This window comes from Poecilia formosa, unplaced genomic scaffold (assembly GCF_000485575.1).
Source record: "Poecilia formosa unplaced genomic scaffold, Poecilia_formosa-5.1.2 Scaffold173, whole genome shotgun sequence".
NCBI classification, from domain to species: Eukaryota; Metazoa; Chordata; class Actinopteri; order Cyprinodontiformes; family Poeciliidae; genus Poecilia; species Poecilia formosa.
Window position 1 is genome coordinate 307,057 of NW_006800112.1, and position 59,764 is coordinate 366,820.

Consider the following 59,764-nt stretch of genomic DNA (forward strand, 5'->3'; position numbering starts at 1 on the left):
AGTGTGTGTGTGTGTGTGTGTGTGTGTGTGTGTGTGTGAGTGTGTGTGTGTGTGTGTGTGTGTGTGTGTGTGTGTGGATGCCTGCTGTTGCAGAATGCTGGCCCGCTGGAATTTCCTTGTGTGTATGAGCTCTTACATTTTTATTACAGTAAGGAGGAGGAGAAACTAAAAGAAAAACAAAAACAGGACAGAGCAGGGTAAACAGACAGACTGGTTGAGAATCTCTCCATCACTTCCTGCTCACTCTCCCAAGTTTGTGTTCTGACCTCTGATTGGATTAAAATAAAAAACTGGCAGTGTACTCTCTTCTGATGCGTTGTGTTGATTGAAATGTTTTTAAAAAAAATTTGTAGTTTTAATATTCTGCTTTTTCACATAAGTTTCTATGCTGGGATGCATCATGACATGCTGAAGAGCTGTCAATGCAGAAATCATTGCAGTGAGATGTTGACGAGGCAGCAACAGACCGAGTGAACATCCCGACATCTAGTGGTGAAAAACAAAAATTACAGTCTTTCATTTTGCTCTTTGTCATGGTCAAAAAACTACTAAATTCAACAGTTGTAGATTTTTGTTTCCGAACAGAAAACTATTTTGAAAACTTCTTAACTTTTATGAGTTTTTATCTGCAAAAGCATTAACTTTGAACTGAAAGCCAGCATGTCCAGTGTTGGGAAAACTTTTTAAAATAAATACAGATTGAAAAAGAAATAGAGACCTATTGAGTATACGTGGGTGTAGAAGTTCTCTGACAGAACCTGGTGTTGGACGCAAAGAGCTTTCCAAGTCAGAACAAGAATAAAAACGCACTCTGAAATAAACTGAGAGCTTTTACAAGTTTCATCAGCGGTGATGTCACCCGTGAAAACTTACATGATTTTGTCAGAAACCTGCCAGCAGCACAATTTCCACACGGAGGTCTTGCTAAGACATGGTTAGAGTGTTCTGCCATAATCCACACGTGACAAAACAAATGCATGACTCATTTTCAGCTTAGCACAAGTTATCCCAAGGTTCCTGATAGACGAATATTTTTTTGCTGAGGAACTATGAGACCTAGGGTTTCCTTCACCTTAATCGTAGGCCATTCAGGGAGAAGATGGGCACTTTTTCTTCTTTTAATTTAACTGTCAGCTGTCCTCTGTCTGTCTCAATCCAAGCAAGAAGATCCTTCTTTTTTTCTAGTTTCTTCCATTCTCTCTAAGAAGCAAATATCAACTTCTGAACCAAAAACCTGACCCATTCCTGTCTCTTCTGTCACTGTAGTTGATCTGAGGGTGTTGACTCTTTTTCTTCTCCATCTACTGTTTAAAAGTGTTGACCGTTTCTCCTACCAACATTTCAACGTTCCGATGCTTGGCAAGCAACAAACCAACCAACCAACCAACCAACCAACCAATATTTTGATTGTTGGAGGAAATTACTCTAGATTGACTTTTTGAGCCCACTCTTGATCCAGGGCAGACTTCTGAGATATTCTGTAGATTTCAGGATATTTTACTTTACTTGCACCACAAAGAACTCATGTTTGTTTTAATTGTTGTTGTTTTTTCAGCAGTCCCAAACAATCAGAAGAGGTATTGGTCAGAGAAAATATGCAGTCTTTTATTGTCCGTTGTAGATTTTCAGTCTTTCTTGGATGGGTTTCATAGACAGATGTGACTTCTTGGCTGTCCTTCATGTCCAAAAATGTTCACCTCAACATATGTGCAAACGCATTTACATCTTCGGAACCCTTTTTGGATAAACTCCTTTTGAGGAATTGTATTTTTTTTTTAATAGCAAAGCTCATGAACTACGATTTATGAATCATTCAGACGGAAAACAAGGCAGGAAAAAAGTCTTATCTTGACATTAAAATCAGTGAGAGATAGGTTTATATGCAGACGATGCTGTTTTGTTCTTACGTCTCAAGGTCAGAAGCACACTCAACCAGAAGCCCGTGTCCTCTCTGAACCATCTTCTCTGCAGAGTTGTTTGTTTTGAAAAGTCGTGTGGCTTCTCTTCTCTTTATCTCTGCCAGATATCATCTGCTGAATGTCAAAGACCTAATTGTTTTTACAGAAGGCTCTGCCATTGCTGACAGCAGCCACTGCGTTGGCTCATTCTTTTAAGCTGTGTGATGCCGAGGCACTCCAGGTGCTACCACAAAGCTTTGCCAGGATCCCAACAAACAGGCCCCTGCTCAGGGAGCTTTTGGCAATGCAGTGAAAAACTCAGATCTGTTTCTTATTGTGAGGATGATGAACCCCCTCACGGTACAGTAACATTGGTCTGATGGCTGGCAGGATGGCTGATGCTGGCACGAAAGCGGGGTGCCGCATGCCAGCCTGAGTCCTCTGCCAGGCTTATCCCTCTGCGGGTCGCGGTTGCATCTGATTTTAAGGTTGAAACATCAAAGTTTGTTGCCAGGATGACCCGACTGCCCCAAAGAAACAGACGGCCACGGAAGGGTGCATGTCAGCAAACACTCGGATGGATGTAGGACCCAAGGTAGGGTGGCAAAGATCAGACATAAACAGAGATGTTGTTTTTCAATCTGGATTTGAAACACGGAGGGACACTAACAGTGACAGAATGGACCATGTCAAATGGCGGAAGAATTACAAAAAGATTGCAGATTATGTTTGGAAATCTTTAGAGAGGAAGCCTCTGTACTCTAAAGGGAGTGTGGCAGCGTGACTTAGACTTATCAAATCTATTAACAATCAAAATAAATCACAGGATTGCTTGAACTATGTTCTTCGGACAGATCTGACCAAATTAGAGATGCTGGGACATGAGGCAAAGCAAAATCCATCCACACATCCTGTTTGATTGCAGCGTCACAGAGGGAGAGAACCTGTTTTCACCATTAAGTGGGTGAGCGGGGGTTGATTGAAAGGGCTCCTTTGGTGTGATATGTCAACCTTGAAGCTTGGCAGAAAAAAAGAAAAGAAAATGAAAACACCTAATGACTGCTGTATTTGCAAGCAAAACTCGGGGCAGACTTCCCGCATTGTCCTTTAAATGTTGTAGTGCTGGGCATTTGTGTGTTAACTGTCAACATCAAGTAAATTAAGTGCGCAGTTTGCCTTTGTTAAATGAAACGGCATTGTGCACATACACATATCTTCCTTAAGATTAATTTATCTTTCACTTCGACTCTTTTAATATTCTAGCAGGCGTCTGTATTTCTGAATAATTTCATACTCTTTTTCTGTTAAATTATTATTACCCGTTCTAGAAATTAAAATGTACATTTTCCGAGTTTAAGGAATGTACTGGAACGCAGCATCCCAGCCATAAATGAGAACAAGGTCAAAAGCAGTAGCAAAACAAATTCCGGTTAAGTTTAAAAAACAAAATACAATTGTAGCTATAATTTAAATGAACGGGATTTAACTGACGAGTTTATTAACCATTGTACATATTTAAAAACCAAAACTAAACACAGACTCTTAAAACTAATTTTAGTTCCGAATGTTCCGATGTGAACTAATAGTGGGTACTTTATTTGTAAGAAGTTATATTTTCACAGCTTGAATGGATCTATTTCCGGTTACGTGCTGTTGTTTCAGTTCAATCTTGACGCGGTGGGGGGAGTCCAATGGAAGCCTTCGTCGTAAGCTGAAGAAGACAATCGAGTCTGAATTTGGGCTGATAAACTGAGAGGAATTTATTAAATGCGCTTATAAATCCACTTTTTCCGCCTCGGCCTGGACCTGCCGGCTTATTCTGGCCGTCTTGGAGCCTCTGATCCACCGGTAACTGCCTCTGTTCGGCCTTGTTTATACTGAACAGCTCGACTCAGGGAAGCAGAAGGCCCGGCGGCTCTTCTGCTGTCTGTCTGTGAGGCTAACGGCCCTGTGGGCTCATCTCTGTGTCTGATGCCGATCGGCTCTTTAACTCACCGGGTAAGTGAAGGAACCTGTGACGGGTTAAGAGTTTAAACTGATCTGCGTGGAACTCTAGAGCGGTGGAATGTCGGTTTGTAGTTATTGTTAGCCGTTAGCTTGGAACTAGCTCCGGCTAATCCGCTGAATCTATGCTAAAGCTAACAGCTAAAGTGTAGTTAACGGTTGAAGATAACTTCAGACAGTCACGGCAAAAAGAAGCTCTAGTCTTCTTTAACCCAACAGTATCACGGCATATTAAACAAACCAGGCTTTTATAATGTTCTAAAATGACTCAAATTTAACATTATAATACACAAAACACACGAGTGTGTTTAGGCTATTAATATTTATTAAACAAAGATGAAACAAACAAAAAATCCTAACCCTACATTTGCTGATTTCTGGAATATCTAGAATTTGAAGTTGCAGCTGTTGCTCAAATGCCAGTGATTAATCTATTATTACCAGAGAGAGCATCTCTGTAAAAGTAGTAGTTTTGCCAGTTTTGCTGCTCTGGATGGATACAGGTGTCTAAGACAATACCAAGACGGAAAGTATCAGCAATGACATGAGAGAAGCAATTGCTTCTCTAATTGCATTTACACTGTTTGAATCTGTTCATTGTACAAAAACGAAGATTATTTACAAGTGTTCTTCCCTAAAGCGGGGGGCCAAGGTCAGACCATTTAATGCTCAATAAAATGATAAAAACAATGGATATAGAAAGCAGAGATGTTTGTGGAGAGAAAACATGTCTGCTAGTAATTTCTCCCTTATGAGAGAGTATATGTACTAACTAAATTTGTTTAGGAAAACCTGCTTTATTATTAGAATATGCACATGTTTTGATATCAAATAGATCTGACAAGCTAGCTTCAGGTTAACTAGTTTTTTTTTTAATCAGAAATTTTTCAGATATAATTGCCATTGTAACTCTTGTAAAGTGCAAAAAAATTCAAGTTGGGTCAGTATCTGGATATCCAATATCACAGGAGCGGACGGACACAAAGTCTTCCAGCTAAACTGGCCTTTATTGAATATGGCAAATAAAAGCGTATACAAGGAGAACGCTTTGGTCACCGTCCCTCATTGTAAAACTCTGAGTGATACATTTTGAAATAAATCCGCGCGATACTACACATTCACATCTGCAGAATTGTTGGTTTAAGTCCATTGAATGGTTTCGAAACTACATTGAAAAAAAACAAACAAACAAACATTAATTTTCATTGTTTTTATTCGTAGAGAACATGAACCAGATGCAACAATGACATCCAGATTTGGGAAAACCTACAGCCGCAAGGGAGGAGAGGGCACGTCCAAGTTTGACGAGGTCCTGTCCACCAAAAGAGGCACCCTCAGTACCAAATGGGGCGACACCACCTACAAGGCAAAGGTGGGCTCCAAGCGAGCGGGAGCCCCCAGGAATGACTCGGTCCTGGAGGTCTACAAGAAGCCCCGTCCCTCGGAGGATGGCCTGGACGATCCGTTCGGCTTCGACAGTGACGAGGAGTCCAAGCCGGTGACGTCCCGGGCGGGCAGCAAGTCGTCACCCTCCAAGCCGACGTCGGCCGAGCCGCCGCAGGCAGAGCGGCCGGGCTTTTCGTTGGAGGCGGGCAGCCGGTCCAGCTTCCAGGGGGGATCGTCCCACGCCGCCGCCGCTGCCGCACTGTCGGCTGCGGAGAGCCCGTGGTTCAGTGGCGACGGGAGTCAGCCGGAGATGATGGAGGACACGGCCCGGTTCTTCAACAGCACCACTTCAAACACAGGTAAACAAACACGCAGACTGATTGTGTAGAATCATAAAAAGCCAGAGCAATCATTAAGCAACAGAAGATCGGCTTTGAAACGGGGATCGCAAATCTTCAGCTTATTGCTGTCAGTAAACAAGATGGAATCAACATTGAAACGGGATCTAACGTTGTTAAGTGACAGGTGGTCAGCGCTGATGTTGTTGATTTCAGTGTTGTGTAACTCGAGCTGAGCGCCTGCGATATTTTGTAGTACTATTGTGATAAAGATTGTGATTTAAAAAAAAAAAAAGATAACTTATTTTTTTAGGTAACTGGAAGCTCTCTTGAAGCTTTGGCTACAGACCGTAGCTACCGTCCATCCATTGCAAATTCTTGTATAAGTTTTTGCTTGATGGTTAGTTATGCTTCTTCCACCGCACTTTTTCCTTCCTGCCAACTTTCTGTAAGTGCGCTTGGATACATCTCCTCTCCCCAGGAACATCTAGCTTCTTTAGCAGTAGCCTTTTGCGGTTTACCCTTCTTGTGAAACATTGTCAATCATTGTCTACAGGACAACTGTAAAGTCAGCAGTCATTTTTTTTCTTTATGTTTTTTCTTTTTTTGGATTATGTAATCCAGAAAACGGCAAACATAACCTTTCTATGTCAGTTGATATTTTGCTAAGCACGTTTTTGGAAGCCTGCGTTAGTTTTATGCCTGGTCAGAAACAAACAAAGTATATAACTGTGTGTGTGTGTAATGGATCTTTCCTCTATCTAACGTCTGCTCCCGTTTGAAGGTTGCCGTCCGATTGCACCTTGATGCCATTTATAATGTGCAGCTTTTGGCACTGTTTTTTGCTTTCACACCCACACGAGCTGGGATCCACGCATCATGACCTCATACTCTCTCACCCCACCTCCTCCATCTGGCTTAAGAAGCAGCAGGTCTTCATATTTATTTTTTCATTTACCTGTGGAAAGAAAGAGAGGAACATGGAAGCCGCGCAGAGCGATTATGTTCTCGCAAAGCCCCCGTGTTTAATGAGTGAACGATGAAATCGCTGCGGTCATATTGAGTGTGTGATTGCGAACAGCCTGCTCATTTATGTGGCTGACACATGAATTGGTGTGGAGGAAGAGGAGGATGAAGAGCAGGAGCAGCAGAGTCTCAATTCCTCTTCAGGTTTCAGAGTGTTGGGACTCGTGTCATCTGATTGTGTGGGAGGGTCTGTCCTGCAGTCTGGGTGGGTTTCAAGTGGTAGTTGGAGTTTCTCTTTTTGTTTTGTTTTTTTGTTTGGATTAGACTTGGGGGGGGGCGAAGCAAAGCTCATGAAATGAACTGATAAATCATCGCAATCATCATTGACATCTCGACTAAACTCGGATTTCCTTCCTGCCGTTCACTGCTTGCGATCTTTGGCTATCTCAAGCGACTTGTTCAGCTGGACTTAAAAACGTGCAGTTTGTCACAAGGTAACAAAAAAAAAAAATTGTACAATGTCTCATTAAAAAAAAAAAAAAGCAGTAGACTCATGACAAAACAAAGAGGTTTGAGCTAAACAAAATTTAAATCAATTCTACCATCTTGTTTCAAGTCCCGCTGACGTACTTAAGACATGAAACGCCCATCAGTTTCATCTCGTCTTAAACTTTAGCCGACAAATCAGATGCGCTCTTGCAGCACAACAAGGACGTCAACGGTGTATGTTGTACGATCGCCTTGTGCCTGATCACTGTTAAACTGCAAAGAGCAACGATTTCATCCCTTTCCTACCATCTCACACCGAATGTTTACTCTTTGCCTGAACACACCAGGCACTCGGCTTTCACACTTCTGACAGCATCCTCTCTCACTAGTACTATGTATCAATGAGCTTCGGGAGATACTTTGATTGAAATTCAGCAAATTTTATATGTGCTGAAGTCTCTCTTTTTTTGTTGTTTTTTTGAAGGTTTTAAGGGAGTTGTCCCGGTTCATCTGCCGTTTCAGTGCTTCAAAATAAACTTTTATCAAAAACAGCTTCGGGCAAAAATTTGCGTTTTATTATTTCAGTCGTGTATCTGGCTAAACTCTAACTGATTTTATCAGCTTGATACTGAGGACCGGCTGTTTCGTTTCCTTTGCCACAGACTAAGGACACGGACATCAACCACAGTTAGGATTTTTTTTAAATAAAGCCACATTTAACACTTTGTGGTCCAATACCAACTAAATACAAAATAAATGTTTCAACTCATTTTCGTTAAAGATTGTTGACGCATAGAATTGAAAAGCATAGACTGTGCTCTATAGACCAATCAAACAATCTCTGTGCTGTGGCGGATTATGGACATGTTCTAATCCTTCATGATCAAGAATTATCATCTCACCCAATCCTAAACTGAAGGTTATTACAGACCTAGAGGGTGCAGATTAGGGCTGCAGCGATTAATCTCACGACACAATACAATATGCGATACTCTGCTCAGGATATGATATTTATCACAATATTCAGCACCCGGTTTGACACAGTTTTAAGATTTTCTGAAAGATGATTTTGGTAACATTTTGTGACTGTTCCACAGACATGGATCGAATGAATTGAACTGATGTGCGATACTGATGTAATAAATGTTTTTGTTTTACATTTGCTTTATTTAAATGTGTGTCTTTGTATTTCGTTATGCAGAAAAGAAATCCTTTTTTTTTTTTTTTACTTATTCACTTATTTTAGATAATGTTATCTATTTCATTTCATTGTTTAATTAATTTCAACTGGTTTCATCACGTCATTTCTAATGTGAAACCGGCTGTCATTTAATTCATGTGGATTTGACATAAAACTCAAAGTAGGATTCAATGTATCGATACTCTCTAAGGGAAAAAAAATCGATAATATCGTAGAATTGATGAAATTACACAGCCCTGGTACAGATCACATGTGTGATGAAATAATTGTGTACAGTATTTTAGAGAGAATGCTGCATATCAATTATATCTCAGTGCTTTCTAGAAATAGCTCCATATCAAGTTGCATCATATTTCAAATATGTTTTTTATTATATTCTGAAAATTTTCAGGAAAAGAAATCTGAACAGGCCCAATTCAGGTTAGATTTGATACATTTGGTCCAAATTCAGTCACATTCTTTCAAGTAGAAGTAGGGGTGCACTGACTGCAGTTTTCTGGCACCAATTTTTCTTTTCTGACCTTAAAAAAATTGTTAAATAAGAGACAAAGTTGCTAAGTTGGCAGAGGCGGGGTGACTATTAGTTAGACGCGACCCGGTGGGCGGGGCCTGTCTGTCAGTCCACTCTCACGGCAGAGCAAAATGTGACAGCGGCGGATTTGTTGGAAATCTGCAGAGGTAGATGAGATCGGTTTCTCATGCAAGTATCGGCCGATCTCCCAAAATTTAAGAAAATCTGCTCCGATTTATCGGCGCACCCGTAAATAGAATGCAGTCATGTAGTCATGTTCTGACCCATTTACATAGAATGCAGTGCAGTCAATTACATCCCAATTAGAAACAAGGTGGGTAGAGACGGTGGGTTCGGCTTCAGAATTTGAGAACAAAATGTCCAGGTATGTAGACCGACGGTCCCTTTATGGCGACGGCTGTTTTAACCGTATCCATTAGCGGCTCAGTCGATGTTCTGTAGCTCGGCCATTACGAGGAACAAAACTGGAGTGCCGAAGCTTTTCTGGCAGCTCTGTTCATCTTTCAACTTTTAATTTACCGCGTGTTTCATCTAAGAGCCGGATGGATCTGAGATGACCCAGTTTCAAGGTCAAACCCGGGTCTTCTGTTCAGAGCAGAGACGTTTAGGGTTCGGTGTTTTCATGTAAAATGGTTTCCTGTTTTTGTTATGTGGAGCGACTGCTGCGACTTTTTCCAGCTCAGAGTTATTATCGCGGTGGTTACAAATGCCTCTGATCTGCCAGGTTCTGATTTTTCTCAATGAGAGAGCCGGAACGCGTCCGAGCTCAAGCCTTTGATTCTAGAGTTAAATCTAGCAAACATTTAAAAGAACAAGATGTCCTGCATGATGGAGGTTGTGTAGTTCACAATTTTATATCTCTTTCTTTAATGTATTTTTTAAAAAACAATTAATTCTAAAACAGTGAGAGACTAAGATGTTTATTGCGTATGCTCCTAATGGGTGTTAATTTTTGAATAAATGTAGCAGCTTTCAGACGAGTGTCGGTTTGGCCTGGATGGTGGCTGCTGTTTGTTTTTCTGATGTGGCTGTATGACCCGTTTGCAGAGGTGCTCATAGAAACGGTGAAGTTTTAGCACCTGGGAATGCCTAAAAAGATAAGATGTGAGTTTCTGCACATCTAAGTTCCACAAGTCGACACACTTTAGAGTTCCTGTTCTTTTGCAAGAACATCCTGCTTGAGCAACACGATTCTCCTTGGTTCACAGCGTTGATTTACAAAAAAATATCATCAAGCTAGCACCTAGCGAGAGGAACTAAACAGGGCATCTGACTTATTTTATTTAAAGCATACTTTCAGGCCTTCCTTGAAAGCGGTTAGGGATTTACTTTAAAGAGAAATTTTGTGAATTTTGTGACTGATTTCTGGTTTTTGACCTGCTAATAAATTGTAGCTGATGTTTTGTTTGTTTTTTGTTTTTTTATTCATAAATTAACATGCAAGAATAGGATTCAAAACATTTCCCTCCAGACTTCCTTTATTTAGTTCTACATTTATTAAGTATTTATAACAGCAGGAGAGGTGATGTCACACTGTGTGTGAGATGGTTTTAGTGTAAAACTAGATTTTACTAATATTTTAAAACAAAACAGGGATTGTTGTCACCTTAAATTAGGTCTGGGGGATATAGCCTAAAGTCAGTGTTATAATATAATGAACAGTTAACCTCGATAACAATAAATAGATGATAGCAATAGCACACCTATGCTGAAAATAAAGAATATAAGTTGATGGATACTTTACAGCCAGTCATATTGATGGTGTGATTCCACTGGACTGGTTTCCATGATTATTTTTATTGCCACCTGCCTATACACCAACAAAAAAAAGACAAAAACAAATTTTATTTATTTAAAAAGAAAAACACAGAAAATAACAACATAGACAAAATGACGTCATTTGTCACCATAAACTTTGACGTCAGTTTTCAGTTTATCGCCCAGACTTGCCCTATTTATTGACGTATATATTTTTCCGTCTTAGGATCGTCATGGCAGAACCCGGCGTCGTCACAGAACCAGCACAGCTACTCCTGGTACCTAAATGCTTCAGACAGCGACAAAAAGCCCCTGGCCCAGACCACCACCCTGAAGACGGGCTCCCAGGCCGAATCTACGTACGACTCCTGGGACGCCATCATGGGTCTCCGCCCACCGTCGCCCCTCCAGGAACCCCGTAACCCGGCCCCCACGCTCTCCTGGGGCTCGCCGGGAATGGCGGCGGCTGGCCTTCACTCGGCGCACAGGAAGCCCCCCTCTCCTCCGCGGCCGCAGAACCCCGGCGAGGGAAACAGTCTGACCGGCGAGTCCGACCTCGCCGAGATGTCCAAGTTCTCCCAGACGTCCGCGTTGTTATCGCTCGAAAGGAACTCGAACTGTCGGACGTACAAGAGGCCCAACAAGCAGGGCTCAGGCAGAGCCGCGGACTCCAGCGGATTCGACGCCGCCGCCTTTGGCTCAGATCTCCCCAAACCCTCCGCCGACGCCAACCATACCAAAACAACGGGCGGGGGACGGGGCCGGGGGAGGACGAGGGACTACACAGTGCTGCAGCCCTCGTCCGTGTCGGCGTCCAACGTCACCAACCAGGACCGCGGCAGGGACGAGTTTATTAGTGACACGGCGCCTGCCAGCGGCACCGGCGGCTCCTCTTCAGGCAGTATGACGGAAGCGGAGGAGCTCGGGTGGCAGCGGAAAAAGACCGAAGCCCAACAGCCGAGGTAGGACACAAACACATTGACTTTTTAAAAAATAGTCACTTTTGAAAACATGACCAAGTGCTGGAGAAAGGCTCATTAAATCACATCCTGTGTGTTTTAGTGTGGAGATTTATTCATTTGGATTAAGTTGGATGAACTCAATCTGCCCTGCATGATACAAATAGTTAAATTAGTTTTTTTAAAGAATATAAACATTTTATTGGATAAAATCCAACAATATATAATTTCTCTAGAGAACATTTTTCCATTTGTAGCCAAAACAATCCTTTTAACCACATATGAGAAGCCAGGCGCTTCTCGTTTGGCTTAGCATCACTACAGAATCAAGCTAATCTGGTTTTTGTTTTGTTTTTAAAGTGATTTTATAGCAACAGGTGCAAAATAGGATAATTTTTCTTGACAGAATTTGAAACTGTAAAGCTAAAACTATCACTTGAGATAGTATTTACAAAAAAATGTTAGTTTTTTTTATCTTCAATGCAAAATGTATATATTATTTATACCATTTTGGCTTAATTTCTGCAGTGAGTACATTGTTTCAGCAAAATTGCCTCTTTTTTTTGAGTCAGTTAGCTATTAATTGATTTCTAAAAAAAAAGGTTGACGATTGTTCGCAAAGAATTTCTTTAACCGTTTCAGCCCTAGTTGCAATTTTTAGCAATAGTTTCGAAATGAAATCTCGTTCACGTTGAAAGAACAGTGGCAGACGGAATAAAAACCTCTCTCCGCTCGATACGCGACGCCGTTCTCTTGCGCAGGCCCAGTCCGACCCAGACCAAGTCCAAGAAGGAGGACCTGTTCGGCTTCGACGACACCGACTTCAACCTGGAAGAGAACAGCGCTGACAGCGGCGACGGCAGGTCCAGCTACAAAATCCAGTACTTCGGCTTCGACGACATGAGCGACAGCGACGGTGGGGACGACGCCGTCGCCGATTCCAAACCGAGGAGGAAGGTCGCGCAGGCTGCAGTATCCAAGGCGACCCCGGCGGTCACCGTCAAGGAAACGACGATCGACGACGACGACGTTCCGGATCCGTTCGAGAGGCTGGAGAACCGAGAGAGTCGGCAGATCTGGGAAAAGCCGGCGGTGAAGGAGAGCAAGAAGAACTCAGAGAGACCGGAGAGGAAGACTCAAAGAGGTAAACGCACATTCCAAAGAAAATGCATGACCCGACATTAACTTTGCACCGATCAGAGTCGGGGGCGGAGGGGGGTAACTGTAGTAAAGCTGTCAGTAATCCCAAATGGGTGAACACAAACGACACCAGAGTCTCAGTGATGTAAATACGACTGAGCATCCTGGCTGTAAGCGAGATTCAGAGTATCCACATTCTGCTCCTTTGGCTTGATGACCAGAAGTGCAGAGTGATTCACCGAGCTATAATTAACCCAACAGAAACAGAAATCACTTCTGTTTAATGTAACACAGACATTTCTGTTACAAGGCTGCAATTTTTTGCTTCCAGAAAAGAGGCAAGTGAGCTGTGTGATCGTATCTTATAGGGTACATATTCAAATCTGAGTTTCTCAGAAAAACTGTTGTTCTCTTTATTTATTTGGATGTAATTTTGGTAATTAAAAAGTATGAAAAATGGCCTCGTCGTGTGGGCAGAAATTGGGAACCAGTCCAGCTCTCAGACAGAGATCATTTTTCTTTGAATGTGTGTGTGTGTGTGTGTGTGTGTGTGTGTGTGTGTGTGTGTGTGCGCGCGTGTGTACATGTAAACATGACACAGAGCCCACATTGTGCTCCAGATCTTTTTTTTTTCCTTCCCAACAGCGATAACCTTGTTGCTGTTTGTTTTCGTCTAAACAATAACTCTAGTTTTCACCTCTAAAGTGGTGAATGACCTGCTTACAGGCTGTCTGTTAAAATCTTAAATTTATCTAATATTAAAGACTTTGGATATCTTAAATTCTTTTTTTTTTTTTAAGTAAATTGACCTTAATACATGAATTATGAGTCTTAAATTTTGTCTTGCCAGGACTATTTAATCTAATATATTTAATGTTTTGGGGTTTTTCACCAGAATTTTCTGTCAGACAAAAGTTTAAGCTGCACTGAACTTTTTCACGACGTTGTGACTCGAGGTCGTTGAGGCTACTGCTTATCTTACTGCTAACATTACCCCTGTTAGCTAGCTAGCTAGCTAGCTAGCTTTTTTGCGTCCAACATAGGTAAATGCAAATTTCTCACCAGCTAGCTGGACGAAATTGTACTTTTCTGTGGCACTATAGGTCTTAAATTCAAATCATAATGGACTTAAGAACGTCTTTAAAAAGTGTTAAATTTGAGTTGGTGAAACCTGGAGAAAAACCCCCGATTTAAGCAAGAGATAAAACCAAATATTTTCAGGGAAATCTGTTGGAAACATCGGACACTTTCACTCTCGATAAGACTGATGTGTTGGTCTCGTTATAACCCTACCAGTTCAGGTGGAACTTGGAATTGGAGGGGATAATCGGGAATGTGTTTTTTTTTTCCCCCGTTTTCCAGATACTCTGGACTTCTCTGAGGACGGCCTCCGAGTGCTGGCCAGCGGCCCCAGAAGGGCGGCTCAAAGCAAAGTGACCGAGAAGAATCCCGACACGTTCCGGAGGATCTTCAGCGCACATAAGAAGGTCAGACACAACGTCACTAAGGCACATAAGGGTCTGACGCGCCTCACGAGTGTCAACCGTGACGCTGTTTAAACTACAACACAAAGTCATTTACAGTCTTTGCAGACTAAGTGGATCCAAGGATGAGAAGTAGTGGCAGAAATGTCATGTTTTATCGTCTAAATGCTGCTGAAGGAGATGATAAAACTACCGTGTTCAGCAGAACTCGTCTTTGAAGGTTCCTAAATAGCTTTCAAATAAAAATATATTGAATACTATACCTGATAGCTGGCTCCGTGCTATGAAGCTTACCAGTTTAAATTCGCTGCACCGTTTCTGATGAAGACAAGTGGTCAAACATCGTCCCAGAACTACAGCTCAATGAGGGCTCTGAAAACTGTGTGGTGTCTTGGCAAGTAGGAAAAATGTAATCAAAAATCAGTGGGGCGGCGTATGTATAATTTTGACCATGTGTGGATTAGGCTAATCCAAACTTGCGCATTTGATTCTTATTTTGAAAGAGATATTGAGGTTGTTTTATTATCGCCACAGCCTGCAAAATGCATTAAATGTTCCCAAATTAACTCTGGTTTTTGTCGTAGTGTTTTTTTTCCCACGAACATGTCCATTCGTTTTGAATTTAGGTTTTGGAAATGTTAATCGTATCCAAAACTCAGCCGCCTGCTCGTGTTTTGATCTCTTGATTGATCTGGTCTTTTCATCTAATTAGGGCCCGTTATAGCTGCGAGTGTTGCTGCGGAGTTAAAGAGGTGTGGATGGATGTACCTGTGGGGACGAGGGTTTCTCCGCCTCCACCTGCTCTGACTCACTCCTCGGTGTGTTGGTTTGTGGCGGTCTGTGTCGTCAAAGCTGAGGAGTGGCAGTCGATCAGCCCTTTTTCTTTTTTTTAGGCTCCCGAGCTGGCCCGTCTTTGCTGTGTCAGCGTGCTAATGGCCTGTCGCCGCGCGCCTCATGGTGCCGGCCTCAGATCAGAGTTATCGATCGGCCTCTTTTAGAGCTGACGCAGATCAGCGGCACTCAAGCAGAGCGGAGAGTCTGTGTACTTTGTGTTAGATGGAGGAGGCAGGCTCCTGAAGAGGAGGGCTGTGGGGTGTAGCCTCTTTATACATCTGCTCTTGAAGCTTTTATCAAATAAACAGCCTGAACCGGAGCGATAATTATGTTCGGTCTTGTTGTACGGCAGGAGTGTTTTTAAGAAGTCTCTGACCCTCGTCCTTTAGGTAATCTGTCAGGTTTGTCTTAATGAGCTCCACAGACCTCATTGGGTTCTTTTCAGTTCACAGCTATTTCAGCTTTGGCGCGTCCTTAAAAAGTCTGAAATTCATGCATCTAAAAGTAAGGCCTTAAAATGTCTTAAATCAACTTAAGTTGGCCTTAAATACGTTAATCGCAGGTATTAAATTTCGCCATGGCAAGACAATTTAATCTTTATTTTTTTATCACAGGACTTTTCCTGAGCTGTTCTCAGACATCTTCATTCCATTCTGTGACTTCAGGCTGTTAAGGCTACCGCTAACTAGCTCCTAATGTACCCTTGCTTGCTAGCTAGCTAGGTTTTCTGCGTCTGTCGTGGGTAACTTCAGATTTATGGTCGGTTTGCTTTACCATGTTAGTCTTCACCACTGACCCACATCTGTTGCCAAACCTGTAAGCTACTGGGTGCATTAAAATTTTCAACTTAAATAAGATTCTTACTTGCATTAATTCTTAAGTTAGATTCGATTTACTTAAGAATCTTACTTACCGCAAATCTTACCAGGCTGTTTGGGGTCTGGTCAGCGGTGGTTTTGGCCTTGGCTCCGTTTCTTTCCTATCATGAACACCGACCTTAACTTAAGGCAAAAATGAAGGTCAGTGGGAAAATGTTTCCATAGTGACGCAGGGATTCGTCAGTATTTGGGCCTAACAGGTGAATTGGAAGGATTTCTTTTCTTTTTTTTCTTTTTTTTCTTTTTTTTTTGACGGTGTGAGCTGGAGAGCGTTTGACGCTTCCCTGCAGGACGGTGACCGGGGGGAGAGAGGAGTTTGCCCACCTTCCTGCCTCGCTTTTTTTTTTTATCTGCACCATGCTGCTCAGCAGCAGGTGGGTGGGATGGGCGGGGGGCTCCTTGTGTCATTCAGATTACTGTAGCAGGCTTTAATTTGCTGTGTTGACGTTCCAGCTCTGCGCGGCTCATCCCCGAACTCCCCTTTTGTCTCTTGCTTATTAACCCTGCAGAGAAACTTTTTCCTGCCAACTCGGCCCGCTCTCTTTTCTTCCCTCTGTCTGTCTTTTGTTTTTCGTCCTGAATGCCCTGGCAGCCACCAACCGCAGGTTTGGCACTGAGGATGGTGTGTGTGTGTCCGTGCGCGCGCGTGTGTGTGTGTGTGTTTGTTTTTAAGTGCGTCTTGCTGTTTGATCATCGCTGGCTGACTCTCACCAACTTCTTCTGCATCTGTTTGCTCCTCGGTTCACTTGCTCATCCACTCTGTTCTCTGCTCTCGACTTCTCTCCATCCGTCTGATTGAGTCCAGCTTGTCAACATTTTTGCTCTTCGGCAAATTTTGTGCACGATGTGCCAAAAAGAAATAGAACCCTGTAAAACCACTGGCTTCAGGTTATTTTATCTGGAGCTTATGCAGTGTATCAGTAAAAAGTAGTGCATGATTGGGAAGTGAAAGGAAAATGTCTTGCGTCTCTACCCTGAAACTTTTCTCTTGTTGTCTTTGGTTGGATGGAGAACGTCTGTGAACGCTAGTTTGCAGTTCCTTCTGCAGATTTTCAGTTGGCATTAGGTCTGGACTTTGATTAGGCCAGTCTAACTCCTATAGATATGCTTTAATCTATTCCATTACAGCTCCAGCTGAATGCTTAGGGGCGGTTGACCTCTCTTCAGAGTTGCTTTAGGCCTGTTTGCCTGCTTCACTGAACAAAGGGGCCAACTAAAAATGTGTCAGTGGTGTATTTTTGTGTTCATTTTGTCATTAAATATGTGCTGTTTTGTATGGTCCGTCACCTAAATTCCCAATGAACGCTTTTTGCAAAGACCTGCTGAGGTAACCAGCAGAGTTCAAATGCACCACTCGACGCTCGCGATGGAATGAAACATTTAACAGCGAATTAAATCGGGGCCTTAGTTTTATGTTTCATAAAGTTTTACAACAAGCAGTTACAGTAAGAGCTTCCCTTAATCAGATACCCACACAAAGGCCTTGTGTGACTTTTAAAAAACAAAAAAATCATCCTAATAAAATGTAAACAAATAATTTAGTTAGATTAGTCCCATTAGGAGCCCAACGTTTTCCCCTCTTGTCCTGTTGGCTCAGCGTCCTTGTATCTGTGTATATCTGCTGGCTGTGTGGGGAAGAAAAAAAAAAGAGGAAAATGAGGTAACTGAAGGGAAAAACAAAAACTGCTGATTAAGTGTTTCTGTCTGCATCAGATTGTGTGTCAGCTTGAAGTTTTGCCTCAAACTGCAGGTGGGCCGGCGGCTCCACCGTGTTCTCAGCTGCCTTTCTTCGCCGACGTTCAACCCGTTTCCTGTTTTTGCGCTGCGTTTCAGTCTCCCACCAAAGCCGTGTACAACGCCAGACACTGGACCGTGGAGAGCGAGGAGGAACCGCCGCCGCCTTTCTTCTCCTCCCGATCGCACGCGACTTCAGTAAGAACGCAAGAGACGGCGCCGACGCGGCGTCTGACCGGACGTTTAGGTTTTTGCGGCTGCACTGCGGAAACTCACGGAAACTTTCCCCCGTTCCCTCACACAGGCGTCTGTCCCGACCGGGAGCTCCAGCAAGGAGCCGGCCGACTCCCAGAAGGACGACGGGGTCTTCAAGGCGCCGCCTCCTCCTCCGAAGGTTACGAAGTGCGTCACCGTTCCCACAGATCCGTACCAGGACACGGTCACGGCACTCAAGTGTCATAAAGAACACAAAGAGGTACGCTTCCGTTTGTTTCCCTGAATCGCACTCAGAAACTCCTGACTAAAAACCAGGAAACGCTTCCGACTTCTCTTCCCCGCCGTCTCGCGTCTGCAGCTCTACACGGTGGTCCAGCATGTGAAGCACTTCAACGACGTGGTGGAGTTTGGGGAAAACCAGGAGTTCACGGACGACTTCGAGTACCTCGCCACCGGCCTGAAGAGCGGCCAGCCGCTCAACACTCGGTGCCTTAGGTACGAAAACGAACACCTGATTCTAACGGTTGTAAAAGGAGCTTAATAGATTTTTAATTTTTATTCTTACAGAATTTCAGCCCTAAGTTGGAGTGTTTACATGTGTCGTGGCCATCGTTGTTGTTTGGTTTCTTCAGCGAGATCAGTAATCGATTAGTCGATGATTATGCCAATGATCAGTCAGCCATGATTAATTCGGTTAATCGTTTCAGCCCTACTTTAGAGTGTTTTGCACGCGTCACTGAAGGGTGTCGTGAACATCACAGTTGTTTGGTTTTCTCCAGTGTGATCAGCCTGGCGACCCGCTGCGCCATGCCGAGCTTCAGGATGCACCTCCGGGCCAGAGGGAAGGTGGCCCAGGTCTTCAAAACGCTGAACGACGCCCCGCAGCTCCCGGTAGGGATCGCACTCGGAAGAGCGACGCGGCTTTTCGGAACTGAGTCGAGTGCTTTGACCCAGATTGTGTTAATCTGCTGGTTATCACGCTCTCTCTCCTCTCCCCTCCCCAACCTTCAGAACCTGGCTCTGTGCACAGCAGCTCTGATGTACATCCTGAGCCGTGACCGGCTGAACATGGACCTGGACCGGTCCTGTTTGGACCTGATGATCCGGCTCCTCGAGCTGGACCAAGACCACGGAGCGGCGGCGGAGCCGGACTCCAGCGTCCAGTTTAGTGCCAAAGAGCTGGCCAAGATAAAGGAGAAGATCAGGAAGCTGTGCGACACCGTGCACAACAAGCACCTGGACCTGCAGAACATCACGGTGCCGTGACGATCCGAGTCTTTCATTTCCAATTTTTAAGCTTTTTTTTTTCTTTGAAAAGAAGCTGCTCCTAAAACAGCTCCTTCACACCACCCATAGATTTCAGGCTGTTTTTAGCAGCTCGATCGGAGCTGAACTAAAACGCTGCTTATCCTCTCCCCCTCGCCCCCACCCCTCCTCTTACAGACGGGTCATTTAGCCATGGAGACGCTGCTGTCTCTGACCTCGAAGCGAGCGGGAGACTGGTTCAAAGAGGAGCTGCGGCTGCTGGGAGGACTGGATCACATCGTGGATAAAGGTGTTTGTCTCAAAGGGACAGAAAACGCTCGCGCCGTCTCCCGAGTGTTGAATGTGACCGTGGCTGTCCCCCCCCCGATCTCCACAGTGAAGGAGTGCGTCGACAACCTGGACCAGGAGGACCAGGAGGAGAAGCTGGTTTCGTCGCTGTGGGGAGCGGAGAGGTGTCTGCGGGTGCTGGAGAGCGTAAGTGTTTTCAGGGGGGGAGGAAACTGAAGCCGTACTACAAAAAAAAAAAAAGTTTATCCAAGTACATTTGAAATGAGACAAAACTAACTTCAAAGTAACTTTCCAGATATATATATAACTTGTTTTAAGTCAATAATATTAATAATAATAAAAAAAAAACCTACTAGTTCCACTGGCAGATTATTTCAAGTATAGCAGGCTAGTGGAACTGGTACTTTTTTTTTTTTTTTTTTTAAATCAATATTCTGGAATAATTAGCCTAAAAGAAGCTATATCTTGCTGAAAAGTTACTTTTAAGTTAGTTTTGTGTTATTTCAAGTGTATTAAGAAATTTGTACTGGAAAGTAGACTGGGTTAGCTTGAAAGTGTTGAAAGGTCCTGCTTTAAGAACTTTTCCCTCTTTGTGATCTCTGAAAGTGTCAGCATAGGATTCACACACAAGAAAATCAAAGAAAAGCTCTGAATGAAACGGAAGTAAGTGACCGTTTGGGTTCATGCAGGTGTCCGTCCACAACCCAGAGAACCAGGGCTACTTGATCGCCTACAAGGACTCGTCGCTCATCGTCTCCTCCGCAAAGTGAGTAATCTTGCTTTAGGTTCCGACTGCGGATCCTAAATGTATGCGGCGTTGCCGGGTCAAGCCGCATATATTTCATCTACTGAAACTTCTTCCTCGTTGTGTGACGATCAGACCAACGCCACGTAAATCCAGACGTATCGATTTCCCCCGTCAGAAGCTCGAAGCGCGCGTCGCCTCCCCAGCCAACCCCCGTCTTTGTGTTCCGTGTGCGTCACTCGCTATTCAGTGGATCGTTATCGGGGTTTTGTCACTCCATTTCCTTGTCGTGACCTCCTGTCACTCTCAGCGGCGACCTTTTTACCTCTGACCTCAGCTGGAGGAGAGGATGACGTCACTCTTTCGCTTGTTTCTTCAGCGGCGGGGGTTTTGTTCTCAGGTGTTGCAGCCTGAAGGCAGTTTTCTAACCTTCCTGTGCTTCAGTTTGGTCTCATAAAAGATTTCAGACATCAGTCCTCTTAAATAATCAGCTGTAATGCTGACTAACGGGGGGAAGGGGGTGGGAATTCAACGAGAACACTGAAACAAATGAAAAAAGAATCAAAAGTTATCTACCAGAAATAATGTAGAGCTTAATATTTTTATGAACAATCCATAAGTGTAATGCTCTTGATCTAATTAGCTTTCTGTTTTTTTCTTCTTACTGAGAATTACTTGACTTTTTTTTAAAATTAGGAATTAGTTTTATGTAAGCACCAGAACAGCTAAAGAAAATATGAAGGCATTTACAACAGAGTGAATTAACAAAGCTGCAAAGGGACAATAAAAAAACGGAGGTCATTTATTTAGTCATACATCACCAACCAGCTGTTGTTTCTGCAGCTAACACCACCACAAGGTGGCAGTAATGCACAAAGTTGTTGAGTTCGATAAACCTTCCAAAAGAGACAAACTCCACCGTCCCAGTTTCATTTGGATGAATTACAGAACCCAGTCACGAGCGTGTTAAAGAGAAACTCTACTGATGACTGAGACGTTGTGAGAACCGCCATTATCTGAAGGAAGACGAAGAATCAGTTGACCAGCTGATTCTCCTCCCGGCTCCTCCTGCTTTCCTGCCCTTTGGGTGACCGGGCAAAGAGCGACAAAGAGCCGCTGTTTGGGAGTGCGACGCAGGCTTCGGTCTGAGCCCTCAGCTGTCCGCTGGTTAACTCGATTAACCCCGAAATCCACGGGGTGAGGCCCCCAGAATGACCGAGCTCTGCTACCGAAACAGCCAGACGGCACGGGCTCTCCGTTCTCTTCATCCGTCTCGCTCGTTTTTTTTTTCTCTTCAGTCTCTCTCACTCCCTCGCTCTTTATTTCCTTCCTTTGTTCCAGTTTCCTGCTTTCCTTCTCTCTGAGTTGTCTCCCGTCTGCTTCCCTCAATCGCCGATCACTCTGCAGAAGCTCCTCCGTCTGCATCCGACGGCTTCAGCTGTCTGCAGGCCTAATCTGATAAACCCCAAACGGGAACGCAGCAGGTCCTTCTGCCATTTGATGAGCCTCATTTTGTCTGGCCACGAACTTCATTAGAGATGGTTCTCTGAAAGGGAAAGAAGCATCGTCTGTGACAATGTTTCTTTCTGTGGAAGACGCTTCTTTGCCCAGATGAGACCAAAATTAAGTTTTCATAACCTGTACCTAACACACATGTTATGTATCAGTCTGAACACCCATGTTAAAACATGGTGGTGGCTGCATCATGCTTTCTGCAGAACACTGAAACATTGAAAGTCAATTAAAAGTGCCAACTTTCCATTATTTTGTAAATAATGACACTTCCATGCACAGTTGGCACTTTTAATGCAACTTTTAGAGCAACTTTGCATCAAAAGTGTCATTATTTACCAAATGACGCTTCACAACAACAGTTGTAAACATTCGTAATGACTCCTTCATGTTCGTGACAGGTGTCATGTTGGTCTTATGCACACCCCGTCAAATAAAGTGTTACCAGATTTGTTCCTCGCCTTAACCAACTAGCAAAGGGGCTTAAAATAGCTAACAGCAACATTAGCATTTTTGTTATCAATATGACATACTGGCATAGCTAACATTATCTGCAGGCAGCAGAATTACAGAATTTCTTCCAAACAGAGTTGTTTGGAAGAAAACAGCAAAGCTTTTTTGCCTTTTGGCTCTGACTTGTTGCCGAACACGACAAAGACCACTCCCATGATTGCGCAGTGCAAGCAAATACTATTAGCTCGTCTCAGAAAAGGGCTAACGTTACCGTTTAGCGTCACACGTGCTCTTATCTTGCTAAGGATTCAGCCGGGTTACACCGGTTGGCCTGAAAAGAAGGAAACACAGAAAGCGTCAGTTGGTCAGATTAGTGGAAAAGTTGCGACAACTGGCGAAAATTGCAAGTCGGCGCAAAATAAATCGCGACTTCCGTGGAGGGATTGCGAAGTATCCCGGAGTGAAATACGACGCCATCTGTCTGACAGCCGAAACTTGAGCCAAACTGGGTCGTCAACGGCCAACGATCCCAATCGCATTTACAAAAGACTGGCTTAAAAAACCAAGATTCAAAACCTTCATTTAAGCGAGGATGAGCTTCCTCCGCATCGTGACTGTAGACTCCCCCTTCATTCCCCTCTGTGAGCTCCGAAGTTAATTTCATCCAGATGTTCCTTTTATGTTGTTCCTTCTGTCTTTCTTTGCGTCCAGACTCTGGTTTCTGCTCTGTTCATTCACCACTGACATTTGATCTAATTTGGTTATTTACATCGTGCTGCTGACCCACTTCACCCTCCCAGCTGCCGCGGTCGGACTTTGCGCGCGCGCACACACACACACACACGAACAGCGGTTTCCCTGAATGCGGCTCTGTTTTATTACGTTGTTGAAGAGTTAAAGTCCTGTTCAGAATCTGGACGTGAACCAAGTTCGTCACCTGACAGGCTAGAACTTTCAACTGTTTTCAACGTTATTTATTGTTGAAAACTCATGTTTTCAGACACCTAATGAAAAAGACAGACATTTATTTTTTTTTTACTTACTGTGTGCAGTTAAATCAGACAAAACTTCTAAAAACTGCTGAAAACGGCTAAACTTGGCAAGGAAATATTTAATTTGAGCTCTGATGTCATTTACCTTAACACGATTTGTTTGTATTGTGAATATTTATTATTCCTAAAAGGTATAAGGACTTATTGATCCGTGCAATTGATGTAAAGGTTGGGCTTATGTTTTATACTTTAAACAACGTCATTTAAGTTGGGGGATTTTTGTGGAATTGGTTTTTTTTTTGATCTCATACCACCAGTTCCCGTGGCGATAATATTTTGCGATTAAGTGTTGAACCTTCTGTCTCAGGGCTCTGAGGAGGTGCGAGCAGATGATCCAGCGGTACAGCAGGGAGGTGAAGTCGGACGGCGGCACGGTGGGGAAAGCAGTGGAGAACTGCATGAGGGCCATCATCGGAGTCCTGCTCAACCTGACGCACGACAACGGTGAGGCTCCGAAAACGCTCAGCGAAGATGTTTGAACCGCAAAATAAGCAGTTAGAGACCAGTGCTCTCATGTTTTTGTTTTATTGTGTGTGTATATGTGTGTGTGTGTGTGTGTGTGTGTGTGTGTTTACACAGAGTGGGGCAGCACAAAAACGGGCGAGCAGGAAGATTTGATAGCGACCGCTCTCAACTGCGTTCTCAAAGTCCCTCAGTATCTTCCTCAGGAGCAGAGATTTGATGTCAGAGTGCTGGTGCGCATCACACGATACCCCGAGCCGACAGGAAAAACCCCCGAGAAACAAAAAGCCCGGCTGAACATGATCTGAAGTGTAATGATCGACCTTTTCCGTTTCCGATGCGTTTCAGGGTCTGGGGCTGCTGATCAACCTGGTGGAGTACAGTGCCAGGAATAGATACTTCCTGATGGAGATGGAGATGGAGGGGCGCCAGGGGCCGTGCGACTCCACCGTCCTGCTCGGCGAGCAGCATCAGGACCTGGGCGTTGGTGGCAACGGCGGCGGGCCTCTGAGCGCCATCGCAGCTCTCGTACAGGTAGGGCTGGGCAATCCGGGCTCAGGATTTTTATCGCGATATTTCATGATGCTATTGTGATAACGATAAAAACCATGATAAACTATTGATTACAACTTTTCTTTTTTTTTTTGGTAACTTAACTGTGTGACTGCATGGCGCAGCATTTGTAGCGCCACAAACGCACATCTTGACAAACGTCACCATTTGACTCGGGCGTCATCAGGACGCCACTTACTTTTGTTTTATTTCGAGTGTGTTTTTAATTATATTTTTGAATTTGCTGATATTTATTGATGCTCACGTGACAGAAAGCACAGAAAGTGGTGGAAATATTTCTGATAATACTGTCAGGTTTTTTTTGTTTTTTTTTTTTAGGTCTTTAATTGGAATTTATTGAGACGTGGATAAATCAGGATTCTTATTGTGATAAGACATTTTCACGATAAATGATACGATAAAGTTAGATTTAATGTTGGGGACAGCCAAATTTTGCTCTGAACTGGTCATTTTCAAATTATCCTGGGCTTAATGTAACCCAGCATCAGAATAATAATAATAATAATAATAATAATAAAAACAACCTTTTAATATGATTAAACTTGTTTCCCCCTCAGCTGTTCCTGCAGCGCGAGCGAGCCGCCGTGCTGGCCGAGGCGCAGACCGATGACCTCATCAAAGAGGCTCCGAAGCCGGCGCTCGACCAGAGCGGCGAGTGGCAGGAGACTGGAGGCGAGATCCAGTGGGTTGCCAACGACAACGCCTCAGACAAGCAGGAGGAGGCCAAGAAGAAGAATAACGACGAGGAGGACGAGCAGTTGGACCTAAACAAAGGTAGAGTGGCGCTCCGGTTTACTCTCTGGCCAGAACTCGGTCGAATTGTGGGAATAAAACGTCCCGATTTGTTCCCCGTAGCTCTGCAGCACGCAGGGAAGCACATGGAGGACAGCATCGTAGCCTCGTACACAGCACTGCTGCTGGGCTGCCTGTGTCAGGGGAGCCCGGTGAGTCTCACTGCGTTGCCCCACACATCCCCGCTTACAGAGAGGTATAGTTTCTATGATTAATTACCACTGTCTGGTGTTTGTTTCCACCAGATGAATGTGACTACTGTGAGAGAAAACCTGCCAAAAGGAGATTTCTCCATCATGACAGAAATGCTGAAGAAGTTCCTCAACTTCATGAACCTCACAGTGAGTCGCAGCCTTTGGAACATTTCTGTACCTGAGGATGAATAGCACACTTTTTTTTTTTTTTTGACAGCAGCTCTAAGGAGTTGAGATTACAAGCTCATTTTAGCAGTGCCTGTTAGCAACTAGCGTGGTAAGCAGTACAGCAATCGTCATGCAAGTATTTTTAACAGCTGATGATTTCTAAAAATCCCACCACCATTTCCAAATCAATGAGCGACATGTTGAAAGCTCAAAACGATGACTCCTTAACTGTGCCGTACGCGTTCAGCCTTCATGTTATCTGCCTTAAGTGTGGCTCTCTCTCGCTCTCCCGCAGCCTGGAAGAACCTCAGACGCGTCTCAACATGTTGTAAACAAACAGCCGTGAATAGCTTCTCACATCTGGCTCCGTTATTAAACACATCACTGATAACAAAAAAAGGTTTTCCTAGATTTCTAGGTTGAAACGATGCAAGGCGCAGTACAACTGTAATGATTCTGATACGAGTTGAAATTTATTGTGGATTTTCTTTAGCTTTTAGCTAAGAAGAGATTAAAACAATTTATGAATTAGGTCAGCGCTGACGATTTTTTTCGAAGGTTTTTTGTTTTTTCCCTATAATCGCTGAAACTCTGATCTCTCTGTCTGCAGTGCGACGTCGGCACCGCAGGACAGAAGTCCATCTCCCGGATTATTGACTACCTGGAGCATTGCTAGAGAAGCCTGACACACACACCCATACAAACTCTATGCCTCACACACCAACACATACACTGTCCTCTGCCACTGAGAGACGCCTCCTCCAGTCAAAGGCAGCCCCTTTCACACCCCCGTGGATCGTTGTTCGTTGTCATTTGGTTCCTCCACCCGTTCTGAAGTGTCACCCTAAAGCAGTGTTTGGCTTTTATTTGTTTTTAATTTAAAGTTCCTCGGGATGTTGATTATTTCCAATCCTGACTTTTCCTCTTTGCTTTTCTGAATTTCTTTTTGAAAATTCCTCATTCACCTCCCTCCGATTGCAAACGTTTTTTGTTTTTTTTGTTTTGTTTTTTTTCTGTGCCGACTCCCTCCTGTCCTCGAAGCTTCAAAACATCGCAAGATGATTTAAAAGGAAAAAAAAACAAAAACCCCAGAGAAGTCCAAATTGATCTCTTTGCTTTGAAAGTGACATCCTCTCTACTCCTCTCATCTTGCGCTTCTCTTCCTTTTTCACCTCTTGACTCTGTGGAAAAGACGCTCAGGAATCAAAGCTATTGATCTTTTGTGGGTCAGAAGCACAGAAACTAGTCTGGACCACCTGGAAGTGTCACTGTGGGCCATATTTTTTTCCGTTTTATTTTATTTTTTCTTCTTTTGTTTGCATTGTCAAAATTCAAATTTTCTGATCATTTTCTAGATGTAACACCCGTTTTATCCCTAACAAACGGCTGTAGATGGACGCAGACACGAAGGAAGCTAAACAGAGATCAAACACGGCTGAGAGAGGAGGAGAGAGGAACTGAAAGTGACACCAAGATAGTCTGAGGGTCCCTGAAAGCTTCAGGTGGACAATTCTTTTTAGTTTCCTTTTGGGTTTCTCAGACTTCAAATGGTGTGTTTTCTGACGCACTGGAACCCAGAAGCCGATTGGCTCGCTCGACTCTGAGGATTATCAGGTTGGGGATAAATCTAATCCTAAAACAAAACAAAACAAAAAAAAGTTCTTAGGATTAAAACTATTACTGAGGCAAGGATTGTTTTTGGCATTTCATAGAAAAAAAAAAACCCAAAAAACGCATCAATCAATAAACATTTCACAGGAACCAACACCTTTGAGTCTTGTGTAAAACCCAACGGTGTTGGTAATTCATAGTTTTACTCCTTTTAACTCTGCAGCCTGTGCTCTCACCTCAGATACGTGTTCTACGTTTTTCCAGTTTAGCTTTCCACTGGATCCAATGTTGTCATTTAGATACCAAATTCAGGTTCTTCAAAGGTTTCTTGATTTGTTCGAGGCTCGTGTCATCACACACACACACACACACACACACACACACACTTAATTAAATCTTCACACTCCTTTAAACAGAAGTTTACAGAGCTTTATTCCCGGACGTCTGCAGAATGAATGGAAGAGCTTTCTGTACATAGTCCCTGTACATAGATTGATTTCCTCGTGTAGGAGGAAAGTTATTTGGAGGGTTGGGGGGCTAAAATGGGTGGGTCTGGGGTTATTAAGGGTGGGGTTGTGGGAAAATTGAGGGGGGGGGGTAAATTTAATTTTAGATGCTAGACTTTTCTGAATCGGACTCTATTTTTCATTTTCTAAAGCTGTTTTTTTTTTTTTTCCCCCTTGTGTTTGTTTGTTTTGGACGGATGGACCGAGAGCTTCTGCAGGAAAACTTGATCTTTGTACCAATTTGCAGACTTGTGTCTTTGGTTACATGTATATAATTTTAAAATAATAAAAATTGCTACTTTCAGTAACTGCCTGACTGCTTTTTCCCCCCCTCAATGTCCTGAATTATCACTTATTTATTTATTTATTTATTTATTTATTTATTTTAGGATATTATTGTGTGAAAAGGAGAAAAAAAAACTCTTAAATGACCTGAATATAAAAAGCTGCAGACGGAAACATTATTGCAGAATTTATTTACAATCAGCAGAAAACAGTAAAAAAAAAAAAAAAGTAAAAGCTCAACCAGTCTCAACTATGAGAGTTCTCCCTTTAACCATTCCTTTGATAACATCAGCAGAAAAAAAAAAAAAAAAAAAAAAAGTTTGAGTCTTTTAGTGTCCCTCAGTTTCTATCACGCGTTCCGGTTATCTGCTCCTCTCCGCGTTCCGAACCTCACCCTCAGGTCCAGCTTTGTTCGGTTCCGAAGGCCCGCAGGTCCCGGTCCCGTCCTGCAGCAGCTCAGTCAGGGTGCTGATGTAAATCTGGGCCATCTGCAGAGTCTCCGATTTGGACAGCTTCTTCTCGCTCTCCAGGTTCGGGATGACGCTCCGCAGCCGGTCGAACGCCACGTTCAGTCCGAGCATCCTTCTCCTCTCCCGGGCGTTGGCGGCCAGGCGCCGCCGCCTCTGCGCCCGCTCCAGGGCGCACCTGTCGGGCTGCAGGTAGTGCAGCGCGGGGCCCAGCCGGAGTTCCACGATGGCGCACGGGGACGCCTCGCAGAATTCACGGCCGTCTCTGGAGCGCGCCGCCTCGGCTTGCTCCTGCGCTCGGGTCCGCTGCAGCAGGGCGTGGATGTCCCCGCTGAGATCCACGGGGGCCGCGGGGCCGACCCCGCCCTCCGGAGTTGCGGTGATGAAGGGCGCAAACAGGCCTTTACGTGGCGGCATGTCTCCACTTGTTCCTCTGAAGCAGAACCAGAACCACACAGTGCTGGGGGACGGAAGCGCAAATTCAAACTTCCCCAACTCTGGGACGGGAATTTATGGACCCGAGAGACACGTCGGGGGGGGGAGGGGGACACGGCTTGCGTGAATCCGGGGGCGTGGAGAAGGTCGTGTGCTGCCTAATGAACAGAGCCAAAGCCACTGCAGGAGGTCCATTAACCAAGTTCATCAAAAACGGATTAGAAGCGAGTCAGTGAGCGTTGAGGACCGAGGAGGGTGCAGGAGAGGAAACAGTCCGTCTTTTTGGACCAGTGATGCACGCGGCTTTTGGAGGGCCTTTCGCTGCCTGCATTTAAATCATAAACAGACTAAAATAAAAATGTGCTGCAAGTTCTCTAGTTATTCCAGAAAAGCGATATTTCTTTTTACTAAATATTTCAGCCCTTGAATCTGTTTCGAGTAAATATTAAACTGCCTTTAAATCAGGGTGATAGAACTTGCCTGGTCATTTAAATATTTTTGGTATGTGCATTAATAGGTGAGTTTCTTTTGACTGACCGTTCACAACAGTTGCTGGAAATATATTTAATATTTTTTGTCACATTTTGAGGTTTCTTATACGGTTTATCAACAACATAAAAATGTCAGTGGAAATTTTGAAAATGAGAGTAACCAATTGAATTGAAGATGAAGATTCTGAATAAACAATTATGAAGTAACTCAGAAACGGAATAAATAAAAAAATGTATATCTGAAAATGGAGGATAAAAAAGAAAATGCTAATTAAATATAAATGGAAAAAATAGAAATAACTAAAGTTCAAAGTGCTTCACAAAATAAAAAACATACAGTCAACAGAAAACGAGCAATAAACATTGCATTTTGTAAAATGTCATCGTCAAAATCATCAAGCAAATGTGCATCAAATATGTTGATCAATGTTCTTGCTACACTTAATGTTTAGAGCTTGCTACACAGCTCTAAAGTGTTTTGTTTGTTTTTTTTTGTCTTGATTTAAAGGTAGTCAGTGTTTCAGCGTCTTCGCAGTTTTCTGGAAGTCTGTTCCAGATTTGAGTTGAGATTTAGTTGCATCAAAATTTTACAGGACGCAGCTCAAAGGAATGTAACTCCTGTAATCCCTATGGATGTTTGTCCCTAAGTGCATTTGAGTAATCCAACCTTTGATGCAATGGCTTCTTCCTCTTTGATTGGCCTTTCAGCCCATGTTATGAGCCTTTTTTATTTTATTGTGGATAATGACAGTCTGACAATGTTTGGCTTCTCCTTACAAAATGTTACATCTTAGCTTCGGGTATGGCTGTTTATACTTGTATGTAATTGTTTATACAGGTGAACGTGACAATTTCATGGATCTGGAAATTTTACAAGACTTCAGGAGGTCCTCAGTTCTCTTCCCGATAGCTGGGCTGACTTCTTTATTTGTTTCTTCTTCTTTCTTCTTTTTTTTTTACAATGTCACACAAGGACATCATGAGACGTTGATTTGAGGCCTTAAAATAAGAGAGCTATTCTGTCATCTGGCATTTAGCAAATTAAAGTCGTTTTATTAACCCCAACAGGATTTCCAAAACGAGACAGATTTATTCTCAGAAATTGAGAGAGGAAAAGTTTGCTTTTTTTTTCTTTTTCTACAGTGTTTGTGATTATCTGGTGTAAGTGAAACAAACTTTATCGTCTGATTTTTATAGATTTAAATAATTCAAATATTTAAAGAAACACAAGTGAAAGCTGCAGGGTTTGTTACAGTGAACTAAATAATTCATTGGGTTCAGAAGTACCACTTCATCGCCCCCTCCCCTCCCCCAAGAGTTTGGACTGAAAGGTGAAGTTTGGTTCACGAGCGTATTAACCGATGAAGTTGGGAGATTGTCGTAGTTTTTTTTTTTTTTAAACCTCTGCAGGTTGCAGCCTTGTTGTTGTGACACATTAAAAAGCTCATCAGTCTGGAAGTGTGCATCTTGTTTTTAGAGTTAATTAAAAGTGCGGCGGCTTCCTGCGGGGAGGACCTCACGATGACTGACAGTAACTGGCTCACTCTGGGCAGACTCTTAATGGGATTTAGCGGCGTGTCCCGACCACCGTGTGCCAGAGCTCTGCCGGTTCCGAGCCGGGCCTTTACAGACACCGCAGCGTGGGGCCGGGCCGGGGACACACATGGAGCATAATGGACTCCTTATGGCCGTGCGGACCCTCGCTGTCCGAGGTCCAGCGGTGGGGGTCCGCCTGTTTTTGTTCCGCTGCTCTGGAGCACGTGGGGAGGTTTGGCTTCGCGGCTCGGATGACAGTTGCTGGCACGCTCTGCTTTATTGAACCCAATGAAACGGCTCGTTGCAGCCAGCGGGCGGACACAAGCCGCAGATCAAAACCTCCCACAGCCGATACCGACCCGACCAGATGGACCCCCACATGGCGACTTTAAAGCTTCGGTAAAATAAAATAAAAACAAAAACGCAGATTAATAGTCACCGCGTTCGACTGCAGGGACTTTTGAATGATTTCAGAATTTTTGTCGCGTTCATGACGTCAGAACCTCGTTGTGTTTTCCGGGGTTTTTATTTTATGTGATGGGTTTTTTAAAGCAGGGCAGGGTGATGAAACATCTCACAGAGTCATCTGAAAATGGAGAAGTCCGTGGCAACGGTGAGCCCGTCAGGTCAGACATGGAGGTTCACCATCCAGCAGGACATCGACCCTTAACCTTCAGCTATAGTGTTTGTTGACGGCCATGTTTTAGGCTGGCTTCTGCACAGTTTGTGGTTTTTCAGCTGGTTGTTTGCTCAGAATTTGAGGTTTGAAGTAGAGCTGGACGACATGGCTGTAAAAAACGTATCACGATACCAAGGTTTTGAATCAGTCTATCGATGATTATTGATTAGTTATTTGTTGCAAATATTTGAAATAACTGCCAATCTGGCGGCATGGGCTTTTCTGCTTTATCCTCAGCTTTCACTCCACACTGTTGTTTCTCTTTTTCTTACTATTTTTGAGCAGTTATGAGGCATGGTGGTGAAGCCTCAAGTTGTTGCTAGGTGACCAGGGTGAGGGAACCAAAGAGTGAGTGAGGTAGTTGAAGTCACCAACTTTTCTTAGCTAGCCTTTCCTTTGCCTACATTCCCCAGAATGCTGTGAGGCTCTGGATTGGAGTTCAGTGAATTTATTGAATATCCTATCAGACATCTCATCTATTGGTATTGATCATGCATCTGTCATGACATATATTATTGATTTATTGTCCAGCCCTCGTTTGAAGTGTCAAATAAATTAAAAAATTCCTCCACAAAAAAAAACAAAACAAAAAAAAACACAATATGATCATGCACATCTCCTTAAGGATTTTTTTTAACCTCCTAATCTCTGTGACGTTGCTAAAATTTAATAAATCAACATCTCCAGGACATTTTTTTTAGAATTGTCTACAAAAAAAAAGGTGAAAACTTTTAACCTTTTCTCCAGTGTTTTCTTTATGTGAGCCCTGTGATACGGTTTGTTTCTGCTTGGAGTCACCGGGCCCTTTGCTTTGCTTTGCTTTGCTTTCCTTTGCAAGTGAAAGAGACACATTGGTTGGTTGGTTGGGGGGAGGGGGGGGGTTGTGTTCAGCTGTTAACACGCTTCGCTTTATTAAACCCAATAAAACGGCTCGTTGCAGCCTGCCGACTGACACGGGCTGCGGATCAAACTGATCTCCTGCGAGACGACGAGGAAACATCACCAGCCACGCTGCCGCTTCAGCACGTTTCAGCTGCTTCCATTCCAGTCCTGAACCCGTTTCCGCTCCTGGTGACGGCTTTCCAGGTCTGCTAAGCACACGAACGCTGGAAAACTGAGTTATTCTTGTGCTTTTGCTGCATGGAAAAAAAAACGTTAAGTAATCTCCGAATGAAAGGACATGAAAATGTGAACTTTTCAGATGAGATTCAATGGACTATATTTTTTTTTTCTTTAGTCTATTAAATGTAGGATAAGTATGAAAATGTTACTAAGGAGCCAGTTTAGGCACAGCAATTGATGTTTTTTGCTGTGACCTTCACTCATAATTTTGCTGCACTTAAACTAATATATATGCATATATATGTTTGGTTTTTTTCCTCATCTTAACCTGAATTTGTTTAGATGTTAAATGGATTTGTGAGGGCGACGACGAGCCCTAAAACGAGAGAGGTTACGCCATGTCACTCAGGTGAGCCGTCGGTTTCTCCAGATGTGGAGATTTCAGTCTTTTTTTTTTTTTTTACCTCTGCTTCATTTCAGAACCTTGCGTCATGACAGGGACGAGTTGCTAAAAGATTTTCGAATGTTTCTATTCTCTTTCTTTTCTGAATGAAATCGTCTGCAGCCGGGTAGCTTAAAAATCAATTTGATGCAGGAAAACAAAGAAACAAACCACAGATAAACAAAATAATCTGTATGCGTTTTAAACCAGAATAATGGATATTTTAAATGAATTTAATACAAACACTGCTGTGAAAAAGTGTTTGTCCTAGTAGATTTCTTCTATTTTTTTTTTTATTTTTTACTTTATCGTCTTACTTCTATGTTCCAGATTATCACAGATTTTAATATTGGATAAAGAATATGATGAGTTAATGAAAGAGCTATGCTAACCAAACTGGCCTAAGCAATTGTCCCTCTTGTCAAATCATGATTTTACTTTGAATTACCTCAATTTTTATTTTTATTTTTGGTTAATATTTTGTGAACTGATTAGACAAAAGTGCATTTTTGGGGGGTTGTTTTTTTTTAGTAAGTATGTGACCTGTTGTTACATCTTGAGTAAAACAAACACATTTCAAAAAAAAAAAAAAAAATTGCATTCAAAGTGGAAAACATGATAGTGAGAGTATGATGATCTGGGGCTATACTAGTAATTCTCAAAATTGTTCACAAAGCCAGTTTGTGAAGGAAAAAGGAATCCTGGATGATAAAAACCATAAACAAATGTATAAGGCTTCCTCTGTCTTTTTGAATGTTCAAAACCAAAGTTCCTCAATTATAAATACTAATAAGCTGCTTGTTTAGTTGGAAAATTCAGTAAAAAAAAAAAAAGGTTATTTTCCCAGAATTTTGTAGGATTTAGGGGGGAAAAAAGTATTCCAGGAACATTTTCAACAAAACCATAAAATTCCCCCAAAACATCTCCTCTTTTACAATGTAAATAGGAGCGAGAGAAAGACAAAGAAGAGTCAAGTTAAAAGGCAATCAGCCAATCAGGGCGCTCCCAAACAGGGAGAGATCCAGGTGACGGTCGTCGCAGCAGCAACATCAAAGAGCTGCTGGGATTGATCAGAAAACACAGATCACACTACCGGACCGATCAATAAGCCAGCAGCCGCAGAAACAGAACAATGACCAGAGACACCACTGAACACACACATTTGTCTCTGGCCACACCAGCGATCCTCATTGTCTCTCTGTTCACACACACACACACACACACACGGTTTGGCTTCACAACACATCCTGCAGCTCCAATCACCAATTATTGATCGGGATGGCTGTGTCTGTGCGAGTGTGAGGCCACCAGGAGTGTGTCAACCATGTTATCCCACCAATAGAAAACCTCAGCTTCTTCTGTCGGCCCTGAGGACCTGCAACGTTTAAATATTTACGGCTGATGACGTGCTAGTTATTTATTTTCCGTCCAATTTTTCTTTTTCTGAGATTGTTGTTTTAGTCATCAACTCTGACATATTCTTTCCATCCATCCAAAAGGATTAACAAAAAGTTTTCTATTGCATTTATGATGAGAAGCTGCTTGCATCCCATGATTCCCGTCCAGAATATGTTTTACGTTTTAATTTTGTATCAGATTTGAGGGTGCAATAACTGCCTCTGCACCCAGATTGAGAAGCAGCTGAAAACTCTCTGTCGGTGTCCTGCGACCACTGCCTTGTTTCATTCATCCATCTTCATTGCTCTCCTCCTTTGCTCCCTTCGCTCTGAATTTTTCTGCCCCCTCCCTAAGCTGGCTGCGTCTGTGACAGACGATCCGGTCGACCTTGTTTTTCTCACCTTGATGAGTTGACCTCCGACCTGCAACACCGACGAGGTGTGATTAATTACAGGCTCGAGAGGCAGAGGAGGTGCCAGAACCATCAGGTTAGATTATGGAGACTGTCTGGAGGGGAGAGAGGGAGGAGGGCGAGGAGGTAAATTATAAATGGAGAGCCATCTCTTCTTCTGCTGTTTGTGTTGGTGCCGTGTTTCTGCTTCAGTGGGGATTTGTTTTCTGAACCAAAAAAACTTGGCAAAAGTATTTTAGAAAGTTCCCTTAGAAAGCCTGGAGTGGCGTACTGCTGTAAAAATGTAATAAACGTAAAAGAAAATCAGATTCTAATCTGTTTTACTCTGATTAGCTGCTGATGCGAAACAACACTGGGGTGGATTTTGCTCTGCAGTGGCTACTTTACATAAAGAGTAGCTAATGCTACTATTTAGCACTAGCTACTTTACATAGGCATTAGCAAGTGCTACTGTTTACCAGTAGTTACTTTATACTTAGCTAATGCTAGCGTTTAGCAGTAGCTACTTTATAGAAACAGTAGTTAATGCTGCTGTTTAGCAGTAGCTACTTTACATAAAGAGTAGCTAATGCTTCTATTTAGCACTAGCTACTTTACATAAACAGTAGCTAATGCTACTGTTTAGAACTAGCTACTTTACATAGACAGTAGCTAGTGCTACTGTTTACCAGTAGTTACTTTATACTTAGTTAATGCTGCTGTTTAGCAGTAGCTACTTTACATAAACAGCTAATGCTACTGTTTAGCAGTACAGTAGCTACAGCTACCCAAAACATCTCTGACTTCTTCTTAAAGCTGCGTTCAGGGAGTCCACCGTTTTTAGTTTCTGTGTTGTTTTCGCCCTGTATTTCCATTTGTTTTTTTACCACCCCCCTCAAACTCCCCTCTCCAGTAACCATCTTAGTCTCTGGCCTGTACCACCTGGTTGCTTAGCAACAGGCTTAGGGCCAGATCCGCAGTGTATCGATAGTCTAACATTAAATAAATAATAATAATGATAAAAAAAAAACTCCCTTTAAAATATTCAGCAGTTCAGCAGGGCGGGAGTCTGTGTGTGCTGAGGTAAAGTTTACAGTCTGCCTGGAATGTTCAGTCTGCATTCTGAATAAACTCCAGGACAACAAACCACTTATGTTTCTGTCTGGAAACATGGCAGACGTCTCCATGGCTCAGCTGTCTGAACCTCTTGAATCAAGACAAAGACGCAAATCTGTCAAAGTGGCCTTAAAGTGGCAGCTTCTGATTTTAAGACGGGAAGCGAAAAGAAAGTGATCTGGGATCAGTGGGACATCAGAGGAGGACGTTGAAGGCGTCACAGCCGAACTCACGGCATTGCGTTTGGATGAGGAGCAGTTCTCTGTCAACAGGGGTCGCTGTTTCCTCACAGTTAGCTGGTGTCTGTCCTTCGCAGTGAGCGGATCAGTTCCACTGATATTTCTGTTTTCTCCCGTGACTGTGAGCGCCGTGCGAATGGCTGACAGCTGTAACAGTTTTGTGGATTCAAATGAAACTTTTAGGATGTGTGTTTCTGGGTTTCTGTGTGATAAGCGGGGAGGGGCAGCTGAGAGGATCATTTGAAGAATGGAAAATCGGCGTCTTCTCGGAATGAAGTATTGCGAAAAATTCGAACTCCTTCACATTCTGTAACATTTCAACAACTGCAATGTATTTTATTGAGATTGTATGCGATAAATCGATACAATGCAACCTAAAAGTATTCACACCCGCGCTACCCCCTCCCCCTGATTTTCTTACTTCATAGTGAGAAAGTGAATTTTGTTTAGGCATTTTTGTAAATGTATTAAATATGTACAAATTCAAAATAATGATTGTGTGACGGCTCGCAGTCATAAAATTTTTTGGTCTACCTGCAAAAGTCACAGATGTGGAGAAAAATAACTGCCTGATTATTAAACACAGTACTTAACGTGCAATCAATGCTAAATGAAGAACATGTTGAAACTGATAGGAAGATGAATGGAGCTAAATTTAAGAACTGCCAGGAATGCAAAAACACTGAAGTATGGCACAAACAAAGTTTCANAACAAACCACTTATGTTTCTGTCTGGAAACATGGCAGACGTCTCCATGGCTCAGCTGTCTGAACCTCTTGAATCAAGACAAAGACGCAAATCTGTCAAAGTGGCCTTAAAGTGGCAGCTTCTGATTTTAAGACGGGAAGCGAAAAGAAAGTGATCTGGGATCAGTGGGACATCAGAGGAGGACGTTGAAGGCGTCACAGCCGAACTCACGGCATTGCGTTTGGATGAGGAGCAGTTCTCTGTCAACAGGGGTCGCTGTTTCCTCACAGTTAGCTGGTGTCTGTCCTTCGCAGTGAGCGGATCAGTTCCACTGATATTTCTGTTTTCTCCCGTGACTGTGAGCGCCGTGCGAATGGCTGACAGCTGTAACAGTTTTGTGGATTCAAATGAAACTTTTAGGATGTGTGTTTCTGGGTTTCTGTGTGATAAGCGGGGAGGGGCAGCTGAGAGGATCATTTGAAGAATGGAAAATCGGCGTCTTCTCGGAATGAAGTATTGCGAAAAATTCGAACTCCTTCACATTCTGTAACATTTCAACAACTGCAATGTATTTTATTGAGATTGTATGCGATAAATCGATACAATGCAACCTAAAAGTATTCACACCCGCGCTACCCCCTCCCCCTGATTTTCTTACTTCATAGTGAGAAAGTGAATTTTGTTTAGGCATTTTTGTAAATGTATTAAATATGTACAAATTCAAAATAATGATTGTGTGACGGCTCGCAGTCATAAAATTTTTTGGTCTACCTGCAAAAGTCACAGATGTGGAGAAAAATAACTGCCTGATTATTAAACACAGTACTTAACGTGCAATCAATGCTAAATGAAGGACATGTTGAAACTGATAGGAAGATGAATGGAGCTAAATTTAAGAACTGCCAGGAATGCAAAAACACTGAAGTATGGCACAAACAAAGTTTCAGGTTGATGAAAGCATAGAAAGCTGTCCAGTGCTTTAAAGATATCGATTGAAATCTTTGAATCGGTTCTGCAGTAAAGTGGCAGCGAGGTTACAGGCCCAAAGCGGAGCAGTGTCGTCTGACTTCTCGCTCAGAAGTCAGACGACAACAGTTTGTCCAACTCGGACAGCTAACTCGGTAAAGCAGAAAGCTGGAGAAATATTAAGAAGGAAGTCTGGTTAATTTCTCTCTCTCTCTCTTTTTTTTGTTTTTAATTGAAACAGTTCCACACCAGCTGCAGGTCTTGGGAATGTTCTGACCCATTTGTCAGGGCATCACAGTTCAGCGCTCATAACGTTGTTCCTGATCGACAGCAGGTTGGTTGCTTCCTCCTTTCCATGATCTTCTCAAATGAATCACTCCAAATAATTTCCTTTTTCTTTTTTCAGAGCTACAGATGTCTGTTTCTTCAAATTGCCACCCAGGCGCTCGTATCGCTGCTCGGCTTTTGTGCATCGTAAAAAATAACAAAGGTAACACCGCGCCTGTTAAGGGATTTCTGAACGTTGCCAGGAGGAGGTGATGCAGCTCGATTATTTTTGTTATTATTTTTTTCTGTCTCGTACGCTATAAATGACTCGTGTTACCTCTGCCGCATCTGCAGGTATCGCATCCTCTGGATTCATTCCTGCACTTGTGTGGCTGCTGCTGGTTTTAAACATGCTTTGATTCGAGAGCTGCTTGTTTCCAGTTGCAGCTGCGATGCGAGTTTGTTGGATTCCCGCTGAAGGTTAGGTGAAGCCAGCAGGGGGGCTGATGCGCCTGCAGCTTCATGTTTGCGTTGCGTGTGTGTGTGTGTGTGTGTGTGTGTGTGTGCGCTACCTGCTGCCAAACTCCAGCTAGGAGAGAGATCCTTGATTGCATGATGAGCTCGGAGTGCGGGTGGAAAGGTTCAGCTGAGACAACGGATTCGGTTTTAAGAAGAAAATCTGGCAGGAGTGGAGCATCCTGAAGAAAATTTCAGTTTCAGGACTGAGACATTTGTTTCACTTTTTCACACTTTGGTGCCAAAGAAAGGATCAACACAAATTACTGCGAGTGAAAAAAAAAAAAAGAAAAGTTTTTTAACACTTAAAAAAAAGATAAAAGAATGCTCAGATTCAAGTCCTACTTAGTGGTGTACTTTGACTAGGGCATTCTAACAGCTAAATATGCTGAGCTCTAAACCATTTTCTTGTGTTTATGTTTGTTGTGCAGCTGGAAGGTGAAACTCTGCCCTCCCTTCAAAGTCTTTTACATCCTCTAACACAGAAGATGCTGAATAATATCAATACCAGGTTGGTATCAGTATCAGATCATAACCATCTCAAAAAAGATTTTGTTGTCAAATTGTGTTTTTGCACTTCATTAATGAAAAATGCTCAAAAATGATGTTAATATGTTGTGAATTTCGTCCAGATTCTGTCCTGGGTTTGAACCAAATAACTCAAAAGAAAAACCACAAAAACACCCAAAGTAAAATAAGAAGTATCGGTATCAGTGTTGGAGTCGGCGATACGGACCTTGGTACTGGATCAGTACTGGATCAGTACCGAAATACAACGTGACAGGAGAGGCCCAGGAAACTGAGAAGATCTGCAGAAGCTGAGGTTGACATGGTGACCGTAGTAGTGTGGAGAGAAGATGGTCAGGAAGTCGGGTGAACGATCCGAGGTAAGTCGTTCCAGGAAGGAAAGGCTGGAGAGGCGTTGAGGAGACCCGCCAAAGGGATCCTTAGGAGGGGTTTTGAGCGGATGAAGTCGACAAAGAAGGATCCCACTGGGAACCAGGAGCGGATCATCCGCTTGGGAGTTTAACTGGTGAAGCATGAGAAGAGGTGGAGTTTAATGGAAGCATAAGAACTTGAATTAGCAATGAACACAAGTGCTGAGACATTATTCTGTCGCACACAAAATACCCTGAAGTTTGTAATTCTGCCACCGTGGTCGTGTGTTAAGTTAGTAATTATGTTGCTAAGCTTGCAGATGATCAAAATGAACAAATGGAAAACATTTTAGTGTGACTTTAGAAGTCGTATTAATAAAACAAAACAGTATGACCTTAAGCACTTTGGAGGCCGTTGGTTTGAGATCTTTGTAAAATGATCAGAAACAAAACAACTTTTACATCTTGAAGAAAAAAAAACGACTGTCTTTACAGAATCACTACGTCCTTCCGGCGCCCTCACACATCTTAGCAGGATCTTTTAAACATCTGTTTAAATCTCCACCTGCGTTCTGTCTTTCAACGCAGAGGTTTTATCCTTTTAAAGCTGACCCTTCCTGTAATTTCTCTCTACGTGTGTGTGTGTGTGTGTGTGTGTGTGTGTGTGCACGAGTGAGTCCCTGCTGACTACTGGAAGTGGAACAGCAGCTGGCTTCTGCTGCTTTCTCAGTCTGTCAGCCTGGTTATTAGACATCACTGGCTCGCTAACACTTTGTTGTGCGGCCGCAGGGGAACGGACGGAAACGACACACACACAAACATTTTGAGGAGAGCGTCGGCGCAGGGCTGCGGCAAACTCAGACCTGTACAGGCAAACGGACGACACGGGAACTCACGAAGCCGCGATTAGAGTCGAGCCAATGATGGTGGTGGTGGTGGTTAAACACGGCCTTCATCTGTGTCACTGATGTGATATTTGTGACACTTTTGCAGAAGTAGTAGTGTGCGAACACTTACCCGGAAATATCTGGGTGTCTGTTTAACAACTCAGTTGTACCTGGAATCAGGATAAAAGCAAGTAGGCTGCAAAACAATCTGTTCATATGTGCCATCTGCAGAAATACACCACTAGGTCATAAAACAGCCAATCAGAGCCAGGAGGAGGGTCTTAGCGCTGTCAATCACACCTTCCCTCTTGCTCTCTGCTATGCTACAGCCTGCCATTAATTCTCAGGCCAGTTAGCATGGTCTCCCATGACAATTCCTGTCATGATAAGTGCGTTTTTCCACCATTAGCCCAGCTGCAGCGTGTACACAGGCATGATTGAAGGCGCATTCACCCTCCTCCCAGCTCTGATTGGGATTGTTGTATTTCTGCAGATGGCAATAGAACTACAGGAAGGAGGCAGAGCTTATCTGTCTTGTGCCAATCTACCTTAAAACTGACATCATAGTGTCAGCTTTAAGAAATTTGTAAAAAAAAAAAAAATAAAATAAAAAGCTGCAAGAAGAACCTTCTCTTTTTTCCATGGCCTCTAGCTGGGAAGAACACAAACTCCTCAGGCTCAACTAGAAGTTACTCCAGTGCACACTGGAGGTCGTGGCTTGAAGATGCCAACAAAACCCGCACAAAAAAAAAAAAAAAAAAAGCAAACCTGAGATTCCCTCAACCAAAGAATAAATTTAACACAAACCCTAAGCTTGGGCTACGGAGTACGCAGCCTAATAACTGCAGAAAGTCTTCCGGAGCGTTCCCACCTTTTCAACTCGCTGCGTGTCGCAGTTAAATTGGCTCGTCTCATCCCTCCAGACTGAGGCGAATCGGCGTCTCAGTTTAATGGGACGCTGACGGCTCCACGTGTTTCCCTCCTCACTGTTGCGCGCGGCAGACGGCAACAGCTCCTCTCGGATCGTCAAAGAAACATCTCGCACAGCATTCCCCGTCGGGATAATGGAGAGGCTCAATGGGGACCTGAATGCAAATCTGTGGGAAGAAGAAGGTAACACAGATGGAGATGTTTAGGGTTGTTAAAGTAGAAGCGTCCAATTAATTGATTTGTGAGTTTTAAATATAGAAAAACAATTGTTACGTTTATGTTTTGTTCACATTGCAGGATCCAGCAAAGAAACCGATTCCGGATTTTAGCTTTGGCGGTATAAAGTATGTCGTCGTCACTTGTAAAAATCTGAAAATGTTGGATTTTAAACTCCAAAGCCCTTACTTAAAATACTTATAGATGATCAGATTGTCTTAGTGCAGCCGCCATAAAATGCAATCTTTAATCTCACGTCACTACTTCTCCTCTAAAGTCGCCCGAAGCGAACCACGCCGAACAATCCGGCGAAATGCAACAAACTCTGCAGGATCCGAGGTAGATATGACAGCAGCTGCAGCAGAAAGTGCTGCAGGGATTCTTTGGTTCATGAATAATAGAGGCTTTAACAGAAAGTCAAAACATACAATTTTGATTTCAACAAAAGTTTCTCTTCAACTCGCTGCACAAGCCCAGCTCTGCCTTCTTCATTGCCATCCTGAAAGCTGGAGACCAAGCCAAGGGCAGAGAAGCTCCTGTCAGTCAAGAAAAAGAGAAAAGAAAAGAAAAGCATATTCTGGGTGTTGAATCAAGGCAAGATGTACACTGTCAGACCTGGAGTTACCTACAGCAAACACAGCAGGAAAACATGATTTAAATGTTTTATTTTATTTTATTTTTAAGACGGTGCTGAATAAAACGCCCAAACAAAGCCGGAGTGATCCGATTTTAAGACATTCGATGAAAGTAAAAAACAGAAGCATGTTATTCCTTTTCTTAAAAACTCCACACTGTAATGTATCACAACGGTGTGTCATGTCAGCAACCAACAAAAAGTAGTGCAAAAATTATGAAGTGGAAGAAACATGATGCATGTTCCCTTTTTTTTAATTTTTTCTCCACTAAACTATAAAGTGTTGGTTTTCATTTGTACTCGGCTCCTTCAAATGTGACTCCCTTAACATCCGGTGCAATCAGTTGCCTTTTTGTCATTTTGAAATCTCCATTTTTATCACCTTTCTGAAATAATGGCCCAAACCTTTTTTCTTTTTCTTTTTTGTGATTTTGGTAAATAAAAAACAAATTACCATATTTTCTTTCCAGAACATGTTTTAGGTAAAAAAGAAAACAAAAAATCACATTTGACAGAAAATGACTATTACTTTAGCAAGCTGATGTTTTTGCATTAAAGTTAGGGTAATGACAAAATCTGAGTAGAGGGTGTGAGGAATATTTTGCGTAGCAGTCACTGGGTAAAGAAGCATTTTTTTAAAAGGTTTTTTTTATGAGCAAAGACAGATTGAGATTTAGGAGTGTTCTGCCAGACCTGGACATCCTGTTTCTGCTGTACAGACCAACCAGTGAGGATTCTCGCATCTTCTTATCCTCCTCAGGCCTGGCTGGAGGGACTCTCCCTTTCTGTTGAAGTCTTCCTAACAAGCACCACATATGTAAATACCACCTCACCCTACTGGGATAGACATTTTAGAGCTGTGCAGAACTTTTCCTCCCTTTTTTTTTTCCAGCTAAAGGTGTTTTTTTCTTTTTCTCTTTTTTTTTAAACTGACTTAAAAATATATTTTAGATTCAAATGTTTAGAGTAGAACTTAAAAGAAAAAAATAACAGCAATGTCCCAAAAAGTCCCAACTCGGGGAATTTATTTTATTTTTTTTTTAACATTGGACCCAATTGAAAATGTCAATATGGCTACCCTACACATAAACTTAGCTTTAAAAACATGCTGTTTTTTTTTTCTTTTCACGTCTGACATCAATCTCACAAAATCTATAAACATAGTTCTAAAAGATCTTGCTACAGTGCATGGAAGCAGAACATACAGAGAAACGTTAGCTTGTATTGCTAAGTAGCAGTTAGCTTAGTCAATTAAACGACTACCAGATTTTTTTATTTTTATTAAACTGGATTTAGTGTCAATTCAAGATCACAGTTCTGACTTCAAGAATTTGCTCCTAGCTCGATGCTTTCCACTTTATTTTCCTGCAGGATTTCCCAACATTTTCACCCTTTCACATCACTCGGTAGAAGTCGTAGGAATCCTGTGATTTGAAACCTTTAGGAGCCAAACATTGGTAAGCGGCCAAGTTTGCTGAATTCATTATCTTCCTGTTGGGAAGCTCTCGGTGCGATTGATGGGAGCGCCGATGTGACTTCTCCTGTACCTCCAGGCTCCATGTAGGAGAGCTGAATGTGTTTAATGGACTGAGAGAACAGCCTGCAAGCTGGTATGGATTGAAGAACCGCAGAGCCTTATTTGTGTGCAGCTTGATACTGGGTACCTTCCGGGATGTCTGATTACTGCTTGTATTGAACTCGTTCCTCCTGCATGCTTCAGATCTTTAAAAAAAAAAACAACAAAAAAAAACGCAAAGATCTCACCTAAAGGCTGATCAGTTTGTAGTCCGCGAGGCATTTAGGAGAACAGAAGAAGATTCTGTTAGAAGGAAGGAAGAGAATACCAACAAAGTCCGTTTTGTGATACTCTATTGGATTTTACTTGTATTGTTGCCACTGATTTAAATTATTTTGATCCCAAAATATCTCTGAGAGCCAAAATAACTGCAGTGACCAATAGTTACCTTGAATCAATACTTTAAACAGTAACAGACCAAAAATAATCATGTACATTACTTGTATGCATTTAGAGTCAAGTACACACCAATATCGCCAAACATATTCACTCGACTTGCCTGTTGGAGTAGAACCCCCGACTTCGGTGATTTGGAGGGATGATCCATCGCTTCACAAGATGATGTATGTGTAGGTGGACAGTGCAGCATGTGCTCAACCCTGGACTACACTGAAGAATCCACACCTTAATACCTGAAGCTCGACAAAAATCCAAGAAGTTTTATTTTTAGGTGAGATAGGGAAAGAGTTTCAGAGAACGAACTTTCCTAGGAGCACAACGTCCAAGCAGATTTTCAGAGAGTAAAAAGACGTAGGAGACAGTTTCCAAAGAAAGGGTTCAAATATAAAAGGGCATCAGGCAGGACTGGGGAAAATGTTTAAATGCAACAGAGGAAACTACGCTGCTTCACTAATATTGTTGATGATTGCAAATGTTCTCAAATTTGAACTCAATTTATGCATTTCTTAGCAAGCTATTTTCAATTTAGCTTGACAGTGTTTAGATTTATTCGTCTTACCAATTTCAGTAACTTTTCTTTCTATATATACTAACAATTTGTTTCATTTCACATGTTCTGCTTACATTTGTATTCAGAACCCTTGGCGCTGTCATCTTTGAATGTTTTTTTGTTTTTATCTCAGTGGATAAAAAAAATGGGTGCACTAGTTTCAGTTTTGCCATTCAGACTTGAGCTTACAGCTAATCACGAACCTGATAGTGAAATGAAGTTATGCTGCGCCTGTGGGATTTGTCTGACATATTAAGGAGTAGGGTTGTAAGATCTTTCAGAAAAAACATCCAAGTTTGGCTAAAATCTTTCGAGACTTTTTAAGGAAATGTGTAATGGTCTGATGAAGCCACATTTTGGAGTCCAGTTTTCCAGTACTGAATGACACAGAGCATCGGTACAAGAACATTGTGCTCACAGTGAGACATGGCGGCGACGGCGGCAGGATTTGGGGTAGTAGTCCTTCGATTCGTTTTAGCCATCTCCGAAAATCAGCTTTAGCCTCCGACATGCCCGTTGACCGGCGAAATATATTTCGACATATTTCATTTTTCCCCCCCAGCATCACAGTGAGTTGAACTCCAGATTCAAACCTGACAGAAACTCTCTGAGGTTTCTGTCTTACAAAAAGACATTTTGTAATGTCTTTTGTAAGGACATTACAAAATCAAAATGTCCTTACATTTTGATTTTGTAAGGACATCAAAATGTGTCCTTACAAAATCAAAACCTCCGTCTGTGAGCGGAAGGCCGTGTGAGGGCGGTGCTTGCAGACTTCGAGCCGAACAAACAATCCGTCGACGCTGTCGGCTCGCAAGGAGATCTGAATTTCTAAGCAGCTCAACTGTTCATTCGATATGAAACACAGAGGACACGTGTGTGTATTCCTGACAGAAACACGCAGAGGAGAGAGAGATCTTGTTCAGCTTCGACAAACTGAACTGTGAAATTGTAGCTTGATTCAGTAAGATAGCTGAACTTTGTGTGAGCGAAGGTTTGGTGCGGCTCATCCAGACTGTGTCTACTGAACATGCTCGTTGGGTGGAGCTCGGATAGAAAAGCTGCTCCAAAATACAAACAAAAGAGATGAAATGTGTTGAATGTGAAGCCTCTTAAATATGGAGTAATGAGTTACATGTTTACTTATTAGAAATTCATCTGCAGTATGCCAATTGTTGCAGGTGGAGAATAATAATTTTCGTCTGTAAGTGATAATCTAGTTTTTTTGATGCTGAAGAGAGCAAAAAGAAAAAAAAAACAAATTTCTTTTCTTTCTATTTTTTAATATCCAGCATTAAATGCTTAAAATCATCGCTGATCCTTGAAAAGAATAACATTTGAACAGAGATGGAACGGAGGCTGCAACCCTGAAACAAAACCAAGAGAGCTTCGAATTTGCTCGGTGTGAATAAAAATAAATAAAATAAAATAAAAATTAAAAAAATCGCCAGTAAATAAGAAATAATGGACAGCAGAAGAGAAAGCTCAGCCTCAGCTCAGGTGTCACATTTATATTCCTGCATTTTTACTTATTAATGTCTGTTTTTTATGAAAACATGTTGACTGCATATTTAAACATTTATCACGTTGGTAAAATAACCCACAGCAGCTCGGCTGGATAATAAACTCTGATAGGGCCAGATGAAGACCTTCTGCTCTGGCTCCAGTAAAATACTTATGAGCAGAGCTGGAACCATAAAGGAGTGCAACAACCGAGAAACGTCTAAAAATGATTTAATTTACTAAAACGTCTGCAAGTCGTTTCTTTCCGGAGGCCAAGACTAGGACTCATCCTGCCCTCATCCTACTTCTTCTCCTCGTTTCCGTATTTTCACAGGGATATTAAGTAACGAGATGTTTAAAGTTTGTCGTCTCTAAGCCCAAATGTAATGTGGTGTATGGGTTTATGTTTGTGTGTGTGTGTGTGTGTGTGTTTGTGCTTGTTGTTGTCTTGCAGAGCCCGGCAGTCTGGTGTCTGCAGTGACTCTGCGGTGTGTTCAGATGAACAAGGCATCCTTGGAGATTTGGGTTTTCTCTCCAAGTCCCTTAACTTAAAGCCTCAGGGGGGGAGGAAGAAGAGAAGAGGCAGGGGACGCTTCATCAATAATTTAAAGTGCAACACGGAAATCTGTCCCCAGTGGAGTTTTGGATGTTGAGGGGAGGGGGGAAAAGCAGGTTCCCGCTTGTCCATGGTTTTAAAAAGCGGGAGCCTGGATCGACAGACGGTTAAGGGAAAGAAGGCTGAGGCGAGGGGGGAATTTGAGTTTCTGCAGAAAGCCTGAGCAGCTGCTGCTGCTGCAGAGCGGGAAGGAGAAGAAAGACGGAGGAGAAGCAAAGCGACTGAACATCGAAGAGAAGTCGGGCGAAACATTGCAAATATTTTTTGGCTAAATGGATGAAATCGGAGGAGTAAAATACACTGCAGCAGCAGAATATTTAAAAAAAAAAAAAAAAAATATATATATATATATATTTAAATATTACCAGACTTTTATTCTTCAAATCAGAGTTAAGGAATTTGGTTCCATTAAGTTCCTTGTATTCAGGAAGATTCACATTCAGTTCACCCCCGAAACTAGAGGCTGTACACTCAGTTTCCCCTCAACTGGGAATAACGATAAAAAAAAGATTTGTCTGCTCTGGAAAACAACACTGCCTGAAAAGATCCAAATCTAAATGCGGTACAGACACCGGCTTTTTAACAAAACCGCTCCGTTTAAACAAAGGCGTTGCTGAATTTTCTCCGCGGTTGCGAACAGCGGCAACGGGTTGTGATCTTTGAACCAGTCGGCGACTGGAACAGCTTAAACAGAAAACTGATACTGGTTATTGTGTCTGCTTCGTTTTCTCCTAGAGGCCTAACTGAAGGGGTCAAAAGGTCGACCGCATCCACAGGACATGTCACTGGAACCTGGAGCCCCCTGAACCAGAGACCCAACACACACACACACGGTATTTAACCTCACGACCATTTCTTGTCCCAGTGATTGAATGTCGGACGTCCTCTTCCAGCCAGAACTTCGCATAAGCAAAATGGATTTTAATGTATATTAAGGCCTTCGGGAAGTTTTTCTGATCCTGTCCTTTCAATTCAACTCAAAGCTGAGATAAGGTAATCTAGACCATGGGGCGGGGGGGGGTGGTGAGGGGATAAAAAGATTTCAGAAAGACTCAAAAGACCAGAGGATGAAAGACATTCACAAGGAGCTGTTAAAACTTGGTTCAAAAGGCAGACTGCGCCTCAATGTTTCTCACCAAGGAAGATTTTCAGTAAACAGAAACATCCTGAACGAGACTGTGCAACTTCAGGGTGTTTTATTTTAGGCAGATCTGTCCAACTTGTTGCAATAAAAAAAAAGGTCTAGAAAAGGTGGGAAATTAGAGATGGGGACAAACTACACCTCATGTCAAACTAGTGGATCTTCCGGATGTAACTGGATGACCAAAGTGGTAATTTAATTACATCTGCGTGTTGTGAGCCACTGTCTTACATTTTCTTCCTGAATTACCGTGAAACACTTTATAATCCACCTCCCACTAACAGTGAAGCCCTGTTAATTGATAGTTGTTTGACAACTTCTTATTGTTTAAATTTTAAGTGTGAAATAAACTTTGGTTTAATGACTTTAAACACTAACCAGCTGGTTATTAAAGACATTACACCCTAACATCTGAAGACCATCTGAAGACTTACTGAACCAAAGTAAGTGATTAAAGCTCTGAGTCAGTGGAGAGATTTTGCTGTCGATCAAACTCTTTATTTCTTGTCTTCTACAGAAAATTCTCAAAACTGCGCGGCATACCTCTCCACAGATAAAGTAAGTCTGTATTTTCTACTGAGAAAAGCAGCAGAAAATCATTACCCAGGCCACAAATCAATGGAACGTCGTCTCGTAATAAAATGTTTGAAAACAGACCACTGGAGTCCTTTTTGTGACCAAGAAGGTCTCCGTTCTGCAGAGAGAGAGAGAGATGCACAGATTTGATCTGTTCCCGTAAAGATCATCAACAATAAAAGGTTATTTCCCGCCATACATCACGTCCACTCAAAGCTGCTCCTGAGGCACACCGGCGCAGAAAAGCTCCCATTGACGAAAAAACCGCCGCTTTGCAACCTGAGCGTGCCCTCTTTGTACACAAATATCAGCTCGAAGATATGAGCTCAGGCGAAGCTTGAAATCTCCCGGCCATCCTTTCTCCCCTCAGCTGGGAGCGAGATGAAGGAGCTCGCTGACACGAGCGGGCAGATAACTTCGCCGCGTGGTCGTCTTTGGCATCCGGGAGGAGTTCAGATTAAACTCACTGCTTTTTCTGTTTACATGCATCAGTGCTTGATCTGGACACCTCACTGGGAGAGGGGGGGGATTATTAGATTGCTACGGGACAGAAGCGCCAAAGGCTGCATGAACTGAACACCTTAGGCAGCCAATAAACCCCGCTGCCCCCACCAAAGAAGCTAGCTGAATCTAGTTCTTCTAGCCTGATGAGCAGAAGGAGAAAAAAAATGTTTAATAGGAGATAAGCGTTGGCAAGTATGTGTAAAAGCTGATGAATTTTGTATAAGTAAAAAATCGAAATCCGAATGCGTTTCAACAGCGATGACTAAGAAACCAGAAAGAGGTAGCGAATCTCTGCAGATAAACGTGAAAAATTGTCCGATCCCACAGCAACAAACCTTACGAACCCTTCTGTTAATGTTGGTTTACATGAAGTTAAAAATATCAATAATTCAACCAAGCAACTTAAAAAGCCATTGTCGATATAATGAGTCATTCAATATTAAAGCCATTATTCTGTATCTCCACTGTGGGCGTGAAACCTTCTGGCTTCAGGAGTTATTTTAAATTAAGCTTGCTGCGTGAGCCGGAGAAAGGTTTGTCTTACCATTCTGAAGTCCGTTTAGGAAAAAGTTTTCAGTTCTCCAACATTCCGATTTAATTTTTTTTCTTCTTCTTGCTTGCGTTGCCTGGATGGCAGTATACACAGTATGTATGAAATGAATTATGGATTGTACGCAAACTCCACATTTAAAAAAGAAAAAAGTTTGTTGTCTGCACCTGAAGAGCGCCATAATTCAAGTCGATACCACAGGAGAGTAGTAGGAAAACATAACAAAGCTCACCGGCAGCCACAAAAAGATATCTGGTTTGCTTCATATCTTATATTTGATTATTTAATTATTGTCTGAAACTACACACATTTCCACCAATCTGAACATCACTTTTTGAGGCAATAATGGTAGATATTGCTATTTTGTTTCCATCAATCCAAGTGTATGGATGGAAATCAACAGGTTTGTAGCAAGATAAAGTTCTTCTTATGAGTAATATCTTCCTCATGGTTTGCATCAGCTGTTTGCATCCTGATGCCACTGTGGCATCAGGATGGTGGAAATAAAAGCTCTGGCTCAAGCAAGTAAGACTGAACTGATGTAAATATAATCTCTTTTTAGTAATATTCTTCATACTCCTCTCAAACATATGTGTGTCATTCATTGACATTCTGAGCATGTTTTAATTTATCTATTTCATACAGTTTTTGCCTTGTCTTTATTGTATGTTTGCTCACTTCAGCTTGGTTTGTTTTAGCCTATGTATTGTTAGCTTACTGTCGTTTAGAATATGCTATGTTAGCTCACATTAGCTAATCTTATTTTATTTATTTTAGGTTGGCTGATATTGGTATACTTTACTGTGTCTTGTCTAAGTTTATTTTAGCTTGCTTTAGCTTAGTGCAACATTACGATGTGAGGTAAATCTGTGTTACCATAAAATAGGAGGTCGTGGGTGAAGAAAGAGCAGAACACTGAGCGGGAATAGCGTAGCTGTGCAGACTTTTTATTCAACCTTTATGTTAATTGAAAAGGAAAAATAAATAATCTTACACTAGCTTATTTAACTAAAACAGAGAGTTTATTCTGTGCTATTTTAGTTTAGCATAGCTTATTTTATGTAAGCCTATTTTTGGTTAATCTTACGTTAGTTTATCTTATTCTACCTTACTTTAGGTTATTTTAGTATATGCTACCTGCATCTCTTTTATGACACTAGCCTACCATAGCTAATCTTTTTTGTCTTAACTTAACATATTATTCCCAAACAGGCACGTGTGGAGGGGGGTCTGGGGTGCTCGAGCATTTCTGCTTCAGCACGGAGTAGCGGTTTAAGCAGAGAGGTAATGAAATACAACACACACTGACAGACCTCTGTCTGCCTTTCTCTGAAGAACTACTGAACGGGAGGAGACACTCAGGTGAGGAAAAAATGTTCTTATCTATCGATTCAGTATTTTTATCATACAGACATTAGGCTGTTGTTTTTGTGCTATTAGCTAGGTGCTAGCTAACGACTTTGCTAGCAAACTAAAAAGCTTCTTCTCTGTATCGTTAATAACAGCAGTCATTCTTAAGTATTGCTTATGCATTAGGGGCACATCGCCCGTCCAAAAAACTGCGGTAAAGCTAGCCGGCTCTTCGAACAGCACAAGATATTCACGTGTGCGACAGCTCAAGACAACCTATGTATTTGAAGAAAATACATAGGTTAGGTAAATGTATCTTGAAGGAGAATAGCACTTAAATAAAAGTCCAACAAGGATATTCATTTAGAATTAAAAATAACTCACCCTGAATTACCAAGATAGATAAAATGTATATAATAAAAGTGTGTCATTAATGAAGGAGAAAAAACTAAATCCAAACTTTAAGTTTAGGGTCTGGTTCGCAGAGTATGAAGTTGCATTTTTTTCTCCAATTATTCAATGAAAAAAAAAAAAAAAAAACTAGCCTCGGTTAAGTAAAATGAAATTGTAGTCAAAACTTTTGGAATTGTAATGATTCCCTTTTTAAAACAAAAAGTTTAGTTTAAAAAACTTTTTTTTTAAATTAAATAACTCGTTTTTGTCTCGTGAACTTAAAAAGTTATTTGCCAAACATAAACTTTTATTTGCACACATCAGGAATCTTTTGTTGCAATTTTAGGCCCTGCCCATGATGTCATGTGAGAATCACAAGCAAAACTTTGAGTCACAAACAAAAACTTAGAATAGCAAGAAAAGATTTCTGACATGCGCAAATAAGTTTGTTTTGCAAATAATTTTTTCACTTCATGAGACACAAATATGTGATTTTAATTTTAAAAAAAGTTTTTTTTAAGCTAGACTCAGTAGGCTTTTCTCATGGTGACATGCATTAACAATTCAAATTTTGCTTTTTTTTTTATTTTTCTGCAGTTCCACGTTAAAGTTTGATGCAGCTCTCCTTTCCTGAATGGACCATCTTCATCTCCACTGCAAGTGTAGCAAACAGGCAGTTCTTTTTTATAGATTACAGTCCACTAAAAGGTTGCATTGTGCCCCTGTTTATATTTTTAATAGTGTAATTCTGTAAAGACAAAATATGTCTGGTGGTCTAGCTCCGATTTACATATCTTGCTAAATTGCGGGTTTGAATATTGCAATCCTTTCTTATAACAAAATAAACCTGCAGAAAGAAATTGCTAATAAAATATCTTACATATACATAGTTGTATGCTCTATATAGAGATTTTCCATAGCTTTGATTGTATATCTCACAATTTAGTAATTTATCATTGTTTATTAAACTCTGAAAGCTGAGAAGCTTTAATATTCTGTCCCAGAATGCGGTTAGATGTGCCCTTTTTCTTTCTTTGAGCACCTGCCCCTTTAGTGGTCTCTGCACGGCCCTGTTCCCAAACTTGTTTTGGCTAATTTTATTTTAGTCTATATTAGCTTGACTCATTCTTAATGTTTATCTTATTTGAAATTCTTTTTCAAATCATAGATTAGCTAATTTTTTTCTAGTCTTGTTTTTAGCATACTTTAATTGATCTCAGATTAGTTCACCCTGCCTTATTAATTAGTCCTTATCTTACTTACATCTTGACCTATTCCAGCTTCTCTGATTGAAAAGCTTCTTGTTCGAGTCTAGAGGAGCAGTAGATGTCTGTCTATTTTGCAAAAAAAAAAAAAACATTTCAGACAGTGATTTTTTATTTATTTATTTTATTAATAAAACCAATACTGCTACCATCTTAACCACTGCAAAACACCATATGTCAGATTTTGGCTTTGTTCATTCCCTAAAAAATCCAGTGTAACAAAAGTCTTTGAAAGTCTTCCAACAAACCTTGATCTAATGCCTCCATGATACATGGAGGAGACCACAGTGTCTCGGATATATAGACACATTTTCACGCCCACGCGCATATCTGCGTGATGAAACCCAGAAGTGTTTTTTCTCTCTCACACATACGTTAGCTGTAATGAAGAAGAGACATGCTGCAGCCAAGAGCTCACACACACACACCCACACATACTCAGTCCTCCTGTGGGATTAGTGTACAGATAAATTAATCATTAAAAGACAAACTTGCTTTAGGCATGGCCTGCTGCCTTGAAATGAATATTTTACAAGCGAGTACATCTCTGTCTTCATCCTTCCCTCCTTCTCTCTGCCAGAGTCTCTCGATACATACATTTATTCTTTAACTCCTCAGGTATTCACCGCCTGAAGCAACACAGCACCCACCAAAAACACACTCTCACCTTCATCTGCCACACAAAGGGGACTCTTGTCACCCAGACGAGAAGTTTTTCCTCGGCATGTTGCTGTGGCACGAGCAGACACTACAGGGTAGCAGCAGAGAGTCGGAGTTCAAGGCCAGAGACTTAACCATTGTCATCAAGTGGGGATACCCGCGTGCCCGATCGGGTAATGAAGAAGAAAAGAGCAAATAATGATGCAATGGGTATGTTTGGTATTCTGCCTCCGCCTCGTTTCGTTGTCTGCTATTGATGATCGGGCTGCGTTCTGCTCGGCCAGCCAGGCGGAGATGAGAACTGACTGCAGAACAGAACGATCCGCAAGCAGAATGGACGTCTTCTCTCCCCCGATGCTCGTGTATAAATTCAGCTTTCCAATGATTGTATTTGTGAATTTTCATCTGCCACGACTCACTTCAGGCCTCATTTGTTATATCGCCAACAATGATAGCAGAAGGAACAAATAAAGGAGTTCCTCTTTATATAGAAAGGACAGTTTATTTTAATATTCTTGATATAAATCTTCATCTCCCCCCTGACCCCTTTCTGATCATTCCTGGCCGTTTCAGCATAATTGCCTTTTTCCCAATCTGAATATCCCCAGCTGAAAAGCAACATTTTTTTTATATCTCCTTTGGTTCTCCTTAACTGGCCCCTTTGGCTGGATCTCCAGCAGTGCAGCTGTTTACAGATGATAAACTCTGCACTACGGGCTCCGCAGTGACCACAGAAGGATGCAGTTAAAACTACTCATTAACAGCTTAAAGACTTTTAAGTTTTCTCCCCCAGTTTGACACTTGGCTAAATTCTTCCTAAGCTGAGGGATGATTTTAGGAGCGTCATATCAAATCACTACCTTGGGCTTAGATTACTTAAAGTAATTAAGAGATTTACTATTTTGTCGCTTTTTCAGCCTTTGGCTGTACTGCGCTTATTTTAATAAAAACATTTAAGGAACAGGAAATAAGGCTCAGGAAATAATAAATGATTTGTCAGATTTAACAGCAAAAAGTGAAAGATGCCCGATTGAGTACTTCTGGTATTTTCCACTGAGGATTTCAATTAATGCGATGAAAAGTTGTGATTGGTGGTTTACATGCACTTGGGCTTGAATGAATAGCTAATTTATCAATCAGTTTATCAAATGTTCCATTTGATCATAAAGCGTTTCTTAAAATGGGATCAAGCTTGCCCTCAGATTTTAAACAAGCGTTAAAGTGATGATGCTGAAGCAGGGTCACATCCTCTCAGTCCATGGTGGGGTAGGTCTGTGCTGGTTTTCATGGTTTGTTCTGACCTCATGTTTCTTTTATCTCAAGAGAAACTGTAGGGTTTTCTTCCACACCAATTCAAAGTGGTGACATATCCCACCTCTGTAGTCATTCAGAAATGACAGCTAAAACTATTTTTTAAAGTTGTTTGAGCCTATAGTAGTTCAATCTTCATTTAGTTTGTCTATACTCGTCTTTGTTAATTAAAGGGAGGGAGTGAAGGAGAGAAAAGATGAAAATCAAAATTGTTCACTCAATTTTTGATTTCAAAATTCAACGTAGTTCTGTGTTGACTAATTAATCCACCCCGCAAAAAAGGAAATATTCAAATGAAGATACTATTAGCAACTCAGTCATCAAACTCTGTTGAATGAATTTCAGCAGCAGGTGTCAGGAAATGAACACATGGAGTCTCTGTGTGCCTGTAATTTTTGATCAAAGATCAGAAATGAAGGTTCGGACTGGAAAGACTGTTCAGGGACACCACTTGTTGTGTAAAGCAGGTGCTTTAAAAAATAAATCTAGCAATATCCATGCATAGTTTTTCTTAAATAAGTCAAACCCTGTGATCTCTTTGGATAAACTAGCTCCCTGTGGTTTTATCCGTTTCAGACCACATCTTCTATAGAAACGCTGAGATGATCCAACATTTCCTGGGAGTTGTGATGTTTTCTGATGCCATCTGAGCTAGCCATCTGGCTGGGGATAACTAAAACAGCTTCTTATAACCAGAGTTGACTGAACACCGGAAAGATCTTCTGAATGATGATGTACGTTTTTACCTACTACGACCACTACAATATAACTTCTAAAAAGGCTGTAAAGGCATTGTAAAGAATAACTTTGACTGTTTCTTTGCTGTAAAACTATATCTGATTGGTCAGTTCATCATAATTATGCATTTTCAGTTCAGCTTCTGGAGGTTCCTTTCATTTAGATGCTTTAGAAAACTACTAATTTCCCCCATTTATTGAAATCTGAATGAAGTCTTTTATCTGTGTGACTGCGTCCTTTATGATTTCCACATTCTGACACAGAACCGCACAATGCCTTTACGCAGCAGGAGACCTAGGAAGGGCTTGATTGTGTTATGTTAATTGAAACAGTCAAAACTTGTTTTTCGCCTTGTCAGTCTCGCTGAGAGACTGTGACAAAATGTTGCTTTTGACGACTGCCAGCATTGTCCTTCAGCCGTGTTTGGACTACGCTGTGAAATCACAGTGTGGTTGGTAGACGGCGGATGAAAAGACGGTGTGAATCAAAGTTTTTAAACGATGAATGTGTCTCTTACCTTGTCTGTAGCGGCTAAAATCCTATATTCTTGAAAGGCGTTGGTTTTACGTGCGCTCAATTAAGATTCATGATGCCGATCTTCCGTTTGACATAAAATAAAGTAATTTATTTGTCAGAACAATGTCCATTGTCTTACTGTTTCCATTTAGATCCACATAAATTCAACATCCATCCAAACCAAGCACAGTAGAAAACTGTTTGCCTCTGCCTATTAGCACCTGAACAGAATGATGGTTGACCTTAAATAACCCATTCCCCCATCAGACACTCACAACGCAAAAATTAAATACGCCCCCTGGTGGCGATAAACACCAGAAAGGATAAATTGCTCCTACACTTGTCCTTCCAATGATTTTGGAAAAAAAGTAGGTTGCTAGCTCAATGTTTTATGGATTTTTTTTTGGGGAGGTTGTAGGGGACTTTTTTCCTTTTTTTCCCCCTGACAGCTGAAACCTGAGTAGGAGTTTATAATGTTTGCCTTATAAAAAATTTACCATCAAGCATTGCCAATTTAACGGTTCATAGAGTATTAAAAAAACTCCCATTTGTCATGATTCGTGGGTCCTTTGTGTTGGGGTTTTATTTTGTGCTTAGTTGCTGATACTTCTGGGTTTATCATTACCAGTAAGTTTTTACAACATTCAGTTTATTTCTCTGTGTTGTCCATTGTTGCTGGTACTGTCCTATAATGGTTAGATCCTTTGTGTTTAGTTTCTTTCTTTCTTATTTATTTATTGTTTTCTTCTGTGACTATTATTCTCTTATGTTATTTTTAGGCTTCTGAATCTGATATGCAAGAAGTGATTTTTGATAGCTGAAAAGAAAGCCTGTTTTTATGATCTCCTGAATATATTCCCCAGTCTCACCATGTTTGATGTACTTGCTCAGGAACTGGCACACATAGTTACTCATCCCAATACCACCATGTGGGATATTAATATAGCAAATTACTTTTTGGAATGTTTACTTGATTGTTAATACATTCCAGGAGATTAAGAAAAATCGTGCATCCGTGTTACAGGATGCAGCGCCACTGAAAGTGTTGCAGTAGGTATGCCACGCCAGTCGGTGGCGCTGTAACTGCCACAGATTGGCCTGGCAANCATCCGTGTTACAGGATGCAGCGCCACTGAAAGTGTTGCAGTAGGTATGCCACGCCAGTCGGTAGCGCTGTAACTGCCACAGATTGGCCTGGCAAAACAGAACGGCACTTCGTTCGTTACGTGAGTGAGGCGGGGTTGGAGAGAGGGAGGTGGAGCTATGATGGCTTCTATCCACACACGGAAACATGAAACCAGTGTTTTGAGATGTGTCCTCTCTGGTACCCACGGTGTAAATAAACCGTTGTGGATACACCGAAAATCGTCTCATTCTCAGAGTTTAGGAGTCACACTTTGCTGGCCAATAAGATGTTACGTCCGTTGGATTGTCTCACTGCAGAAGAGACCCTCTAAACCAGGGGTCCCCAAACTACGGCCCGGATCCGGCCCCCTGAACAATACCAGAGAGCATTCAGATTTTTTCTTTCATTTATTGTATTTTCCGGTTTATATGTGGATTTTTCTTCAACCACCAGGGGGCTCTTTAGCAGGAAGTGTGTAAATTGTGGGGCGCATTGCTGCCATCTGTTGGACTTTTAGGGAACTGCTTGACTTTTATGTTATTTAATCAGTACGGTTGTTTGCTAGCGGTAGAGCAGATGAACACACGTGTCTGTTATGAACGCCGCATTCCAGGTCGAGTTCTTCGAAGCGATGACTGTAAGTAGCAGCTTATACTTCAAAACGAGCCTTTATGTTAACATATGAGAAATTAATATGTTATTGTTACATTCCCTCAATGGAATATTAGTCCCAATGACCGTTTCACTCATGGGTTTTGCCCATGTGCTTTCTGGGTAAAAATAATCGAGAAACGCCCCCCTCAACAATCTCCGGCCCCCTACCAGAGAAGGGAAAAGTTATTTGGCCCTCATAGGAAAATGTTTGGGGACCACTGCTCTAAATCCTCGAACTGACATTTAGGGAGTTGTACACACATCGTGACAAAGAGAAGGGAGAAATATGGAAAAATGTGGGTCCTTGCAAATATTTACAGAGACCATTACTGGAGGAAGTACAAATATCAAGGAAAATGTATAACATCAAAAGAAGTCAGAGGTATTTACACTGTTTTATTTCTCCCCTTAGCTATATCACCAGATAAAAGCTGTATCTCAGTTATCATAATTATCTGAGCAAATGAAGAGATTGGAGTTATATTCCTCTGAGGACACACGAGTGTTGGTAAAGATTAAAATATTCACACACTACATGAGTGTGTTTGCAATTTATGCTATCAAGTTGAGTGAAATAGCTGTGCTTCTAAAATAAGTCCATGTTCAACGGTTTGTAACATTACTGTGATGTAAGCCACGCACAGACATTGCTAAGCATTGTAGTCTATGTGTGTGTGTGTGTGTGCGTGTGCGTGTGTGTGTGTATTAGGGCTCTGAGTCTTACTTTGTTTATGCATCTGTGTGTGTTTTGGCCCTAAAGCTACCCCCACCTGTCAGTGTGTGATTGTCACATTAGCTCCTTGCTGCCCGCTCTCATCCTTCTCATTGCCGTCACCATTTCAAACTTTGTTGACTAACACTTAACTTCCACGCAAGTTACTTTCACAGAACTTTACTTTGAACCTAAGGCTTTGGGTCATTTGCCCAGCAGAATCACGGTGTGGACTTTGAAAACTGATTGGTGTTGCAGTTGTTGGCAATGTTGTTTTTAGAAGTGGTTGAGGCCCAAATGGAAGCAAGACAAATAGTGCAAAATGTGAGTTTAACTTTAAAACCGATAGATAGGTGAACTTTTATAATCAGATAAGAAAACTTTTTCTTTCTATTTTCCAAGTTCCAAGCTTCTCCAACCTTTTGAGATCTAGATTAAGATTAAAAGCATGAGATCCAGGATACAGGCAACCTTAGAGATAGGGGGAGTAGCTCCATCATCAAGGAGCTCAGAATATTTTATTTCTTCTCTCCGTCTAAAACAATCATCCGGTACGGTGCAGGCCTCTAATAAGGATAGATCCTGGAACTCGTTGGTGAAACTATGGATTCGTTTTGGCCTTGGTTTGCCTCGGGACCATCCAGGAGGAGCTGCGGAGAGAAATGTCTGAATTTATGTCCAATGTTTTTGTACAATCAAAAAAAAAAGGAACTTTCTTCAGTTTTACTTTGCGAGTTTCATTCTAAGGTATCCCGACGTTCAGCTGTAAATATTTTTCTCTTCCAAATCAACCGACGAAGACGTGAAGACAAAAACCTCTCCGCGAGGCACCCTGAATGGTGGAGAATCAGTAAACTTTGGAAAGTGCGGGGTTATGTCGATTCTTCAGAATCAATAATTCATTTTTGGGATTTGTTCTGCTCTGCTCTATTTTCTGTTTTTGCTGTGTCTGAATGGGGTTTCGGCTGTTTACAAGTTTCCATTAGACCGCGACAATGCTTTGGGTCCAAAAGCAGAAAATGTAGAAACCAGAAAAAAAAAAAAAGGGATAGATTGAGATCACCTGATTTCTGTCTGCACAAAATGACTTATTCAAGATAAGAAACAATGTAGTTACATTGAACATGTAAAACTAAAGGGTAAAAATATTAACTTAAGTTAAAAACCAGCTTTCTCTGGGTACTCATTATTTCCTGTTTGTGGTGAACCAGATTGAAAAAGTGTGAGATGAAAAGACGACGTATAATCAACGGAGCATCTTCTGAAGAGAGGCCATGGAACAGTACATGCACTGATTTGTCTGTGGAAAAATTACTTTCAATGTGACGGGATTTAAAAATGAAAACGCATTTTGTGCTCTTGTAGTATTTATTCAAATTTTATGAAAACAATGCAGAGTTTTCCACAGTACATATGACCTCCTTGATTTTGGATTCATGTAATTGAGCTCTAATTTACTGAGAAGTCAGGATGTTTCATGCACTCATTGGCATGAATGTCATGTTAACCTTGTAAATATATATCTGACATATTCTCTGGACAGTGTGGAGGATTATGAATACTTAGGATTATATTAAAATGTAAAACAAATACATTTTTTTAAAAACATGCTTCTTATACTCTTTTTTTTACATTATGCTAATGATGCTATCTCAACATTTG

At 41.9% G+C, this 59,764-nt stretch overlaps 2 protein-coding genes and 3 long non-coding RNA genes across 6 annotated transcripts; 3 read left to right on the plus strand and 2 right to left on the minus strand.

Moving 5' to 3' along the window:
- The first annotated feature begins 3,557 nt into the window (after window positions 1-3,557).
- On the plus strand, window positions 3,558-27,747 carry LOC103147059 (wings apart-like protein homolog). The gene is made up of 20 exons (XM_007565212.2): window positions 3,558-3,896; window positions 5,124-5,647; window positions 10,799-11,534; window positions 12,293-12,675; window positions 14,034-14,158; window positions 17,701-17,799; window positions 17,906-18,076; window positions 18,176-18,312; window positions 18,597-18,708; window positions 18,829-19,074; window positions 19,261-19,372; window positions 19,460-19,557; window positions 20,061-20,137; window positions 23,441-23,577; window positions 23,713-23,828; window positions 23,944-24,129; window positions 24,726-24,942; window positions 25,024-25,112; window positions 25,206-25,301; window positions 25,933-27,747. Exons 2-20 carry the CDS (start codon window positions 5,146-5,148, stop codon window positions 25,996-25,998), a joined length of 3,705 nt encoding a protein of 1,234 aa, XP_007565274.1. The 5' UTR covers window positions 3,558-3,896; window positions 5,124-5,145; the 3' UTR covers window positions 25,999-27,747.
- Window positions 27,748-28,025: 278 nt separating this feature from the next.
- atoh1c (atonal bHLH transcription factor 1c) lies at window positions 28,026-31,048 on the minus strand. Its single transcript, XM_016678077.1, has one exon. It carries the CDS (start codon window positions 28,606-28,608, stop codon window positions 28,087-28,089), a length of 522 nt encoding a protein of 173 aa, XP_016533563.1. The 5' UTR covers window positions 28,609-31,048; the 3' UTR covers window positions 28,026-28,086.
- Window positions 31,049-31,208: 160 nt separating this feature from the next.
- LOC107837774 (uncharacterized) lies at window positions 31,209-33,669 on the plus strand. Its single transcript, XR_001663817.1, has 2 exons — window positions 31,209-31,266; window positions 32,273-33,669. It is a non-coding gene; the product is annotated as an uncharacterized LOC107837774 (long non-coding RNA).
- On the minus strand, window positions 32,337-41,142 carry LOC103147057 (uncharacterized). 2 transcript variants are annotated; one of them, XR_477224.2, is made up of 4 exons: window positions 41,054-41,142; window positions 39,154-39,447; window positions 38,474-38,599; window positions 32,337-32,420 (listed from the first exon to the last, which is right to left on the minus strand). It is a non-coding gene; the product is annotated as an uncharacterized LOC103147057 (long non-coding RNA). The 2 variants fall into 2 exon arrangements; XR_477223.2 differs by lacking the exon at window positions 41,054-41,142 and adding an exon at window positions 40,810-40,914.
- Window positions 37,730-39,143, plus strand: LOC103147055 (uncharacterized). The gene is made up of 3 exons (XR_001663818.1): window positions 37,730-38,124; window positions 38,256-38,928; window positions 39,050-39,143. It is a non-coding gene; the product is annotated as an uncharacterized LOC103147055 (long non-coding RNA).
- Window positions 41,143-59,764: the final 18,622 nt, after the last annotated feature.

What these genes read in the sequence shown, in the direction of transcription:
- LOC103147059 (XM_007565212.2), top strand. Translation starts at nt 5,146, where the DNA reads ATGACATCCAGATTTGGGAAAACCTACAGCCGCAAGGGAGGAGAGGGC. An exon ending in GTCATAAAGAACACAAAGAG is followed by an intron (nt 18,077 to 18,175) that starts GTACGCTTCCGT and finishes TCGCGTCTGCAG; the next exon opens with CTCTACACGGTGGTCCAGCA. An exon ending in TGGACCTGCAGAACATCACG is followed by an intron (nt 19,075 to 19,260) that starts GTGCCGTGACGA and finishes CTCCTCTTACAG; the next exon opens with ACGGGTCATTTAGCCATGGA.
- atoh1c (XM_016678077.1), bottom strand. Translation starts at nt 28,608, where the DNA reads ATGCCGCCACGTAAAGGCCTGTTTGCGCCCTTCATCACCGCAACTCCG.